Source organism: Talpa europaea (assembly GCF_964194135.1).
Source record: "Talpa europaea genome assembly, chromosome: 12".
NCBI classification, from domain to species: domain Eukaryota; kingdom Metazoa; phylum Chordata; class Mammalia; order Eulipotyphla; family Talpidae; genus Talpa; species Talpa europaea.
This window is the reverse complement of record NC_140079.1, coordinates 102,277,398-102,341,364: the sequence shown is the minus strand read 5'-3', so window position 1 is coordinate 102,341,364 and position 63,967 is coordinate 102,277,398. Positions and strand designations below refer to the sequence as shown.

At 65.5% G+C, this 63,967-nt stretch overlaps 3 protein-coding genes across 4 annotated transcripts; all 3 read left to right on the top strand.

The window, feature by feature from the left end:
• The first annotated feature begins 106 nt into the window (after positions 1–106).
• Positions 107–4,357, top strand: ATP6V0C (ATPase H+ transporting V0 subunit c). Its single transcript, XM_084248797.1, has 3 exons — positions 107–240; positions 3,543–3,726; positions 3,839–4,357. Exons 1-3 carry the CDS (start codon positions 162–164, stop codon positions 4,041–4,043), a joined length of 468 nt encoding a protein of 155 aa, XP_084104923.1. The 5' UTR covers positions 107–161; the 3' UTR covers positions 4,044–4,357.
• Positions 4,358–4,571: 214 nt separating this feature from the next.
• AMDHD2 (amidohydrolase domain containing 2) lies at positions 4,572–11,297 on the top strand (the record flags this gene model as incomplete). Its single annotated transcript, XM_084251340.1, has 11 exons — positions 4,572–4,654; positions 4,964–5,100; positions 5,173–5,312; positions 8,776–8,830; positions 8,992–9,204; positions 9,281–9,369; positions 9,500–9,644; positions 9,714–9,821; positions 9,935–10,003; positions 10,723–10,824; positions 11,082–11,297. 11 exons carry the CDS (start codon positions 4,572–4,574, stop codon positions 11,168–11,170), a joined length of 1,230 nt encoding a protein of 409 aa, XP_084107466.1. The 3' UTR covers positions 11,171–11,297.
• A 25,149-nt stretch (positions 11,298–36,446) lies between these two features.
• PDPK1 (3-phosphoinositide dependent protein kinase 1) lies at positions 36,447–60,549 on the top strand. Of its 2 annotated transcripts, XM_084250396.1 has the most exons (13): positions 36,447–36,668; positions 38,468–38,510; positions 38,708–38,845; positions 42,064–42,208; positions 42,543–42,640; positions 49,602–49,677; positions 51,813–51,881; positions 51,998–52,094; positions 52,894–53,067; positions 54,739–54,950; positions 58,624–58,681; positions 59,385–59,537; positions 59,826–60,549. In XM_084250396.1, the coding sequence occupies exons 1-13, from the start codon at positions 36,462–36,464 to the stop codon at positions 59,940–59,942; spliced, it is 1,587 nt and encodes a 528-aa protein (XP_084106522.1). In that variant the 5' UTR covers positions 36,447–36,461; the 3' UTR covers positions 59,943–60,549. The 2 variants fall into 2 exon arrangements, with proteins under 2 accessions (XP_084106522.1, XP_084106523.1); XM_084250397.1 differs by lacking the exons at positions 38,708–38,845; positions 42,064–42,208; positions 42,543–42,640.
• The last annotated feature ends 3,418 nt before the right edge of the window (positions 60,550–63,967 follow it).

Genomic DNA, 63,967 nt, shown 5'->3' with positions numbered 1-63,967 from the left:
GGCCCGGGTCACGTGACGAACCCGCCGCCGCCATTTTGTCCTGCGGTGCTGGTATTTAGAGCGCAGCGGCTGACGGGCCGGATCGCCTCCGCAGCTCCCGCCGCCCGCCGCCCTCGCCGCCGCCGCCGCCCGCCCGCGCCGCTCGCCCCCCACCCGCAGACATGTCCGAGGCCAAGAGCGGCCCCGAGTACGCCTCCTTTTTCGCGGTCATGGGCGCCTCGGCCGCCATGGTCTTCAGCGGTGAGCGCCGCGGCGGGAGGGCCCGGGAGGCGGGGGCGCCGGGGCGCGCGGGCCCGCGGCCCGCCGGGCTCGGTGTGTGACGTCACTCTGACCTAACTCCGGGCCGCGGGGGGGCCCGGCCTCGCGCGACTGCGGGCGGGGGTCGGGGCCCCGCGGCCCCCGAGGGTCCCGGCCGGCCGCGCGGCCCGGCGGCGCGTGGGGCGGGGGCGGGCGGCGGCGCCGCTGCCATCTTAGCCCGCGAGCGGCGGGCTGGGGTGGGGGCGCGCCGTCCTGCGCCTGCTCGCGCCCCCCCAGCCTGCGGCAGGTGTGACATCACACCTCGGACAGCTCCCGACGCGGGCCGGCCGGTCCCGGCGGCGGGGGCGGAGGGCCGGGCCCCGCGCCCGGCCGGGCCCTCGCCCTGGTGCCGGCCCGGCCCGGCCCGGCAGACGCGCCCGCGCCCGCGCCCGGCGGGGCGCGGCGGATCGGCTCCCGGCGAGCGCTTCCGGCGCGGGCGGGCGTCGTTGCCCAATACCCGTGGGCCGGCGGGCGGTGGGGCCGGCGCGGGCGGGCCCGGGCGCGGGCGCGGGTCTCACGGGCGACGCGGGAAGGGGGAAGCCCGGGCGGCCGGCCAGTCCGTGTCGGGCGAGCGAGAGGGGCGCACGGAGGGCGGCGTGGACGGATCCGGTCTCCGGACCGGGGCCCTCAGGGCAGGCTGCGGGGTGCCTGCCTGCGCGCACGACCCCGTCTGGGAAGGGGCGATCCACGCTTCCTGAGGGCACCTGCTTTCGGAATTGGGTCTCCACAGTTGGGTCCTGGGTGTCAGCTTTGGTGAAAAACGGCCAACCCCAGAGAAGGGCACCGGGGCCATCCCCGGGTGTGTGGCCGATGGAGCCCTGGCCCGGCCGCAGCTCCCAGGGACTGGTCCGGTCTGGCCTAGGCCTCCTCCTCAGTCTGGTTTCTGGCTTTGATGACCCTGCCCGGCCCCACCCTGCCCGGTGGAGGGGGCGGCTCCCTGCGCAGGTATGTGGAGGGTTTGGACTCCAAACAGTCTCTGCTGACTGTAAATACGTGGGGGCTCTGCTCTCTGGGGGCCTCCCTTTGCCTGGGCCTGCCTGCCGGTCACGAGCTGCTGAGTGAGCCCTGCCCCTCCCATCATGTGCGAGGAAGGGGTCATTTGTGGTGGGAGAAGTGGTCTGGACTTCCCCTTCCCTCCCTGGCTGCTCTTTCCACATCCCTGGGGGCTGCCTGGCGTCCTGCACCTCCCAGCGGGCAGCAGCCCCGCCCCCAGCCTGTGAGCTTTTGTGGCAGAAGGCCTGCAGGGCCTCGCCTCCAGCCCCCGGGAGCTGCTGTGTGGACCTGCGGATTGACCCCCTCCTGTGTGCGGGGCCCTGGGGGAGATCAGCGAACTGAGCCAGGTCCCTGTCCGGGTGGAACTTAACCCTGGCAGTCGCTGCCCACACCTGAAGCTGGGTTTGCGCCTCAGTTCCCCTGCAGTCACCAGTTGCCTCTGTCCTTCGAAAGCTGCTGCGTGCTCTCCAGTGCGAGTGGCCAGCAGGCCTGAGGAGCGGCGGAGAGCAGGGGCTCGCTGGGCCCGGGGCCTGCTCCCGGAGGCGGCTGCCCCTCCTGCTGGCCACGTGCAGCTCCCAGTCGCGTGGCGCTGCCCCAGCCGCTCGGCCAGTCGGGTCAGCCTCTGAGGAGGTCCTCGCTCCCAGCATGCCTTTCCCAGGCCTTTTCTTCGCCTGCCTCCCCGAACAAGCCCCTCCGTTCTCAGACTTGGGTCGCTGCCAGCCACCTCCACGGCCTGCCCCGCTCCCTGCCTGGCCCGAGGGCCCGACGGAGCTGCAGGACCACGGCCCGGGCCGTCCGCTCCCGTGCCCTCTTCAGCTTCCCCTTCTGCTTGACTCAGGACAAACCCGTCATGCTTTCTTCACGTCTTCCATGAAGCTGTCAGCTTCTCCTTTGTCCTGTTTTCTGACTTCCTCCCCGCTGGGGGCCGTGTTCCCGGAAGTGCCCCCTGATTCCACCCCGCGCCGCGGCCTTGCCGCCCCAGCCAGTGCCAGGTCCTGTGGCCGCTGCCCGCTGCTTTTCCCTCCTGAGGGGCTTCCCTTGGTTCCTTCCCGGGCCTGGCCTGCTCCAGCCTCACAGGGTCCTGGTACCTGGGATGCCAAGTTCCTGGTAACCGGTCTCCCGCCCAGTGCCACGCTGCACCCTCCCTCCTGAGTCGGGAGTGTGGCGTGGGCCCTTGCGTAGATGGGCCTGGCAGGAGGCCCCCGGAATGCCCGTGACCAGACAGGTCCAGGAAAGGCTTCGGAAGAAGAAGGGCCCCAGGCCGAAGGCACCGTGTGTGGCTTGGGTGTCTGGGGAGGCCATGCCCCACCCTACCACCTCCTCCCCTCCCTGCCCACTCACCCCTCCACTCGGATGTCACCTTGACAGTGAAACCTGTCTGTAGACTCCTCTCCCCGCCCCGCCCCCTGCTCTCCTGGACCCTGCCCCGGGGCTCCCTGGTTCTAGCTCTGCGGGGGGGGGGGAGGGGGGGGGGGCTGCGCCCCCTGCTGGCGAGCGCTGAGTACACCTGGTGTAAGCGGGGATGGAGGCCATGGGAAGGTGGCAAGAGTCGGAAGAGCACCCCGGGCTGTGCCTGTCCCGGGCAAACGCTCTGCTAGCCTTGAAGATGGACACCACAGAGGGGGCTTGGAGGAGGGACTTACCTGAGGCCCCAGGCAGGTGACCCCTGGCCCTCCCACGACGACCCTGGCCACACGCCCCCTTGGCACAGCCTTCTCTCTGGTGTTCAAAGCACCGTCTCCAAATGCCAGGGCCCGGCCTGCTGCGAGGCTGAGGTGCCCACAGCTGCTCTCTAGTTGCGCTCCTGATCTCCCCTGGCAGGACAGCGCTTCCTAGGTCAGCGCCTCCCCCACCCCCCCCACGCGCTGCTCTCCCCAGGTGGCGCCTGAGTGCCCACAGGCAGACCCTGGCCTGACCCCTGTGCCACCCACCCTGTCCCCATGACTGGGTGGCTGCACCGCCATTCATCTGCAAGGCTGCGGATGCTGCTGATGCCTCCGGGTGGGAGCAGGGTCAGGGCTGGACAGCAGAGCAGCGCTCCAGGGAGGCCGGGCGGCTGTGCGTGTCTCTGCTGGAGAAAAGCAGGCCCCCAGTGCCCTGCTGAAGCTGTTCCCTTCGAGGCCCTTCTGCCCCTGACTGGCTGCAGCTTTCCGCTCCCTCCTGCCTGTGGTGACCGGTGTGGCCCTCAGCTGTGGCGAAGCCTCCCCTGGGTCCTGGCCCTGTGCTCCACTCACCACCTCTCTCCTCCACAGCCCTGGGCGCTGCCTACGGTACGGCCAAGAGTGGCACCGGCATTGCCGCCATGTCCGTCATGCGGCCGGAGCTGATCATGAAGTCCATCATCCCCGTGGTCATGGCGGGCATCATCGCCATCTATGGCCTGGTGGTGGCTGTCCTCATTGCCAACTCCCTGAATGACGGCATCACCCTCTACAGGTGGGTGGGCCTGGGGCCAGGCTGCTGCCCCTGGCTAGGGGAGGGCCATGGGGTTGGGTGGCTGCGGCCAGGGGCCCGGCAGCGCTAACTGACCTGTGTCCTCCTCCCCCAGGAGTTTCCTGCAGCTGGGCGCCGGCCTGAGCGTGGGCCTGAGCGGGCTGGCGGCCGGCTTTGCCATCGGCATCGTGGGGGACGCGGGCGTGCGCGGCACGGCCCAGCAGCCCCGGCTCTTCGTGGGCATGATCCTGATCCTCATCTTCGCCGAGGTGCTGGGCCTCTACGGGCTCATCGTGGCCCTCATCCTGTCCACGAAGTAGCCGTCCCGCCCCGCGGCGCAGACCACGGTGTAAAGGCCCCCCTCATTCCAGAAGAGCAGCCCGGCCGCACGCGCGGGGCGCCGCCCCCTGTAGCTGGTCTTGTGAATGCGCGTGTCCTAGTGCCCGCCTCGCCCGGCCTTGCCCCCCGCCCCGCGCGTGAGCCCCGGGCCGCCCGCCCCGGGCCGCCCCCCCCCCCCCCCGCTGTGTGTACGGGTGATTAGAGTCGTCACTTCTCCTCCTGGATGTTTATTTATAAAGATCTGACCTGTTCGCGCGTCTGTGGCGCCCCCTCGCCCCCCAGAGCCGCCCTCCGCAGCGCCGCGTCGGGGGGCGGGGCCCCGGGGCCCCTTGGACGAACCCCGCGCGGGCCGGCGGGGCCTGCGGCCGGCGCCCAATAAAGCTCCCGGACGTGACTGCGCCTGTGTGTGTTCCGGGGGGGGCGGTCACGTGCGCGGTCACGCGGGCGGCACGTGACGCGGCGGTCAGCTGGGCCCGGCGCGGCCGGCCCGGAACTCGGCGCGGCTCACGATGCGCGGCGGCCGGGGCGCGGCGCGGGCGCGGGTGCTCCAGTTCACCAACTGCCGCCTGCTGCGGGGCCGCGCGCTGCTGCGGTGGGCGCGGGCCGGGGCCGGGGCGGGGGCCGGGCGGGCGCGGCTCGGGGCGCGCTGCTGGGGCGGGGGCCGCGCGCTGCTGCGGTGGGCGCGGGCCGGGGCGGGGGCGGGGCCGGGGCGCGGGCCGGGGCCGGGGCCGGGGCGGGGGCCGGGGCCGGGGCGGGGGCCGGGGCGGCGCGGGGCCGGGGCCGGCGGGGCCGGGCGGGCGCGGCTTGGGGCGGGGGGCGCGGGGCCGGGGCGGCTGGGGGGGCGCCGGGCGGGGGCGGAGGCGGCCGGCGCTCTGAGCCTGCTTGCGGGCTCTGCCCCCAGGGAGGACCTGTGGGTGCGCGGGGGCCGCATCCTGGACCCCGAGAAGCTGTTCTTTGAGGAGCGGCGCGTGGCCGACGAGCAGCGGGACTGCGGCGGCTGCATCCTGGCTCCGGGCTTCATCGACGTGCAGATCAACGGTGAGTCCCGGGCCCTGGGAGGGGCCTCGGCGGCCTCCGCGCACCTGGCCACCCATTTTTCCGTGGTCGCAGGCGGATTTGGCGTGGACTTCTCTCAGGCCACAGAGGACGTGGGTGCGGGGGTCGACCTGGTGGCCCGGAGAATCCTGGCCCACGGCGTCACCTCCTTCTGCCCCACTCTGGTCACCTCGCCGCCGCAGGTGTATCACAAGGTGAGGTCGCGCGCCCCCGTCAAGGGAAGGGGACCCAAGGCTCAGCCGTCGCTGTTCGAGTCTCGTCTTCCTCCTCTGCCCTCAGCCTGGCGGTTGGGTCCCAGCCCTCTCCCCCCATCAGCGCGCCTGGCCTCCCTCCACCCTCCGCCTCCCGCTCGCTGTCTCAGCACTTTCACCTGCTCTCCTCCCCCCCCCCCCCCCAGCCTGCGCTCCTGCCTCCAGGCTCCGGAAACTGCCTCCTTCCCGGGGTTGCTGGGGCGCCCCCTCGCCTTGCCCCTCCCAGGCGCCTGCAGGCCGGGGCTCCCTCCCTTGTCCCGCTGACACTGCAGTGAAGACCCCCCAGAGAAACTCGGCCTAATGCCGGCCAGCCCCTGTGTCCTCACTTCCGGGGTTTCTCCTTTGAAACGTGCCGGGTTTTGCTCTCTGCCACGCTGCCCCGACCCCGCCGTCAGTGCAGGTGCCCTCCGGGGCGGGTCTCCTGGACCCAGCTCCTTGGCCCTTCGGTGCCCAGGGTCTCTTCAAGCCATGGACGTGCTGTTCCCTGCGCTCTGTGGCATCCCGGTCAGGAAGCCCGCGCCTGCCCTTTCTCCAGGGAGCTCCAAGTCAGGCACCGCTGTGGGGCTTTCTCCGGGCTGTGGACACTCAGAGCCTGGAGGTGGGCTCTGGGCTGGGGCAGGGCCTCCTGACCTGCCACCCAACTGCAGCTCTTCACACCCCACACTCCCTCCTGAGCTTTGGGGTCTTAGTCCTAAAATGAGTGTAGATGTGGAACCCACCCCTTTGGCCTGCGGCCCTCGGCTCCATGCTTGCTGCACACCCCCCGAGCCTGCGGAGCCCTGAGTGAAGGCCAGTGCAGCTCTGAAAGTGTCCCCCACTGTCCTACCACAGAGTTGGGTTAAAACCCAGCTCACCTTCCTGCTGTTGGGGGCTCCTGGCCCTGATTTGGCCCCACTCTGGGCTCCCCAGCAGCCATCCGGGGGTGCAGCACTCGGCACGCCCCTGCCCTCTCCATGGCCGCTCCTGCAGGCACCTTCCGGGCCTGCCGTATCTCCTCAGGAGGAGCTTCTGGCCAGTGGGACGTCTGTGTTTTCTCCCCGGCCTGGACCTCCCACATAGCCTCGCAGGAAAGAGCCTCAGGAGGCAGAGAATGAGCCGATGAGGTGCCAGTGGAAGTGGAAGCCTTTGGATGGGAAACCAGGCCCCTCTCAGGAGCTCGGCCCTCTCCCTCCAGGGCCTGCACGCAGGCACAGCTGATCCATTGTCTGCCTCTGTGCTTACACTCCCCGGCCCTTTGCCTGGGGAAGGGGCCTCGCCCTCGTTCCTGCCCTGGGGGGACGGCACAGGCCTGCTCTCTGCTTCAGGCCACTGTCTGCTGAGTCAGGAACAGGCCCCTGGGGGGCAGCCGGCCTGCCCCCACCATTTGGTCTCGCCTTTGCTTGGCGGCTTGAGTGCACCTCGTTCCCTTCACTCCACACACGAGCACCTGACGGCATCTCTTTCTCCGTCTCACTTCGGCCTCTGGTGAACGTACACACGGCGTTGCCCCGCAGAGCTGGCGGCCCCGCCCACCCCACCCAGGGACAGCCACTTTCAGGCGTGGCTGACTCTGCTGGAATTTGTCCTCCAAGCTCAAAAATGCCGGGCGCTGGCTTCCAGCAGGGGAGATAAGGACGACTCCCTTTCGGGCCCCAGAGCTTCCTCTTGGGCCGCCCAGCCCCTGTCCACCCGAGAGATGGCCTGGGGCTTGGTGAGTCATCGCCGGCCTCGGGAGTCTCACCTGCCCGCCGTCCTCCGGGCGCTGGGGTTCCTGGTTTGCTCAGTTTCCCGCTCGGCAGACCCAGCTCCCAGCTCCGGCTCCGCGCCAGGGTCTCATTCTCCCTCGCGCCCCCAGGCGCCAGTGTGCCTCGGCTTCGCCTCCCTGCCGGCACCTTTGGGGCTGCTCTCCCGGCACCGGCACCGGCCACCAGCCTCACCGGGCCCAGCTGTCCCCCAAGCCCCCCCGCCCCCCACCCCGGAGAGACACTGGCCTTTGCGCTTGCTCTCCCTGCCCGGCGCCCCGACTTCCCCCGGGGTTGGCCCCTTCCTTTCGGTGGAGCCCGCCCCGCAGTAGCTTCCACAGCGGGACTGTTGCTCTCGAGCGAGCGCCCCGCTGGGCTCGGCTTCTGGCCCGCAGGCCCCGTCCTCGCGGCCGTGAAGGCTCTGCCGTGTTTGTCTTTCGACTTACAGGGTTGCCGAGAAGCCAGACGCCGTGTGGCCCCCGGGCCTTTGTACGTGACCTGTTTCCTCCCCCGTGGCGTCTTCCTTCTGGCCCGGGGTTCTGGCCGGGGCCGGGCCTCCGCCAGGAGTTTGGTTTTGCTTTTGGTTTTGCCTTTTTTTGAAGAGTTTCCTTGGTGGCTTCCTCTGTTGCCGCTTTCTGTCCTGTGGTGATTCCATGGCTGGCCTCCCAGCCGCTCCCGAGTTTCCACCTGTCGGTGCCTCTCTCGGGCGTCCCATTGCGGTGCCGGCGTCTCCCCGCCGCGGCAGGTCTCCCCCGGCACCCAGTCTGGTCTCAGCTGCGAGGCCTCCGGCCCGGGGAGTTGCCGAGGCTGCAGGTGCCCCGCCTGGCTTCCGTGCTGCCAGCCGAGCACTCCAGGTCTCCTTCCCGAGGCTTCAGGCCGCCCGTGGGCTAGGGAGCTTCCCGGGGCGCCCCGGGCCCCCTTCGAATCCTTTCTCAGGCTGCTCACGAGACAGCTGCGCTCGCGCCGTCCTCCCCAGTGTCCCCGCTGCCCTCCGGGCGCCTGGCAGCACACTTGGGGATCCAGCTCCTCTTGTCCATGCCCCCACTTCTCAGGGCCAGAGCCGGGGGCAGCCAAGGCCGAGCCCGGGGGTGCAGTGCCCGTCGCTCAGCGTCCCCCGTGCGTGGTCCCCTCCCGCCCTCTTCCTCAGCCTGGGAAAGCGTCTTTGCTTCTGGGGGAGCTTAGGGGTGAACATGGCCAGCCATCAGGCTGCCCGGTGCCGGGTCCTCCGTGGCCCCCCTGCGGGGGTGTGGTGCCCGTCAAACACGTCACCTTCCCAGAGATGCCCAGCCCGGCATGGGGCCCTGACTCGTGGCTCCGCCCCACGTCTGCCCTCAGCTCCGTCTGGCCCGCGCCGCCTCTGGGCTCCATCCCCACAGGCTCTCCAGGCTTGTGTCCCCAGCTGTGTCCCCTGCTGCCTGGGCTGGAGCCATCTCGAGAGCCAGGGTGGGCCGAGTCACCCCGCTGGCTGCCAGCCTGGCTGCCTGGGGCTCCTCACCGCGTCGCCTCCGCTCTGGCCGCTGGCTCATTAGCGCTGTCGTGCGTTGCGTCCCCGCACGCAGCCTGTCCTCATGTCCGAGGAGGGGCCAGCAGGCACTGGGCTGGGCTCTGGCCTCCGACCTTGCGGGGCTGTGACCTCTGGGTGCTGGGGCGTGGGGGGCAGGGCTTTGACAGCTGGTTCCCCCCAGGTCCTTCCTCAGATCCCCGTGAAGAGTGGTGGTCCCCATGGGGCTGGGGTCCTCGGTGAGTGGCTAACCTCTCCTTGCCCCCACCCCGGGAGGCTCCTTGGGGACCTGGTGGCAGCCCCCTCCCTCCAGATGCCCTACTGGGGGGTTGCTGGTGAGAAGGACTGGACAGAGCCTTCGGGTGGGGCCTGCTGGCACCATCCGCTCCCCTCCTCCCAGGGGTGCACCTGGAGGGTCCGTTCATCAGCCGCGAGAAGCGGGGTGCACACCCCGAGGACCACCTGCGCTCCTTTGAGGAAAATGCTTTCCACGATGTGCTGGCCACCTACGGGCCACTGGACAACGTCCGCATCGTCACGCTGGCGCCCGAGCTGGGCCGCAGCCATGAGGTGATCCAGGCGCTGACGGCTCGCGGCGTGTGCGTGTCCCTAGGTGAGAGGTGCCCTGTGCGGCCGGCCCGCCTGGGGTCTAGGTGGGCTTCGGGGGCTGAGTCCTGTCCCCGGTGCAGGACACTCGGTGGCTGATCTGCGGGCAGCGGAGGAAGCCGTGCAGAACGGGGCCACCTTCATCACGCACCTCTTCAACGCCATGCTGCCTGTGAGCGCCCCGGGCTGGGGGGTCCACGCTGCCTGTGAGCGCCCCGGGCTGGGGGGTCCATGCTGCCTGAGTGCCGCTGGCTAGGTGTGGGGGCCCTGCTGTCACTCAGCTGCCCCCTGCTCCTGCCCAGTTCCACCACCGGGACCCAGGCATCGTGGGGCTCCTGACCAGCGACCAGCTGCTTCCGGGCCGGCACATCTTCTACGGGATGATTGCCGACGGCATCCACACCAACCCTGCCGCCCTGCGCATCGCCCACCGGGCGCACCCCCAGGGTGAGCAGCGGCAGGGGGCGGGGCCGGCGGGGCTGGGCACGGCAGGGCCTGAGTCTCCTCCCCCCACAGGGCTGGTGCTGGTCACCGACGCTGTCCCCGCCCTGGGCTTGGGCAACGGCCGGCACACGCTGGGGCAGCAGGAGGTGGAGGTGGACGGGCTGACGGCCTATGTGGCAGGTGAGCGGCTCCCACGCACTGGCCACGTGAGAACAGCTGCGCAGCCGTCTGGTGGACCTGGGTGCCGCTACCCCCTGCGGCCCGGCCCCTCAGCCTGCTCCCCTGCTCTCCAGGCACCAAGACGCTGAGCGGCAGCATCGCCCCGATGGACGTCTGCGTCCGGCACTTTCTGCAGGCCACGGGTGAGAGGGCCTGGGGGCGCCCGTTTGGGGGGCTGGAGCCTGCATCTGGGGGAGGCTGGAGGGTAGAGTGGAGGCCACCAGGGTCCTGCATTTGGGCGTCCCCAGGGAACAGGACACGCCCTGGGGATGTGGCCAAGGGCACCCCCAGCAGGGGAGGCACAGATGAGCCTGGGGGGTGGAGCCCCAGCACCTGAGAGGTTGAGGGCGCTCACTGCACTGAGCACAGGGCCCCGAGGGTGCTAGGACTTGGCTGGTGCGGCTGTGGCCAGAGCTCTGAGTTCGGGCTGTTGGGGGCCCTCGGGAGGGTGGCTGCCCTGTGAGGGGAGGGGGTCCGCAGAGGCTGTGGGGCTCTTGGCAGGGCCGCGGGGCTGCTCAGGCCGCAGGAGGGAGACCAGGCGGCCAGAGAGGCAGAGGGACGGGGTGACCTGAAGGACAGACAATGACTTCGGTCACTTCATGGGGCGGGGCATGGGCAGAGCGCTGGGTCTCGGTGGCTGCTCGGACGCCCAGTTCCTGCCTCGCGGGGTCCTCTGCCTGGGGAAGAGCTTTTGTCACCAAGGAGAGTCCCTACTGGCCTGGGAGGGTGAGCGGCGTCCCCAGGGCTGGCAGGGGGTGGAGCTCTGCCCATCTGGCGCAGTCCTGGTGCCCCCCCCACCCCCCAGTCACAGGACTCGCGTGCTGGGGCTTGCGGGTGGTCAGCCACTGTGTCCCCGGAGCAGGCTGCAGTGTGGAGTCGGCCCTGGAGGCCGCGTCCCTCCACCCCGCCCAGCTGCTGGGGCTGGAGAAGCGCAAGGGGACCCTGGACTTCGGGGCCGACGCAGGTCAGGGCCCAATGCAGGGCGGCCGGGGCAGCCCAAAGCGGTGGGAGTCGTGAGTTGGGCGGGCGCCCCTTTGCATCAGACTAGAGGGTCGGGAACCCGAGACAGCCAGGTGAGGGGCCTCAGGGAGCTCGGTCCCTGTCTCCTGCTGCCGCCAGGAGTCTTGGTTCCGGGGTCCGTGGCGACCCAGGCCATGTCCTCCCAGCCTGGACGGGCGGGCGGGGGCGGGCAGGGGCCGCGGCTCACCCTCGCCTCTGCAGACTTCGTGGTGCTGGATGACGCCCTCCATGTGCAAGCCACCTACATCTCGGGCGAGCTGGTGTGGCAGGCGGAGGTGGCCCGGCAGTGACCGCGCCGTGGCCGGAGAGGATGCCCAGCCCCAGCTGGACACTGTCAGGGCTGGGCCACCCAGGAGCTGGTCTCTGGGGAGTGAGGGGCCTGGCCCTGGGACGGCTGCCTGGTGCTGGCCAGCTGGATAAACGCTCATCCTGCAGGGCCGCTTCGTCTCTGCGTCTTGCTTCTCGCATCACCTTGGAGTGCCTCTTGGGCGTGTTGGTGGCTGCAGGGTGGGAGGGGCAGCACCCCCTCGCCTGGTGGGTCCCGTGCAGGTGACAGGGGCCCTGGGTCAGAAGGCTTCGCCTGGGGCTTGAGGACCCACAGGAGATGTTGGTTGGAGATGACCAGGGCGAGCGTGGCAGTACTGGCTGGAGTCGGAAGGGGCTGGGGGTGGCTGCACAGTTGGCAGGTCAGGGGGTGAGGGAAAGGGGACGTTTTGGGGTTTCAAGTGGCAGATTGGTGGTGGACATTAAGGACGGGGGTTGGGGCTCAGGTAGCACAGGACTGGGTTCAGGGTGTACGTGATGTGTGCCCCTCATGGGCCCGGTGGGGCTGGGAGATGCCCTGTGTGAGCCCCGTGCCCGGCTGGGGGATGTGTGGCATGAATAAACACCGGGCTGCCTCCTAAATTCTCTGCAAGTGGAGCGATCTGCTTGCCATCCCTGTTTCTCAGAGGGGGAAACTGAGGCACCGTTTCCCAGGGCCGTCAGCACCAGGGCAGGCTTTGACTTGAGCCAGCCGTGCCTGCCTGCTGCTCTGGGTGGACTCTGGGTGGACTCGGGTGGGCAAGGATGGCACCTAGTGTGGGTGGGGCCGAGGCCAGCCCGGCTAGGGAGGGGCGGGGCGGCCCCTGCAGTTGTGGGCTTCAGGTTTTGAGATCTGGGGACAGTTGTTGGCCATTTTCACCATTTTCAAGCACACAGTTCAGGGTCCTTAAGCGCTCGCTGCCATGCAGCCACCACACCCTCCCCCAGAACTTCCCCAACACCCCAAACGCAGACTGCACCCCTGAAACGGGCACCGGCCCCTCGGCCCTCTCCCGCTCTGTTACCGCCTCCGAGGCTGCGTCCCCAGGCGGAAGGTGCCTGCCCTTCCCAAGGAGCCTCGCGGGGGGCTGGGTGGAACTGGCCGCGGGCACGTGGGGGCTGCTTCCCCCGGGGCGGGGCGGTGGCGCCAGGTCCGCACCTGAGTCACCAGCGGGGCGGGCGTGCGCTTGGGGCCCCCGGGCGGCCGGGCCGCTTGTCCTCCTGCCGCGGGCTCGGGCTCCGCATCGGGGGCGCACCTCATGCCCCAGGAGCGCTGTAATCCACGGCCACGCTCCAGGGGTCCAGCCCGAGAAGGCGGCTCGAGGCGGCAGCCCTCACGGGGATCGGGCCCTATTGGGCCTTGGGGAACTTGGGGGTGGGGGCTCGACGCGCCTTCCCACCTGGTGAAAGTCCGGGGTTCCGAGGCCCAGCGCCCTCCTCTCCCTGTCCCACCGCGCCCCCGCGGGCCCCACCGGCCCCAACCCTTGTCTCCCCACCTTGCCTGGCTGGCGCTGGGGAGTTGAGGGGTGGGGGGTCCCCACCGAACCCCTTCCCCTGGCTCATGATCAGCCCCGGCTGGGTCCTTTCACACGAATCCTCCGCCCTTGCTCCCTCCGCGTCTGGGCTGCATTTGCCCGCTGGGTCCGCACTCCTGGCATCAGGCGGCAGCTCCGAGCTTCTGACTGAGCCACCTGAAGGAGAGTGTCCTGAAGACAGCATCCGTAGCTAGTTAGCCAGACCCCCCAGGGAGCACCTGGGGTCTTCCCACTCCTTTACCCTTGGGGCCACGGCCCCTGAAGGGCCTCCGGGGCATCCCAGAGGTGGAGGGCGCTGCTTGGCAGCTTTGGGCCCTGTGGTCTTGTCCCCGCGTGGCCACAGCAGAGCCAGAGGCGCCTCTGCATGAGTCTTCTGCCGCCAGAGGGGTGGTTCTTTGTTTTATTTATTTTTGCGCTGAAGAGCTGGGGTGCAGGCCAGGGGTGCCGAGGGCAAGAGGACTTCCCGGAGACAGAGTGGGGAGCAGAACAGGCGGATCCACTAAAACTGTGAGGGGAGCAGCGGGGAGTCAGGAGAGGCCTTGCTCGCCCTGTGGGTAGCTCCCTGGCGGGGATGGAACTCTGGCCATGGTGGTGACAGTGCTGAGACTCAAACCTTGGGCCATCAGGGAGGCCCCCAGCGTTGCAGTTTAAAAGAACACGCGGTGGTTATTTTACAGTTCTGGGGGAAACCAGGCATCAGCCACCGTCAGCCCAGGAAGGGGAGGTGGCGACGGGGTTGGCCCTCCTCCAGGCCCAGGGAGAGCGCAGTCTCGCCCTCCTAGCTGCTGTGGCCTCCTTGCTGTGCCATTTGCCAAGCTGGTGCTGGTTTCCGGCTGCATCACCGCCACTCCTGCGCCTCCCTCTTCTGCAGGCCTGCAGAGCCTCCCCCCACCCCCGGCTTGCCTGGGTCCTCTCTGCATTTTATTTTTTTTAAGATTTGTTTATGCATACAAGAACTGGGGTGCAGGTCAGAGGTGTGCGGTTGAGAGGACTCGCCGGAGACAGAGTGGGGAGTAGAACAGGCTGATCGACTGACATCCACTGCTGAGGGGAGCAGCGGGGAGACCGGAGAGGCCTGCTGGCCCTGTGCATTAGCTCCTTGGCTGGCTGGAACTTGTGCTGCAGAGGCTGCGGACAGCTTCGGTGCTGTGCTTAACCCCTGCACCACCAGGGAGGCCCCACCTCTTCCTAATTTTAAAGTCAGCTTTTCTGCAATCTCAGCTCCCCCTTTTATAGAAGGTAGCGTCCACAAGTTGTGGATGAGGACGGCGCCTCTGGAGGACCATCAGCCTGCCACCCACGCCTCAGAGGGACAGGACCTGCCCAGGGTCTGCGCTGAGGGACCCAGCAATGAGTGCCGTGCCGGGTCGTGCAGGGAGGCGCCCCTTTCCCTGCAGCTCGGCAGCTCTGATGTCCCAGTCTGGGGTTCTGGCAGTATTTGGAGTCGGCCCATTTTCCGGCTGGGGACATCGAGGTCCTTGGAGAGAAGTTACTGGCCTGAGAGTCCATGCGACCTTCTGTTTCCCACCCACCCCCACCCCGTTGGTTTCTCTCTCTCAGAGCACAATCCCCGCGGGGAAGGACATTTCCCCAGGTCACTGGGAAGCAGTGGCTCGCCGACACCTGTCCCTCATGCTGCCGCGGCCACAAATGCATGTGCCCAGGGCTCAGTGGAGGCCCCCCGCCCCCCGGTCTCTTGAGAGCCCCTTTCGCTCCCTGGTTAGAGGCTCTCTAATTGGCTCCCCTGCCTCCCCTCTTGCCTATGAGGCCTTCCCTGGCTCGAAAGGCCTCTGGGCCGCAGGCCTGGCTGCTCCTCTTGCCCAGTCTATCCTGGTCCCTGTCTCGTTCCGGAGGGCCCTTGACTAGCTGTGGTGGCGGCTCTGTGACCCCGCCTGCTGGGCTCACACCCTGCGGGTCCCTGGCCCAGGGAGCCCCGGGAGGCGCGCCCCCGCTGTGGCTTCCGATGGGGCGCGCATGCTCTGGAACCGCTCACTCTGGTGTGACCCGGCCGTCAAGGCCCGAGACACTCGCCGTGCTGGTGGAGAGGACCCAGGCCTCCGCCAGGCAGCCCTGGCGCGTCTCCACCGCGCCCTCGGGAGGCCGGGGCCTGCTAGGCTGCCCCCGTGTCCGCCACCGACCGGAACATGGAAAACTTGTTTCACGCCTCCAAGCGGGGGTAATTTGTTACCCCCTCCCCGCAACTACAGCGCCAGCTGGGTGACATCAGGCCACCTCAGAGCCCCTAAGCCCAGGGCCCCCATGCCACAAGCGCTATTGGGACCAGTGGGGACATGAAGAGCAGAGGCTGGGAGCCGGGCCGCCATCCCCCAGCCCCTCCCAGGACGGCCCCACTGCCCTCCTGCGCCTGTGTGGGCATGTGACCTCACAATGCCAGCTGGTGGCTGCAGGCTCACCTGAGGTACCTCGCGGCCAGCCTCCAGGCCAGGAAGGGGCAAAGGAGAGCTGCGCGCAGGGTGCCAGTGAGCTGTGCTGGGTCAGGTGAGAGCACCTGCCCTCCTGCCCGTGGAGGGGGTAGCTGCCTCTCCCAGGAGAGGCTGGGCCTGGCCTGGGCCCTGCAGGTTGGCTGCCTCCGAGACCTGGAAGTGTCCTGCCTCCTTTCAGCTGCCCCTCCCTGCTGCCCGCTGCGCCCTCCCTCCCCTGCCCCTCTGGTGGGCCCTTTGTCCCCACCCCGCCTAGGGGAGAACCCCACGCATCCCTCCTTCTAGACTTTTCTCAGGTGCTTTCACATTCCATACATGTTTTCCTGCTTACACTTACCTGAGTTATTTGAAAACATTCTTTGGATCTTTTGATACTTAATCTGCAACTGCCTCCACCGCCTTTCTCTCCGGGCTGCCCGCTTTCTTCAGCAACTGCACAGGAAGCTCCCGGCTGAACGGAGCACACTTCATTTTACCATTCTCATTTTACCATATTACAGTTGTTTCTTTTTTCTTTGGTTTCATGCTAAAGCTGTGCTGTCACGTCTTTGCTTCATTGACCTGCAGGAGCCAGAGCTGCTAAGGTGTTTAAGGAAGAAGATATCGTCACTCATTTTCACTTGTATTGAGGTTTAAGAGCTCAGTAGTTCTACAAAGGCGTGTCATGATAAATTGCACCCCATTTTCTCCTGGCTAAAATATTCTCCCTGCTGTTTATGTCTTTCTAAAGAATCTCTGTTTAAAAAAAATAACTTGGGGGCCTCCCCAGTGGTGCAGCAGTTGAGCACTGGGCTGCGAGGCTGCCCACAGCCTCTGCAACGCTGGTTCATTCCCCGGCTGCCGGTGAGGGTCCCACAAAACAAAACAAAACTTGGGTCTCCCTGGTGGTGCGAGGGGTTAAGACGCAACCTGTAGAGCTATCGGCAGCCACTGCAGCATGAGTTTGATCCCTGGCCGACCAGGGCAGCTGCCCAGGGCACAACAGACCTCTCAAGTCTCCCCACTGCTCCCCTAAGCAGTGGATTTCAGTGGATCTGCTTGTTCTGCTCCCCAGTCTGGTGAATCCTCTCATCCCTCCCCACACCTCTGGCTTGTTCCCCAGTTCTTGTATGCATAAATAAATCTTTAAAAAGAAAAAAATACCCTTATGTTTTGTGTCTTGATTTATCTTTTATTTTTTTTTTTAAGATTTATTTATTTATTTATTTATTTATTTATTTATTTATTTATTTATTTATTCATTCATTCAAGCACTGGGTACAGTCAGAAGCGCGGGAGGGTGAGAGAATTCACCAGAGCCAGAGCGGGGAGCAGAGCAGGCGGAAGGACCGAAGGACACTGCTGAGGGGAGCAGCGGGCGGCAGGAGAGGTCTGCGCGCCATGTGGGACCCTCCTCCGGTGGCCGGGGAGCAGCCGGGGATCGAACCGGTGCCACAGAGGCCGTGGGCAGCTTCGCAACCCAGCACTCAACCGCTGCGCCAGCGGGGAGGCCCTCTTTTTTTAATTTTTAAAAAGATTTTTATTATACATACAAGAGATGGGGCACAGGCCAGAGACGCAGGGGGTGAGAGAATTCACCAGATAGAGTGGGGAGTAGAACAGGCAGACTGACTGTAACACACTGCTGAGGGGAGCAGCCGGTGAGACAGGAGAGGTCTGCTGCGTCATGTGGGTAGCTCCCTGGCCGGGGATCGAACTTGTGCTGCAGTGGCTGCGGACTGCTTCATAGTGCGGTGCTTAACCCTTCCACCACCCGGGAGGCCTGATTTATCATTTGTCGTCACCGTTGACTTCTGCTCTCATCACTGCTCCCCACCCCTACCTGCCCAGCAGATGGTGACCAGTATAGCAGGTCAGCACGTCCCTGCCAGGGTGGTGAACATGGCTCTCGTGGGATTTTCCCAGTGCCCTCTGAAGCCTGCTCCGCTGGCTCTGGGTGCTCCCTGATCTTCTGCTGGGGTTTTCTTTTATGCATTTAAATTGCACCTTCTCCTGGGCGCCCCTGGGTCCTCACTTAACAATTTTTTTCTTTCTCACAGCATGAAGGGACTGCTGACATACCGTCAGATTTGCTTATTTATCATGCTGCCTGCTGCCCTCCTTCCCCTGCCTCTGAGACCAGAGAGTTTTATGTGCTGTTCCCCAGTGGGGCGCCAGTGTCTGTCTGTCCGCATGGCAGGGACACACACCTTGTGCTTGCTGACAGGCTCGGCCGGGGACTTACCCTGTCATCTGCCTGTGTGTTCGGTTCCTTCCCGTTGCCTGCATCCCATGTCCTTCTTGGTTTAGCCCATCATTCGGTGGAGCACATCCTTCAGTGACTTTCTCTGAAAGGGTGCTGGTAAGATTGGTGTTTCTCAGCTCTGTAGTTACGTGTACATTGATGCTCTCATCTAGTGGGCAGTTGGGCTTTTTTTAAAAAAAAAAAAATATGCATACGAGAACGGGTGCAGGCTAGGGGCGCGGGGGTAGTGGTGGGAGGACTCACCAGAGACAGAGCGGGGAACAGAACAGGCAGACTGACTGAAATCCACTGCTGAGGGGAGCAGCGGGGAGACAGGAGAGGTCTGCTGCGCCCTGTAGGTAGCTCCCTGGCTGGGGATCACACTCAGGCTGCAGTGGCTGTTGATAGCTTCATAGTGCTGAGACTAACCCCTGGGCCCCCAGGGAGGCCCACAGGCAGATTGTTGTTTTCCTACAAGATGGTCAAGAACACTGAATGTCTGAGGGTGTGATGACTGTTAAGTAAGATAAGTTATACAATAATTAGTATTCTCTCAGGACCAGTTACTACTACTTTGTGAGGGCTAAAATAAATGCAAAATCAGAATTGCTGGGAAGCATGTGGGTACAGTACCTCGAACAGGGCATCGGACTTGGCCGGTGCTGGCTTTGACTCCTGTGCCTGTGACCCCAGGGCTGCAGTGGCTGTGCCCACTATGCCTGGCCACCCAGCTGGCTCTGGCATGCTGCGCTTCGTGTGGATGTTGGGTATTGTTCCCGACGTCTCCAAGCTTGGTGTGGTGGCAACAGTCAGTGTCCACCTTTGAGGTTGCCTTTGTGTCCATAGAGGGTGCGAGTGTCTGGAAGGGCTTGGCAATTGGCAGCACGTATCAGAAATCTTGAGGCAGTTGCCTGGATGTTGACTCATCACTTCCATCGGCTAAGAATTTATTGGGACATCAGAAAGGTGGTGCCGGTATTTAAGCGCAGGGTCTGGTTCGCGAGGCTGAAGTCCAGGAACCATTTCAGTGTCTGTTAGGTGTGATCTTACTCAATGTGTGGGCCTATGAACTACAGTTTTCCTTCAGGGGAGCCCTCTGTAGCCCTTAAGACTGAGGAAGATGGCAGCCATGCATCAGGATGGTATGTTGTTAGATGACAAAGTGTGTATTGAGGGCAGATATCAGCCATTCTGGGGGTTCATTTGCCCTCTAATTTTTATGGTGCAGAAATGTACAGAGCACTGGAGGCGGGAGAACTCACCAGAGGCTGCGGTGTCAGAGCACAGCCTCTGGTGGGGAGGGGGGTGTCTTGAACCTGGTTCTGGCTCTAAGTGACCAGTTGCGGAATTGTACTATGCCCCAGTTTCCTCATGGGGGCAACAGTAGCAAATAGCATGTTTAGAGTAAATGAGATTAGGCATAAGAATTCCTTTTCTAAAAAAATATATATGTAAGAGCTGGGGTACAGGTCAGAGGCGTGAGGGTGAGAGGATTCACCAGAGACGGAGTGGGGAGCAGAACAGGCAGATGGGCTGAAACACACTGCTGAGGGGAGCAGCGGGCGAGACAGGAGCGGTCTGCCTCACCATGTGGGTAGCTCCCTGGCCAGCCAGGAACCGAACCCACGCTGCAGAGGCTGCGGACAGCTTCACAGCGCCCAGCTCAACTGGGGAGGCCCCAAGAATTCCTTGTTAAGAGCAGGGCCAGGAGGCCTCCCCTGGTGGCGCAGGGGGCTGAGCGCCGCACTGTGAAGCCGCCCGCAGCCTCTGCAGCGCGGGTTCGATCCCGGCCGGCCGGGGAGGGTCCCACATGGCGCGGAGGACCTCGCCCGTCTCCCCCGTTTCCTCGTCTGCCCGTGCTGCGCCCCGCTGTCCGCGGTGAGTGCTCTCGCCCTGCCTGCCGCTGGCCCGCGCCCGGCTCTCGCATAAAACCAAATCTTAACAAAAAAAAGAAAACAGCCCGGAACGCGGTGGCGGCTGTCCACGCCCCTGAGGGCGGAGGCCGCCGCGGTGCTCTCGGGCGCGGGTCGTCGCGGCGCGCGCCTGGGCCACGACCGTGGCAGGACGCCCCGCGGGCCGACCCGGCGCTCCCCGGCGAGGGGCGCCTCCCGGCCGGCGAGTGCGGCGTCGCCCCGGGCGCGCGGCGTGGACGGCGCCGCGTCACGGTGCCCGGGCGGACACGTCATCACGCCCGCGGCGGCCCCGCGCCGAGCGCTCTGCGGGCCCGCAGCGAAGCGAGTCGCGTCTCCCCGGCGGCGCGGCGGGCGGCTCCCAGCGCGGGCCGCAGGTTCGAGCCCGGCCCGCCGCGGCCTGGGCGTGACCTTGGCGGCCCGGCCCCGCGAGCCTCAGTTTCCCCGCCCGGGAGCCGGGATGACAGCTCGCCCCCCGCCCCCGGCAGGCCCCGCCCCGCGGCCCGGGATTGGCTCGCGCGGGGCCGCCTCCCCGGCGGGGCCGGGCCGCTCCCGCCCGCCCGGGTCCCAACCCGGAAATGCGGCTCGGGGCCCCGGCGGGGCGGGCCCGGGCGCGGCGGAGCGACGGCGGGCGCGGCCAATGGGCGCGCGCGGCGCCGGCGGCGGCCGGAAGTCCCGCCCGGCGTGGCGCGGGGGCGGGGCGGCGCCGGGGGCGGGGGCCGGCGGGCGCGGGGCGGGCGCAGGATGAGGGCGGCCATTGCTGGGGCTCCGCCGCGGGGAGGAGGACGCTGAGGAGGCGCCGCGCCGCGGGGGAGGCGCCGCGCCGACGCGAGGCCCATGGCCAGGACCACCAGCCAGCTGGTGAGTGCGCGGCGGCGCCCGGCCCCGGCCCGTTACCCGCGCAAACGCGCGCGGCGGCCCCGGGGCCGGCGAGGCGGGGCGGCCCGGGGTCCCGAGGGCCGGGCGGCGCCTCACCTGCGGCCGGGGCCGGCGGCGGGGGGCCCGGGCGCGGGCCCGGGCGGCGCGGGGGGCGCGCGGGGCGCGGCCGGGGAGCGCCGGAAAGTTTGCGGGCGGCCGGGGCCGGGGCCGGGGCGAGCCGCCCGCGCGGAGGACGCGCCCTGGGCCCGGCCCGCGACAGGGTCCGCGCGGGAGCCGCCGAGCGCGCCCGGCCCCGGGCCCGGCAGGTGGGGGCCGCGGCCCGCGCGAGGGGCCGGCGAGGCGGGGCGGCCGCGCCGGAGCCGGCCCGCGGAGAGGGCGAGGGAGAGGGAGAGGGAGAGGGCGAGGGCGCGCCGGGAGGAGGGGCGCGGGCCGGGGAGGCCGGGCGGACCCGCGCTCGCCGGCGCCCGTCTGCCGGGAGTGTCGCTGGCGGGTCTTTGTTTTCTCTGTGGCGAGAAGCGTCCCCGCGGCGGCGGGGCTCCCCGCGGCAGGCCCGGCGTCCGGCGAGGCGGGCGGGAGGCGGCCGCGGGCGCGCAGGTGGCCGCGGGGGCGCCGGCCGCCGTCTAGGCGCCGGCCCGCTGGCTTCACGGGCGCAGCCCTTCCGCGACGGCGCGCCGGGGAGTGAGGTCCCCGCGGGTTCTCCGGCGCTGCGCTCTGGGGGAAGGTGTGTAGGCTCTGGCGAGCGTCCTGAGCGCCTGTGAGCGTGATGGGAGGGGGGAGAAGCAGCACCGGCCCGAAGCTTGGGCCGGCCCGGGAGGGCTGACAGCTCTGCCGGGGCCGTGGTGCTCGTTCATCCGGGGTCTGCAGGCCCTGTCCCCGCCGAGCGGCCAGGCGGGGGCTGCTGGCCAGCCCAGTGGACACCCGCCTCACCTCATCCTGCGACTGGGTCAAGAGAACCCTCCCACGGTGGCGCGCGGTCCGCAGTGAGGGGAGGCAGCGAGTCTTCTCAGGCTGGCCATGTCCATGTGGTGGACGCTGGAGTTCCAGAGTCTTCTTCGCTTGAGGCATGTTTTAATGCTCAGGTGCTGGAATGAGTGAGGGGGGCTCTGGGGTCGTCCTAGCCAGCGCCCCCTGCGTCCCGTAGGAGCGTGCCGGGCTCCCCTCAGTATGGCGGGTGCCCCAGTGTTGGACGCCCTGGCGAGGGAGAGCCTGGCAGGCTGAGTGGGTGTGCGCGTGGATGTCAGGCTGGCGCCGCAGGGGCTCCTGGCCTGGGCGCGCTGCTCCCGTCTCTCTACGTGTTCGGCCGGCGGCGGGCAGCCTGAGTCGCGCAGTCCGAACGGCGCCCGCTGCGGAGGTGCCGCGCACGGAGCTCTACCCCGGGCGGTGCTGTCGAGCCGCCCGTGCTGCGCGGCGTGGTGGTTTCTGTCCACCACACGTGTCGCGAGTGGCTTGGTCTCCACTTGAGCCGTGCAGAGAGGCTGAGTGCTGGCCTGGCAAGTGAAGCGCAGCTCGAGGTGAAGCACATGGGGTGAAGGCAGCAGGGCCTCCGTCTGTGTCCCTCCAGCGAGGCAGGCCCCTCGGGAGGGTGGACCGGGCAGCTCAGCCCATGCTGCCGACCAGAGTGTCTTCTGGGGGCTGCACCTGCAGGCCTGTGTGTCCTCCTTGGGGCAGGAGCGACGTCTTCCCTGGAAGGACAGCACATTCGTTTCTGTGGGCAGATGGCTGAACTCTGTGACCCTGGGAGCCGGTTTCAGACTCACACAGTTAGAAAGCAGCTGTTTGGACAGAGGCCTCGGTCTGTCCTTGTTTGAGGGTTTCTGAATGGGTGAGGCTGGGAGCCCTCCCTTTGGGCAAAAGAATCGTGCCGAGATTTATTTCAAGGTGAGGTCTGCAGTGGGCTGCCTGTGAGCCAGGTGTGGCTCTGCCTGCTTCAGGGAAGCTCTGCCCCAGGAGCGCGGGGAGGGGGGCAGAGAACATGGGAAGAAGGTTCTGATTCGCGCACCCCTTCCTGGGTAGATGCTCTGCACGCAGCCTTGGGCAGCAGGCTTGCTCCTGCCCCCGCCGCCCGGCAGCAGCTCCCCAGCTGAGTCCAGGTTGGCGAGATGAGGGGGTGGTGCGGCCGGGGTGGAAACCTGGCTTCGTCCTGCCCTTGGCATGCGTTGTCTCGCAAGGGGCAGAGCAGCCACCTTTGGAAGAGGCCTCTGGGCTGCCCTCAGCCTGGCGTCGGGGAGGAGGAAAAGCAGTCCCGTATGGCTTCCCCTTTCCCTTCTGTGTCGCCACCTCATGAGCCCCCCGATGCGGGGCTTGGGTGCATGTAGGGCGAGCGTGTGGCGAGCTGGGGGGAGAGCCGGCCAGCCCCTTGCCAGGCCTTCGCCGCAGGCCCGCCGCTGGCCCCTCCCCGCGGAGCGCCTTCTGTGGGTGGACTTTGGGGCTGCAGGCGCTGCTTTGCGCTGGTGGCCGGGCCGGGCCGGGCCGGGGCATCTCGGTGTGGAGATGGCCCTTGGCAGGTGCCCGGCTCTGCCCGGGTGCGTGCCTGCTCCTCGCTGATGACAGCTGGGTGCAGGGAGCGGGGCTCATAGCACAGTTGTTCAGCAGGCAGGTTCAAAGGGCAGGTCCGCAGGAGGAAGTGCCGGCGTGGAGCTGCGGCCTGGGACGGGGAGGGTCTCCCGGCCCCTGTGCCTGCTCCTGAAACTGCCGCGGCCTGTTCCCCTCAGCGTGGCTCCTGGCCCCTGCGGAGCGCGTGTGTGGCGAGAGCTGGCGTGAGCCCGGTGCCAGCTGGGTCGGCGGGCAGAGTGCATTTTCTCCAGAGTAATGGGGGCTTCTGGCTGTTGGGGTTCATGATGGTTCTTGGGGGGCTGTTTTCAGTGCTTGACCCTGTCTTTAAAAAGCGTCACAAAGTCTGTTTCCATCGCCTTAGTCTAGGACAGTTCCATGGCGTTTAAACTCAAATTTTTACTCCAAGAAATTCAAAGTTGTGACTGTGCGGAGACCCCGCTTGGCGTTTCTGGCCTACTGGCTCCCTGTCCGGGCGAGCGATCCAGGCTGCTGTTCAGCTGCGAGGGCTCCACGCCGGCCTGCGGAAGCTGGACCTGTCCGCGCCGAGCTGCGCGTGTTAAATATTAAAGGTCAGCAGGTCTGACTGCAGCCGGGGATGGGCGCGGCTCGCAGAACAGACTGAGCGGGGCCCACCCGGGGCGGGGCCGGGCCCGGGTGGAGGTGGGCACGCAGCTCTGCTGCCCCAGGGCCCGCGTCCACTGAGTGCGCGCGGCAGCCTGTGTGTCCCAGGTCGGCCTGCTGCCGCGGGGAGTGACGCGCCCCCGTATTTGAAGGCGTGCTCTGGGGGGGGGGTCTGTGGAGCCGCAGCAGCTGGCGCGCCTGCGCGGGGCCGAGGCTGTGCATAGGCTGCAGCGGGAGCATCCCAGCAGCGCTGCGCTCGCCATCCGTCCCGCGGAAGGCTTGGCTTGTGTGGCGCGTCCCCTGCCGAACCCACTCCGGCTGCTTGCTCTGTGGAATAAACTCGCGGCAGCGGGAGCTGCAGAGCCCCGTGACAGCAGCGCGAGGTGCCTGCCGGGAGCTTCACCCCCCCCCCCCCCCCCCCCGTGTCTCTGCTCTTTGTCCCCCGTGCCTGGTGGGAGAAGGGGTCGGAGCTGCCCTGGCTCCCCCTCCGTGGGGGGATGGGGACAGTGGCGGAGCTGGAGCCCTTGATCGGGAAGCATCGGCCGTGCTGTGTGGCGTGTGCGTGAGCGCGACCACGGCCGCCTGCCGGGAAGGAGGTGCTCGCCTTGGGGGGGGGTCTGCCCCGCTGCACTCTCCGCCCCGTGCCCACCTGGCACCTGGCTTTATTCCTGGTCCCTCCTGGGAGGGGGGAGGCGACTGGCTGCTCCGTGTCCTCCAGCTCTCCAGTGGTCTGTTCTGAGTGAGGCGCGCTCTGGGGGCGCCCGCTGCGCCTCTTCCAGCTGCACAGCCCAGGGACGGGCCAGGTTGCTCTTGGGGGTCAGGTTCTTCTCTTCAGGCACTTCCTCTTTGCCTGAAGAAATTCCCCTCAGTGGAAACCCCCCTGGCGGATGGGAAGCCCTTTCTGACCATCTGCTCCTTTGCGCCTGCGGCCCCTGCTGCCCAGGCCCACTTGCTGCCCCTGGTGTTTCTTGGCCATGGGCTCCACCTCAGCTTCCACACCTGAGTCTCTGTGGCTTCTGTTTGGCTTTTTCATGCTTTCTCTTGGTTCTCATGCCCCGGCTTCTTGTGACGGGCTTGTCACATGCCTGTGTGTCTCACCAATTTTATTTATGTCTTTATTTATTTATTTATTCATTTATTTAAAGATTTATTTATTTATATAAGCGCTGGGTACAGTCAGAAACGTGGGAGGGTGAGAGGATTCACCAGAGCCAGAGCAGGGAACAGAACACGCAGACTGACGAAGTCCACTGCTGAGGGGAGCGGCGGGGAGACAGGAGAGGACTGCTGCGCCATGTGGGGTCAGCTCCCTGGCTGGGGATTGAACTCATGCCATGGTGGCTGCCGGCAGCTTGATAGCGCTGTGTCTTCAACCCCTGCACCTCCAGGGAGGCCCTCACTTTTATTTTTTTGGTAACAAAACAGTCTGCATCTTGCAGGTACATGGTGACCCCAAGTCCAGCGCTGTTTGTGGAGGGAGAACTCTTCAGAATCAGTCACTGCCTGTCTAGCTCCTGGTGTGAGAGGAAGTCAGGTGGTGAAGGCCCCCCACACCCCACTCCCCCAACCCCCACTCCCCCCCAACCCCGTCACTGTCGTGAGATGCTGAAGGCAGCGGCTCGCTTCTGCTCTGTGTGTGCCGCTGCCTCCCTGGCCCGTGGGAGAGGTTATGTTTCAAAGCGACGGGTCCCTTTTCACGCGCTGGTGCCTCTTGGGCAGGCCTGGCCGGCCCGCCTTGGGGTCCATCTAGGCCAGCAAGATGCTGCGTGGGCCTGTGGGGTGGCGAGCGGAGCCCTCCTCGTTGACTCTGCTGCCCCAGCAGGTGGGCCTGTGGGGGCCCCTGTCCTGCGGGGCTGGCCCCGGGCAGCTGGCCTGCAGAGGAGCCAGCACGGCGAGGTGGACGCACACGAGGGCAGTCCTTTGGAGGGGCTTGTGTCCCGCTGGGGCTGTCCCTGGAGACCCTGGCTGAGCGGGGGGCCATGGGCGCAGGCTTCGTCCCAGGCTTTTCGTCCCAGGTGCTTTTCCCTCGTGACTGAGGGACGTCTGGGAAGGTGAGCACCCCATTCTGCGTCCTTTAGTGCACCCCTTTTTGGGCACAGTTGGAGAGGGCTCTCCCAGGCTGCAGCGTTGGTCTGTGAGGGAGCCCTGTGCTGAGAGGCGGCCTCCGTGTGTGGGCAGCTACGTCTCGTACCTGTCGTGGTCCCGACTCTCCCGGGTGGCCGGGCCGCTGGTGGTCCTGGGGCCCCCAGCACTCTGCGTCCCAGTGGGGTCTCCTGTGGCGGGGTGCCCGGGGACGGGGGCGCCACCAGCCTCGGAGGAGGGCCGAGGGGCCGGAGTGGTAGTGCCAGTGTACGTCCACGCTGGCCGTCATGCCGTGCCGCGTGCGTGTGTCCTCGGGGACGCGAGGGGGACAGGCCCGTTGGCGCGAGACTTGCCCGGACGCTGGCTCTGCTCAGCCGTTGTCTCGGGAGGGTCGGGGTGGCGGCTGGCTGTGGGGCGCGGGCGGAGCTGACTCACTCCCCAGCCGGGGCGCGGAGCCTTCCCGGGCTTGGCCTTCGCGCTGCGGCCTGCCTTGGGGTGCCGAGCCCCCCGCAGTCTCCCCTGGGCGCCATGGGGCGCTGGCCAGGAGACCGCAGGATGGACCCGCGGGCCCGCGGAAGCCCCCTGTGCGCTGCTTCCCGAGCGGCCTTTGCTGCTCTTTCCCACTGTTGACGCGGTTTTCTCCTGCCCTTCGTGTCTTTCTTCCGTGGGGCTTTTTCCTTGGTCACAGTTACAGTCTCCGCCGAGGGCGCGTCCACAGCTGCTGTCATCAGGTGACACGGCTTAAAAGCGTGCGCCTAAATCCAGGTGTTTGTGCGCGTGCTGTCCTCATTCCCGATGTCCCCTTACATTGTAACTGGCTTTTTTTTTTTTTTGAATTATCTTAGGAAATTCTCCCGCCTAGAACCTGAGCACTGAGCTTTGAGGGTCTGGGGTAGAAGGGGTCGGGAAGAGGGGGCCCAGGAGGAGAGGCGCCCGCAGAGCGGGACTTGCTACGCAGGAAGCTCCTTCATGGGTGGGTTGGTCCAGGTGCTCCCACCTCCGTGAGCCCTACCAGCCGTGTCTGGCCAAAGGGAAGGGTCAGCTATGTGACCATGCCAGGCGGAGCCCCAAGGGGAGGGCACCTGCCTTTGTGGGGCTGTTCGGGGAGGTGGGCAGGAAGAACCCGGGCCCCACGGTGCGCTGAGTGGGGCCTTTGCTGCTGGGGGTGGCTGCAGGGTGGGGCGGGTGGGGAGATCTGGGTTGCCCAAGTGCAGGCGTGGCGTTGTGGGAGGAAGCTCGGGGAGGAGGGAGCACTGTTCAGAGCATCGGAGCACAGGCAGGCCACATGCACTCCTCACGCGGGGGTTCCAGACGGCGGGAGCCCGCTGCAGCCGCCACCTTGGACCGCCTGGGCTCTGCGCGCCCTCTGGGCCGCGGCTCCTGCCTCGTCCCTGCTCCTGGATTTGGGAGCCGTTGCTTGTGCAGGGCAAAGGCGCAGAAAGCAGGGTGCCCGTGAGCCCGGCGCCAGCACCCCTTGCCCGCCACAAGTCAGTGCTGGCATCGCCTGCGAACTGAACCGTGTTTGCATCTCGTGGGCTGACCCGGGTGTCCAGCTCAGTGCCAGGACCCCCGGGCCATGTCCGGGTACTGGTCGTGCCCTCTGGGTCTCCCTGGCCAGGACATTTCCCCTATCCCCTGTCGCTCCCCGGGGGCCAGCCGGCCAGGAGCTGGGTCAGCTGCCCGCAGGTTGGATTTGCTGGTGCCTTTTGGAGGTGAGACGGGCCGCGGGCTCGGGGAGAGAGCCGTGAGGATCGGGCGCCCGATGTCCACTTGCCGGAGCCGGTGGGGAGAAGCCAGACAGTGCGGCTGGGGGAGCCGCCGGCCCCACCCCGCTGCCCGCTTGCTGTTTGCCACGGCGGGCCCGCGGCCGTTCCCTCGTGAAAGGAGCCTTCGTGCCCACCCGGCGGGTCCTTTGTGCTTCCCGTGAAGGCGCTCGGGACTTGGAGGTTCCTGCTGGCGCAGGGCGACCCGGCCCGGTGCGGGCCCCGCCCACGCTGGCCCGGCTCAGGCGGCCTCCGGTGCAGAGCCAGCTGCGCGCGCAGACCCGGCGTGTCGGGCGGTGGCTGTGGGTGCCGCGGGCCGGGGTCTCCCGCGCGTCTCGTGGCGGGCGCTGGGCCCTGGCCCTGCGGGGGGGCGAGGTTTTGACACCTCCTCCCCCCCCCCCCCCCCCCCCCGCTTGTGCTCGCCCAGCCGAGGCGTCACGCGGGCCTGCGGGCCTGGCTCCGTCGGAGGGTCTCAGAGTGAACCGGGCCTTGCTTGCGGTTCCGAACTCCGCAGACAGGCATTCGGGGGACGTGTTTTCCGACAGATTTGCCTCTCGGCCCTCCTTGGCCGGCGGGCAGCCGGCCGGGCCGTGGGCTCTGGGGGAAGCACGTCGGAGAGCAGGCGGAGCGGCCACCTCAGGGCTGCGAGGGCGCCTGCCGGGGTGTGGGCCCGGGAGCGGCCAAGGGAAGGCGGAACACTGGCGGCCCCCCGCCGGCCAGGTGGGGTGCGGGCGGACACGTGGAGGAGGTTCGCGCTCCACTGTGAGTGTCCGTGTGCGCAAATTTTATTTCCATGTTTGACCTTGTCCTGGAGGCCCGGGCCTGCTGTGAGGAGTGGGTGGATCTGGAGCGGGGCCCGCCGGGCCTCTGCTGAGAGGGAAGCGGCTCTGTGTCTGCCTCTCCTGCCCCCTCCCCCGCCCCCCACGCGCCCCGATACCGGGCTTTGAACGAGCTCAGGACCACTGAGCATTTGCTGAAGGAATTTAATTCCCCAGGGAAGGTCTGTCTCTGAGTGGCGTATAATTAACGTGACTTTAGATTAGAAACCCAGTTGTCAACTTTAATACGTTAAATCATTAATTTGGCAAAGCAGAAAGCAAGAGCTGTTGCTGCTGTTACTGTTTTCTGACCAAAGATTGGTTTTACGAGTGAAGCTTTGAGTAAGTGCTCGTTCTAGATTGTGCCCCAGGTCGTTTGCTGGGAAGCGGAATCGTGGCTCCGTGGGTGGGTTCATCACCTTCCGTGCTGCTCCAGGCTGGTGGGCTCGAAAGGCAGGAGGAGGGTTCCCGCGCCGGGCCCCCCGCCGCAGTCTGGGGTCGCTGTCCTCTGGGCTCTGACCGTGCTCCCCGCCAGCGCGGGCCATGCGCCATGATTGCGTGTCCGGAGTTGCTGTGCGCCAATGAGCTGATGAGCGGGCGGAGGTCAGAAGGCCTGGGGTCCCGTGTGGTATCCCCCGTCCATCGAGGACTTAGGGGGCTCCCCTCCTGCGGTGGGTGGGGACGCCACTGATAGGTTCCCGCAGAGGCCCCACCCCTGGGAGCAGGTTCTGCCCACCCTGTCCAGGTTGCCCTTTGTCCTCCGCAGCCATCAAGGTTGCTGGTTCCCGGGAACCCCCGGGAAGACCTGGAGGTGTCACCCCCAGTGAGAGTTCCCTCCACCGTCCCGCCCCTTTCAGCGCACTGTGACACGAGCCCCTCGGTGGCCGCGCCCCCGTGGCCGCCTGGCGAACAGCCCAGAGCGCGCAGCTCAGAGCGGCCGCGGTCCTGTTGCTGGACATTCGCGCAGGCTGTTTCCGGCTGGGAATTTCTTAACCGTTTCTTGGTGCGGGTTTTCAGAGCACGCGTCTTCGCCTGCGGTTCTACTTGTGGCCAGACTGCGCGGCGGGCAGAAGGGTGAGCTCCAGACGGGACGCGGCACGCCCGCCCCCCGACGCTTCCCCCGGGCCCCACCCGCCCCCGGCACCCTCTGCTCCCGCGGAGGCCGGCAGGGCGGCTCTGGCCCCGGCCCCGACCCCGCTCGTGGCTGGACTGGGGCCCTGGTCTCCACCTGGGTCGCTGGTCTCCACCTGGGCCGCGGTCGCGCCGCCTGGCCCTGGAAGCACGTGAAGCGCGCTGATCCATGTTTTCTTTACAAGCAGAAAAAAATGGCTTCGCGTTAATTGTATTTTAAACGGTGCTGTTCAGAGTCACAGCTGTCAGGGACGCGGGCAGTCCCACGGGGCGTCTAAAGCGGATGTGGCCCGCACGCGCCCATGCCCAGCACTCCGCTCTGCCGGGCTTTGCGGGTGCTCGGCGGCCCCGCGTGTGGCCCTCTGCTCCGGCCGCGTGACCGCCGCGTTGCCAGCAGCTCCCAGCGCGCTGAGCGCCTCGGCATCTCTGCCCCCGCTCTCCAGCATCGCCGTCCTGGCCCCCCTCCCTGCTGAGAGGCCCCGGGGGAGGCCACCGCAGTGACCACCGCAGTGACCTACCCAGGCCCTCTGTCCGCCTTGCCCTTCCTGCACCCTGGGCTGCGCGTGCGTCCAGCCACCGTCCACGTGCGGCTTCCGCTCTGGATACGCGGCCGGCCGCTGTGTCTCGGAGCGGGAGGGTGCGGGGGCGACTTCTCTTGGGGGCAGCTCCCTGTCGCCTGCTGGGCTCCCAAGGCCGGTGTGGGCACAGGCACCTGGGCCCCAGATCTCCTCACCTGGGCCCCAGCAGCCCCGGAGGGGACGTCCGAGACTCCAGCCCCGCGTGCCCTGACTTCGTGGTCCCCACGGCTCCAGCCAGGTCGCGTCTACCCTTGGCCCGTCCTCACTGTCGCTGCTCCGCGCCGCGTGGAGGTTCTTTACGGGGAAGCCTGGGGTGCTGGGGAGGCAGTGGGAGCGGCTGGCCCTGCTCTGCCTGCATTACTGGGCTGGGCCTAGTTCTTGGGGCAAGGAGAGGTTCTTACCAGAGTGTGTGCTGCCAGCGAGCACAGAGCGGAGCTGAGGGCAGTGTCCTCAGGGGATGAGCTGGTAGGATTGGGTAGCAGCGCCCCCCCACCCCACCTGGGGGCCCAGAGGGAGGTGCCCCGCCTTTGTGGTGTCCTGGAGTTTCAGAACGTGCTCTGCCCGCGAAGCCTTTAAAGGCAGCTTAGCTCTTTGAGCTTGGGGTCCTGCTCTCGCTGGCCCAGTGGCAGCCTGACTGGACGGCTGTGACCTGGACGCCTCTCCTGCCGAGATAGTCTGTCCACCTCGAGCTGGGCCTGGTCTCTGAACACAGCCTTCATTTCATTCACTTCGCCAGAGAATAGATGCCTCAGGGAAGGGCGTGGCTTCAGGCCCCCGGAGGCACACTCTGCGGTCTGGGGGCGCTCTGGGGGCGCTCGGTGTCTCTCTCCATGGCAAGAGCGTCCATAGCGCACACCCTTGGATGAGCCGGCCCAGTCCCACAGCCAGCCTGGGGATGTTCTCCTTTCCCGCCGGCCGAGGTCAGCCAGCCAGTGAGGACCAGGGCAGGCCCAGCCCGCTGACCACTCCACCCGGCGTGCCTCCCCTCTTGCTGAGGCTCCTCTGCCCGCCCCCGCCCCGGGGACTGGCCAGAGGCAGACGGGCAAGCTGGGTCGTCGGCCGGAGATGAGACTTCCGGGCCCCCTCATTCTCGCGCTGTCACGGAGTTGGGGGGTCTCCCTCCGCAGGCTTGTAGAAGAGCCGGGATGTGTTCAGAGAATCTGCCGGGGAGAGCTCCCTCGTGGGCGTCCAGTCTGGCGGGGGCCTGGGGCAGCCGCCGCCGCATCCCCTCAGGCCGAGAGACGGCTTTCGGGGCCTTCTTTGTCTCAGATCCTTGTTAAGTTAGGGGGCTCTCCCCGGGCCCCACCCCTGTCCCCTGCCCCCTGTCTGTGCCCGCCCCAGGGCACTGGTCTGCCGGCCTCCTGCTGGCGCTCAGCGGAGCCAGCGGAGGAGCCTTTACCTTGCCAAGCAGTCTAAACTGCTTTTCCAGACGGTGACCCGCCCACCCCAGCGCCACCCTTCCTGCCATTTTGGTAGCAAGGTGCCTCTTCTGCTGGGCCCCAGCCCCCATGTCGACGCAGGAGCCCAGGAGGCCATCCCAGGCCCCCGCTTCTCCCCTGAATCCTGGGACTGTCCTGTGTCTGCTCACCTGCCCGCCGCCCCGCTGCCAGCAGTGGGAGGTTCACTTTTGGGGGTGCGCTGTGTTCCTGAGTAAGCTCCTGCCTGCCTGGAGACCGCCCAGTTCCCTGGTCTGTGAGGCTGCAGATGGGGGGAGACCGGGGTTGGATCTGGGCCCTGGGCCGAAAGCGGAAAGGTGGCCCCTCGTCTGCAGCCCCTCACCCCTGTGACCTGACCCGTCTGCCTGTGGCGCGTGTCCGTGTCTGTCCCATCTCGGGGCTGCGGCCTCGGGCGAGAGCTGCTTCGCGCACCCGGCTCCGAGTGGCTGAGCACTGGTACCTCCTTGAGTTGAGCCTTGGCGGGTTTTCAGTGGGTGTGAAAGTGTAACTTGATCTCCAGTTAAATTTTCCTGGAGAGCTTCGGCCTCGCCCGGGAGACCGCTGAGCTCAAGAGGCAAACAGTCAAAAAGTTGAAACTCACGTTCTTAGATGCGAGTGAAGAGAAACACGCTGGCGCCCGCCCATGTCCCACTGACAGCCGCGCCGTCGCTCTCAAGGCGGCCTGGGAGCCCGTCAGCTGCGCCTGCCACGCCCAGCCAGAGCCCGCTGTCGGGGGAGTGCAGGGGGGCACCTGGTAAAACCCATATTTCCAGAGACTTCCAAAGGCGCCAGCCGCAGCGTGAAGGACTTGGCATGTGGATGGCGCCAGGCTCCTGGCCACGCGCCACTGAGGTCAGGTGCCAGCCGGCCCGGGCACGTGCCGCACTCCTCGGGCGGGCTCCAGGCACCTGGCCTGGGGGCCCCCCCAGGAGGCAGGAGGGGGCATACAGAAGGCAGCCTGTCCGAAGCATGGGGAGGTGGATGGGGTGCCCGTTTTGGCAAGGGGGAGGGCGGGGCGTGAGCGTGGCGGGGCAGACTCCTGACCCCACTGGGCCGAGGCTGTGCGGGCAGGTATGGCTTTCAGCCTCCTGGGGCTTGTGAGGAGCATGGTTTGGGGTGCACACCTGCGCGGGTTGGAGACGCGGCCTCTGCTTCTGGTGGCACAGGGCCTGGTGGAACTGGGCAAAGGGCCGTGTCCCCAGGGACTTTCTGTGATGGTTTCGTGTGGTCGGGAGGACAGGGTGGCCTGCGGGCACACCTAGGGCTACTTTACACTTCCCGGAGATTTCAGTTTCAGAAGCTGTTGAGTAAGCAGGAATATTTACTTGCCATAATTTTGGGTCACCAAGTGGGTGGCGAGAGGCTAGGACTGGGCCAGGAGGGGGTGACTCACTGCAGGCCCCGTGCTCCCCGAGCCTTGTCGTCTCCAGGGCCGGGCTGGTAGGCTACAAGGGGCACCTCTGCAACCTGGCAGCCCCCACCCACACCCCCGGCACCCGGCCCCGGGGTCTCCAGATGGTGGTCAGAGAGCTGTTCCACATCTCAGTTACGGCCTGAAACTGTAGCACAAGTAGCCCCTTGGCAGCCGCCACAGCCCAAGCCATCAGCCGGGAGGCGCCTCAACTGGAGGTTTTCCCGTAGGCTTTGCTTGTCGTAGCTGATGCATCAGAAGCGCTCGGAAGAGCTCACGTTGCGGGATCGTCTGCTCGGACTGAGGAAGCACAGTCACGCTTAGACCTCGCTCGTGCCCGTGAGCTGCGGGCGTGGGGTGAGAAGGCAGGGGCGCTGCTGGACAGGCTGCTGTCTCTGCCTGTCCGTCCAGGGGGCCCAGAGCTGGGCCGGGCGGGACGCAGCAGGACGTCACGTGCAGGAGGCTGAGTGGCCGGCCCCGCGCTGGGTGCTGGCGGGGTGGGTGGGGGGAGGCCCCTCGCCCACTAGGAGGCTGCCCAAGGGAGAGGCGTGGGGCCCGCGACCACGTCCCTGGGCCTGCTAGCGCAGAGGCTGCTTGCTGAGCGCTTGGGTTGATGGTGTCGCCCCGTTCCGCAGGCCGTGCGGGCCTGTGGGTCTCTTTTTAGTGCCCTCAGAGTCACACTGTGGCCAGTGACAGGCCGTGGCGCCAGGTGCCCCTGGAGGGTGCAACGTCCTTTCCTGATGCAGCAAGGGGTGCCAGGGCCAGTTTGATCATGTGTTTTATTCCAAAGGTGGAGTTATTGCTCTCCTGGTCCCTTCCAGTGGGGGCGCTCACAGACAGCCGCTCCCCGCGTGCCCTTCGCGCTGCTCCTGGCCAGCTGGGTGGGGGCATAGGCCAAGGAGGCCATTGCTAGAACTTGGGGGCAGAGCCAGACCAGAGACCCGTACATGGCTGTGCCACCGCTGCCACGCAGCCCAGCCATGCAGGCCATCTCGTCCTTTCCAGCACCACTTCAGCCCTTAACTGTCTCCTCCCGCTTCTAGTGGCTCTGTGTGTCGCTTTGACAGCTGTTCTGGCATCACTCTGTTGACAGCAACACTGGGTGGGGTGATCACGGCTGTGTGCGGTGCCTGCCTCAGACAGCTTTGCCAGGGCCTCCCCGGGGGCCAAGGGGCCGAGGCTCAGGCTGTCACTATCAGCGCTGCAGCACGAGTTCCATCCCCAGCCAGGGCGCAGCAGGCCTCTCCTGTCTCCCCGCTGCTCCCCTCAGCAGTGGATTTCAGTAGATCTGCCTGGTCTGTTCCCCACTCTGTCTCTGGTGAATCCTCCCACCTCCCGCCTCTGGCCTGTACCCCAGTTCTTCTATACAAAAATAAATATCTAAAAAAAGACAGCTTTGCGGGCCTCCCTGATGGCACAGGCGGTTGAGCGCCGCTCTGTGAAGCTGCCCGCAGCCTCTGCAGCGTGGGTTTGATCCCGGCCGGCCGGCGAGAATCCCACATGGCGCGCAGACCTCTCCTGCCGCCCGCTGCTCCCCTCAGCCGTGTACTTCATCAGTCTGCCTGTTCTGCTCCCCGCTCTGGCTCTGGTGAATCCTCTCACCCTCCCCCGCATCTGGCTTGTACCCCAACTCTCGTGTAAGTAAATAAATCTTGAAAAAATAAAAATTAAAAAAAAACCCCAGCGTTACCAGCCTCGGGTGTCTGTGTGTGTGTTCCTGCCTGCTAGGGCCCCCCACACACCCAGGGCTGCCCCCGCTGCTGGGACCTGGCTGGGATTACTGTCCAGCGTCCGGTTACCTGAGTGGCCTTGGCGCCTGTCCTTGTCTGTTTTTTCATTAAAAGTCTAGATGGTTTATAGATTTGACCGAATCTACATGGATCACCTAACGCAGCTGCTGTTTTATTGAGCTGTGAGGCAGCGTCGCCGGCCGCGCGGCTTACCCCCGCAAAGCGTGTGATTCCGTGGGTCCTGTCTGCCTCTTCCCCGCGCCTCCCCCCGCCCTGGTGTCTCCCTCTCGCGGGCCTCTGTGGGGACATAAACGCCCCTCGATCCTGAGGCGCGGCCAGGCATAGTGTAGGGCCCGTCGCTGACTGGGGCCCCGTCCCTGGAGTCTCCTTGTCCCTTTACTCCCCCCACCTCAGAGCTCTCAGGATGGTTGTTAACGGGCCTTTTTCTTTCTTTCTTTCTTTCTTTCTTTTTTAACGACTTATTTATTTATTTTATACAAGAACCAGGGTCCAGGCCAGATGCACGGGAGGGTGAGAGGAGTCGCCAGAGACAGCAGGCAGACTGACGAGATACACCGCTGAGGGGCGCAGCGGGGAGACAGGAGGGGTCTGTGCGCCGTGGGGTAGTAGCTCCCTGGCCGGGGATGGAACTGGTGCGGCAGTGGCTGTGGACAGCCTCATAGGCCGAGACTCACCCCTGCGCCCCCAGGGAGGCCCAGTTGTTCCTAGTGAATATTATACCGGCTGTTGGCTTGTGAGCCCCGCGCGCGCGCGTGCACACACACACACACACACACACACACAGCCTTAGTTGTAATTTTGGGTCCTGTTTGTTCCCCTCTCAGGTGCGTTAGGTGTGATGTTAGATTGCTTGTTTGGGGTTTTCTTCCGGCGTGAGCCTGTGCTGCCATTATCTTCCAGCGCCGCCGCCCTGCGCCCCGGGTTCCGGTCGCTCGTGTCATTTTCGTTCTTAACTATTTTTAATTTCGACTCCTGACGCCCCGGTCCCCCAGCTGCTGCCACGCGGCCGTGGTTTAGCCCCCGCGTTCGCGGGTGATTTAGCGCCAGGGCGGGGGGGGGACTCAGCATGGTTTTCATCTGCGTGGCCGTGGCTGCCGAGGCGTGGGCCATTCCTGGGAAGCGTCTCGTGGGCGCCTGAGGGAAGCGCGGGGCGTGGCTTCTGGGTGTGCGTCTGTGGACGCCTGCCGGGCACGCCCGCCCCCGGGGCCCCTCCGTGCCTGTGCTCGGGCTGCAGTTTTCTGGCTGCGTGGGGCCCTGGCTCAGCCGGCGCCCCCTCGTTGCACCACCGTGTCGACCCCCGTGAGCTCTACCGGGTGGGCGGGCGGGTGGCGGGGTCCCGGCGGCCCCGGGGCTCTTGCCGGTGAGTCTCGTCGCAGCGGAAGGGTCGCCGCTGCTTTGGGCCCCTCAGCCCCCCCGCGTCTGTCCAGGGGTTCAGGCCTTTCCTTCGAAGGTGATGGCCGAGCCGTGTTGGTGACGTTTTGTTGTGTGTTTGGTTTCTGCGGGGCGGGTGGCCGTGTGCGGCCTGGCCTGCGCTCCCGGGCCGCGCTGCTCCCCCTCCCGCCTCCTCCTCGTTGCCGGCTGGGCGCCTGCTCTGGGGGGGCCCGGCCTGGCGAGCAGCCTGGCTCCCGGGGTAGACGAAGGTGGTCGGGCCTCTGCGGCTGTGGCTCGCCGCCTTGCCCGTGGGGCGCAGGAGGCGCGCCTGGGGGTGGCCGCCTGGAAAGTGGCACAGGCCTGCGAGGCGGGCACAGCTGGGCCTGGGGCCGCACCGCAGGAGGGTGCGGGGCCGTGGGCGCCGTCTGGGTCAAGGCCCCCCCCACCCCGTGCCCCCTTGCGCGTCCGGGCCGCCGTCGGGCATGGGTGGGTGAGCAGGGCACGGGGCTGGGATTCGCCCGGCGCCCACTGTGGGCAGGGGCCGCCCAGATGGCGGTTAGGCCACGCGGCCTGGAGGGCCGGCGAGGGCGGCCGCGCCCGGTTGGTGGCGGGCAGGGAGGGCAGGGACCTGAGTGGGGAAGGGGCTGGGGGGGCCGCTGCCGGCGCTTCGGGTGGCGAGCGGCCGGGCGTGTGACCCCTCTCCCTGTGTCCCGCCAGTATGACGCGGTGCCCATCCAGCCCAGCGTGGTGTTATGCTCCTGCCCGTCCCCATCCATGGTGAGGACCCAGACTGAGCCCGGCACGGCCCCTGGCGCTCCCGGCGGAGGGAGGCAGGGCCCCGCCATGGACGGCACGGCGGCTGAGTCCCGGCCCGGCACCGCCTCCCTGCAGCACGCCGCGCAGCCGCCACCGCAGCCTCGGAAGAAACGGCCCGAAGATTTCAAATTCGGGAAGATTCTTGGCGAAGGCTCTTTTTCCACAGTGAGTACTCTGCGGCCGCGGCCCGTCGCGCGTGTTTCCCTGGGAAGGCTGACTTGCTGGGGCTCCGCGCGGAAGGTGGGTGCCAAGTGCTGTTCTCCCTCTCCACCCCTCCCGCCGAGGGTGCCTGGGGGCCCGGCCGGCCCCGGAGCCTCTGAGTCAGGGCTTTATGGGGGGGGGGGGGGCGGCGGCGATGCTCCGCTCTCAGCGTGTTCCCCCGGCGTCCTTACAGCTGCGTGACGTTGGCTCCCCTGCGCTTTTCCTGTCCGTGCTGGCAGCTTTGGTTGAAGGTGTGAAGGCATTACGCCCTCGCGGGCAGCCCTTTGCCTCCGTGGCCGGGCCCAGGCTCATGGGCTCCAGGTCCTTTCAGGGGAGCAGCTGCCGGACGCTGCCGCTCGCCATGCCTGGCAGAGGGGCCGCTCCCGTCCTCGGCCTGCCTGCTTTGGGCTTTTGTCCCAACTAAAAAGTGAGGCCCTTCTGTGGGCCACCCTCCCCATGCGCCCTGCATTCCATGGTGGGCCCAAGTAGGCCCCATCTGCCCTGGCACCATGCTCCCGCCATGGCACTGGCCACAGGCCCCAGGAGCCCTTGCCAGGGCCTGGGCAGCGCAGCCGAGCCCCTCTGGGTGTGTCTGTAGCCTGCAGCCTGGCCGAGCCTCTCCGGGTGTGTCTGTCTTGTAGCATGCAGCCCGGTGGCACCCACTGCTGCTGGGCAGAGCCCCCACTCTCAGGCCCCAGGGAGGCTGGGGCAGGGCAGTTCCCCCGCCAGCTGGGCCTTCACCGTGGAGGGACATCAGCTGGTGACCTGGAGGGCATGACCTGGAGGGCATGTGTGGGCCTTGGCCTCTGGGAGAGGGCGTGCCTATGCCACCCTGCGCGGAGCCGCTGCGGTGCTGGCCTCACAGGCACGCCTCCGGGGCGCTGGCTGCACGAGCATCCTCTCCTGCGCCCCAAGGCCCCGGTGCCTGCGAGCCGCCCTCAAGGCCTATGCCTCCGGAAGGGTCTCTGCGCCCCTCCCACTCGAGCCCCATCACCCGGCCTTGCTGCCCTCGCTCTGCAGGGGCTTCCTGCAGGCTTTCCCGCTCACTACCAGGGGGCCTCAGGGGCCTGTACAGGGCTGTGCCTCCCAGCTAGCGCGCGCGCCCGCCTGTGGCCCCTGCTTCCTGGCCCCTGCTCTGCTTCCGTGATGCCGCAGGCACCGCGCACCGCTTTCCCTGCCGCTTGGGAGTTGGTGAGGGGCTTGTCATGTGGAAAGTGTAGGGTGATGCCCCTGGCCCTCTGTCCCGAGTGCAGCTGGCGTGGGGACCCCGCATGCCTTGGAGTGGCGCCGCCGGGGCATGACCCTCCTGTGCAGGCCAGACCCCAGGGCGCTCTCCCAGGCCCCGAGAGCTTGGGTGTCCTGTGCGTGAGAGCGTGGCCCTCCCGGTGTCTGCGGGCGGCATCCAGTGCGTGGTGATGGCTGTTTGGAGGAGCCCCAGACCAGGGCAGCCCGTGGGGCACGCGCCGGGAGGGCATCTGTGGGGTGGGGGTCGTGGCCCCGGCCCCAGGGCGGGGTGACTGCTGCTGCTCTCTGCAGCAGGGACCCGCTCGCAGATTCCAAGAGCGCCGCCGGGGCCCGTCAGCACATGGACTGGGACTGGTCGGCGACACGCGTCACGCTCGGCAGCACTGCCCAGCCGCTGCGCCGTCATCTGGTGTCTGGCGCTTCCCAGGGCGGCGGTCTGCGTGCAGGGCGCGCGGTGGGCTGGAGACCCGGTTATACTGAGTATTTCTCCTTCCTCTCCCCCTTTCTTTCCAAACCAGGTTGTCCTGGCCCGAGAGCTGGCAACCTCCAGAGAATACGCTAGTAAGTACTCGCCCCGCCCTGTGCGGCCAAGGGTGGGGGACGCGGCCTGGGCTGTCCGGCGCCTGGGGGTCACTGCGCTGTTTTCAGGGGTGAAGACGCTGTGGGCTTAGGGCCATGAGCCGGGCGTTTCGTGAGCTGCTCGCCCGCGTGCTCGTCACCCGGGCCAGGGGCGGTGACAGGCTTCTCTCCATCTTAAGTTAAAATCCTGGAGAAACGGCACATTATCAAAGAGAACAAGGCCCCGTATGTAACCAGGGAGAGAGACGTCATGTCGCGCCTGGACCACCCCTTCTTCGTCAGGCTGTACTTCACCTTCCAGGATGACGAGAAGCTTTGTATCCTTCCGTGCGCGCCCTGTGTGTCGCCGCAGTGGCCCCTCTCCTTGAAACGCAATCCCTTTGCCTTGGGGACCCCCAGCAAGTTCCGGGTCTCCGGTGCGCCGATGTGAGCCTGCTGCGCGGCGTCACAGCCATCTCTGAGGGGTTTTCACTGAGGAGAATCACATGTAATGGGTGAGATCTTAGCCCTGTGGTCGTGCGCCTCGGCGCTGGGGCCTCCCGTCCTGCCTCGGCTGGCCTCCTGGAGCCCGTGCGCAGATACAGGAGGGGCGTGCCAGGAGGAGGCCGGGACCCCTAGGTGGCGGGGGCAGGCACCTCCGTGTAGCCTTTGGCCCAGGGGTGTGGGGTGGGCCAGGCAGCCACAGCTCCCAGGCTTGGGCCCTGCGACAAGTGCAGTGCGAACCAGGGCCAGAGCCCCTCTCCGTGGACCTGGGACACTGGCCTCAGTCATGGTCTCTCCCTAGGGCCTCACCGCACGGCCTCGCGCTCTCCAGCCTGCAGTCTGCTTCTCCGGCAGAGGCCTCAGGCCCCTCACTTCTCAGCCAAGCCAGGAGCGTTGTCTGTTGTCTTTGTCACCTCATCTAGGGGCCTGAGCAGAGGGCAGGTGGCCACTTTCTGTGTCCTTTGCTTTTGAGTGGTCCCTGCTGAGTGCCAGGTAGTGGGGAGGTGGTGTCTGTGAGGGCGGGCTCTGCCCTTGGGGCGCTTACCTCTCTGGAGACGCCAGCCGCATGGTCGGCACCTGCTTGGTGGGCTGGGGGGCCAGGCTGTCCAGCTTGGTGATCTGAAGGTCCACTTTGTTCGGCATCAGCTCAGTGTCCCTCAGGAGGAGCACCTGAGCCAGCTCCTTGCGCCTCAGCGGCCCACCAGCAGGGCAGATGGTCCTCTGGCCGCTGCCCCCGCCGCGCATCATTCACTGAACTGGGAGAGGGAGGGTGGCGTCCGGGTGGCTCTGGGTCCATGGTGGCGCTATCACTGCATTGCAAGAGACAGACAGGGGCCCGGTGGGGGCTGCGGCCTTGGCTCGGACCCTTCACTGCCATGGAGCTCTGAGCAGAGCTGGGTGGCACGTGGGTCATGGGCTGGCGGGACGGAGGCTCAGGGGTCACCAGGGGCTGAGCCTGGGTCAAGCCCTGCAGAGATTGCAGGAGACTGGGCAGGGTGCAGGCACAGGCCGCAGGACCAGATGACTTCTGACCGAGGTGCTGGCTGCCGGGGGGCTGGGTCTCTGTACTGTGGTGATGCTGGCAGTTGGATGAGGGAGGAGGGCTGAGAGGGGTGCGGTCAGTACACAGTGCGTTTGGTGGTGGAGGGGAGCAGGGGCCAGCCGGGGCGCCACCAGAGCAGGCATGCGTGGCAGCTCCCGCTCTGTCATGCGTGGGGGTGAGGTGGCGCGGGGCGAGGGTGCTGCTGTCTCGGCACCAGGGGTGGGCATGGCCTCGCAGATGCAAGGCCAGGAGCTCCGGCCTGTGCTCTCTGCTGCTCTTGGGCTTTGAGACGATTTCACAGTAGCCGGAGAGGGGCTCCGGGGTCCCTTGTCTCCTTTCTAGGAGCGGGGTGGGAGTTTAGGGAACCCCGTGTGTGCTCCTTCTCCCCTCAGCTGTAGTTTACACTCGGCGAGGGGAGCAGTTCCTCCAGCCTCTTCAGGGCCCACCCACCCCAGTTCTGACACGGCAGAGCCCGACTTCCCCTAGCAGCCTGCAAGCACGTGGTCCGATCCCTGAGCTAGTGGCCTCCGCCCCCTGGAGGCTCAGCCTGACCAGACAAGCCAGGCAGCGAGGGCACTGACCCTCAACCGGGATGGAGGCGGGGGGGGGGGGGGGGAGGGGCTCAGGGATGGCTGTCCCCGCACGTCCCTGTGTGTCCTTCTTGCAGCACGGGGCCAGGAGTGGCCACCAGACTTCAGGGGTCTGGACACCATCCTTAGCTTTGTGACTGGTCCGTGGCTTGCCCTCTCTGGCCGGTGCTGCTGCAGCGTCTGTTTCCCCCTCGGGCCAGCCCCCCTTAGGGCCAGAGCACAGCTTCCTCCCCCCTGGCCTGGGGCACTGGTGGTGCCAAGGGAGGTGGGGACATTCTCGGGCACGAAAGGGGCTAAGCTGGCCCACACGCCATGGCTGAGCAATGTGTGTGGTCGAAGAGCCGTGGGCCTCAGCATCTGTCCTGTCGAACCGCTGGTCACCTGGCTCCTCCACCGAGCAGAGAAATAGAAAGTGTCCCTCGGGCAGGAAACAGGAACTGGGGGAGCGGTCAGATAAGGGGCAAAACCCACAAAGCCGGAAGAGGCGCCGGGCCGGGCCTCCCACGTGGCTGCAGGCGCCCGGAGACGGCGCTTCTCACTGCTGAGGCTCGGAGGCGGTTCCGGGGTGCCTGCACAGCAGCACTGCGCTCCTACTGGGGTTGGGCGGGCCAGAGTGTGCAGGCTGGCAAAGGGCCCCTGACACCCACACCCCAGGAAGGTGCAGAGCAGGGCCCCCCAGGAAGGGATTCTGTCCTTGCTGGAGGTGAGGCTGGTTTGTGCTCCAGGCTCCTGGTAAGCACAGTTGGGGCTGGTCGGGGCAGTGGGGCAGCTGCACGGTGTCCCTCCTGGCTTGTCCTGACCGCCTTGGGCTTTGGTGCCCCACTTGGCGGGACTGACGGTGTCTGGCAAACAGAAGCCATGCGGCCCTTGGGTTGGCCATCAGGCATGACCCCTCCCTGCCCTCAGGGTGCTGCTCCGGTGGGGAAGGACCAGTCAGAGCCCTGCTGCCAGGGGAAGCACTGGGCCTGTCAGAGTCCACGCATAGGCCCGTGTCTGCTGCTGCAGGAGGCCGCACTTGGGTGAGGGCTGTGCTCTGTGCCGCCTCGAACGGTTCCAAGAGGACGGCCAGGAATTGTGGGGACCTGCCGCGGGCCCCTCGGCCGGTGTAGACTGAGTCATGGCGCTGAGGAAGCACTTTCTCTCCCCAAAGCGGCCACTGTGTGTAGTTGCAAAGGAGTGTCGCTTGCGGAGCCTGCGCCTGGCCTGATGGAGCGCACCTGGCTGTGCAGCTGCGGGGCTGGCGGCTCGGCACCCTCCACCCGCTTGGTGGGGTCTGGCTGCCGCAGGCCCGTCCCCCGGGGGTGGCGGTCTCCGACCACGGCACCTTCAGGTGTTAGTGGTACGGAAAGTTCCCGCGGGCTGGTGAGGCCAGGTCCTGGAAAATGACCTTTGTGTCCTTCCTTAATGAAGCAATATGCAGATTTTGGCCTTAGTTACGCCAAAAATGGAGAATTACTTAAGTACATCCGCAAAATCGGCTCCTTTGACGAGACGTGCACGCGCTTCTACACGGCCGAGATGGTGTCGGCGCTGGAGTACCTGCACGGCAGGGGCATCATCCACAGGTGCGGCGCGCGCGCGGGTCCGCTGGAGACGCCGGGGTCGGAGCCGGGGCCTGCTGCGCTCGCCTCGCTCGCCTCCTGCGCTGTCTGGGCCGCGGCCGCTCCTCGCTGGCAGCTCTGGTGTGCGCTGTTTCTGCCTCATTGTCCAGCACATTCTGACACAGCCCAGTCGAGATGTTCTTGCTGACGCTTTCTGGGTCAGATGAGGTGCCGACCGAGGAGCTGCTGGGCTGTGGGCATCGGGGCGCTCGGGGCTCTGCTTTCGGAGGACGGGAGCGCGCGGCCATGCTGCTGCCCTGCCGGCTCGCCCCGACTGTGAGGAGCTGTGTTTCCACAGGGACCTGAAGCCGGAGAACATCTTGCTGAATGAGGACATGCACATCCAGATCACAGACTTCGGGACCGCGAAGGTGCTGTCCCCGGAGAGCAAGCAAGGTGAGGCTTCAGCGTCACGGCCACGCAGGGCTTGTCCCCCCGTAGCGCCTTGGAAATGTGTTGAGGTGCCTGAAGTTCCTACTCGGGCCCCTGTCTGCATGTCCCGCCACTGTAGAGGGTGGCCAGCGCTCCCCTGAGGCCGGCTCCCAGTGGGCAGGGAGGGGCGCCCTGGGTCCCAGGAGGCGGGGTGGGTGCTGTGGTTCTGGCGCGCTCTGCATAGTTGTTGCAGGCCCCCAGGGCCTTGGTGGCTCGTCCTCCCAGAAGATTCAGGGCGCACATTTGTTCCTGGTCTCCAGGTCTTCACGTGGGTCTGGGGGCTGTAACGAGGTGCATCTTCCCGGGGTCCCAGAGCCGCTGGGGCTGCCTCTCTGTCTCGTGTGCGTGGCGCTGGGCGCACCTGCTAGGCTGCCATCACCAAGTGAATGGGGCTGGCGCCCACCTGCCGGCCAAGTGCGTGTCTATCCCCGCAGACCCTCCTGCCGCCAGGCCCCGTGCTCTGGCGGCTCGGTCACCTGAGGATTGCTGCTGACAGTCCCGCGGGCTGGCAGAGGGCGGGGGTTTTGGCTTGCTCCTTTCCGCTGCTGACCCGAGGGAGTCACAGCCAGGATGGGAAGAGCGGCTGGTGACCTAGAGACCGTTTCACGTATGGAGTAGATGGCAGATGAAGTCTGTGCGCGAGATTGGGAAAGCTGTCGGCCACTGTGCGTTGCTTTATTATCTGTGCATACAAGAGCTGGGGTACAGGCCAGCGATGCGGGGGGTGAGAGAATCCGCCAGAGCAGGGAGCAGAACAGGCAGAAGGACTGAAGTACACTGCTGAGGGGAGCAGCGGGCGGCAGGAGAGGTCTGCGCGCCATGTGGGGCCCTCGCCGGCCGGCGGGGATCAAACCTGCCCTGCAGAGGCTGCGGGCAGCTTCACAGCTTGGTGCTCAACCACCTGCGCCACCAGGGAGGCCTCTTCCTGGTATTTTAAAACTCGGGGTTCTTGCCAAGATTCTCTTGGTGAGCGCTTTAGTCTCTGCAGGCACGCTGCGCCCCAGAGGGTCTGGAGATTCTCTGAGGAGCAAACCACCGCTGTTTGGGACTGAGACGGGCCTTGCAGTCAGGGCGAGCTTGCACTTCTGCACCAGGTTGGTCCCAGTGCCTCCTGCCCGCAGGCGCGCCCAGCCCAGGAGCCCCCCTGCACCAAGAGGTGGCACTGGGCTTCCTGGGCCCCTTCCAGCCGCGTCCTGCTGGCCGCCGTGGCCCCTGGCGGGAAGCATGTCCGCAACAGGCGAGGCAGGTGGGCCGCTGTGCCCCATTGCCGGCCTCCTGCTGAGATAAGGCCCGTCTGCTCGTCCTTGCTCCTCAGGCTGGCATTTCACAAGGTGCTCCTGTTGCCCTGTAACCATTTGGAAAATGCAAGAACTCAATGCAATGGTGAATAGTGAAATAAGCTGTTTTTTTTTCTTTCTGGCCCCGGGGGCTATCGGTCCTTACAGCATCGGCCAGGAGAACGGCTGGTACGCGTAGGCGCGGTGGCTTTTCTTCTTTAGAGGGAAAGGGAAGACGTGTTTGATCATGTGACTGATTCATTTCGTGCTTGCTCTCGTTTTGTCTGAAGTAGTTTGGCGTCTGACCTTTGTCCCGCGTTAGCTTTCCCCACCTCTTCTGCAGACTTTGAGAAGCAAAGTGTTGGTGGGCACCAGGGCAGGCCCCTCAGCTGGGGTGGAGCTAGCGCCACCCTCCCAGGGGGCGAGGTGGTCCTCCTTACCAGACCTCACCCCATGGGTCCTCCTTGAGAAGGGCTGCTGTTGGGTCTGTGGGGTGGGGGAGAGCAGACAGGGCGGCTCTGGAGGCTTCTGGGACTGAGGGGGACTTTGTGGCACAGTGGACATGTGACTCCTCACCTTGCTCAGGTGTGCACAGATGTCTCCAGGAAGGGCGTAGCTGTCACTCGATGTCAGCCCCTTGTCTGCCTATGCCTCTGCCCTTCTGCATCCTGAGGTCCAGACTGGGGTTTGTGGCTGGAAATGTGTGTCCTCAGCTCCGTGCAGGGCTTTCTGTTGGGGAGGTGGGAGGGGACCTTCGAAGGCTCCTCTGTGGCACCTACTGGCAGGCCCCTCCCACGTGCTATGGATGGAGGCCCTCTGTGCACTCCCGGCATCCTGGCACGCTCAGCAACACCTGCTCTGCACCCTCTCTGTGCCCCCTGCACACATACCCCAGGACTCCCTTTCAAGATGGATTTTGCTTTGCCACCAGAGGGGAGCTGGCATGAAGAGGAGAGTCCCTGACACCACCACCACCCCCACCCCCACAGCACACACACCTCTCAGCATCCAGAGTATCTGCTCTGGCCTTTTCAGTGTGGGCACTTCTTGGATCATAGCATGGGGCCTGGGGTTTATGTTTTGTTTTGTTTTTTAAAGATTTGTTTATTTTTATATAAGAACTGGGGTATAGGCTAGAGGTGTGGGGGGTGAGAGGATTCACTAGAGACAGAGTGGGGAGCAGAACAGGCAGACGGACCGAAGTACACTGCTGAGGGGAGCAGTGGGGAGACAGGACAAGGGAGGTCTGCCGCGCCATGTGGGAATCTCCCTGGCCAGCCGGGATTGAACCCACGCCGCAGAGGCTGCGGACAGCTTCATAGCGCTGCGCTCAACCTGCTGCGCCACCAGGGAGGCCCATATTTTTTTTTTTTTTAGGATTTATTTATGTATAAGAGCTGGGGTACAGGCCAGAGGTGCGGGGGGGTGAGAGGACTCACCAGAGACAGAGTGGGAAGCAGAACAGGCAGATCGACTGAGACACACTGCTGAGGGGAGCAGCGAGGAGACGGGAGGTCTGCTGCGCCCTGTGGGTATCTCCCTGGCCGGCCGGGGATGGAACTTGTGCTGCAGAGGCTGTGGACAGCTTCATAGGTTGCGTCTTAAGCCCTTGCGCCACCAGGGAGGCCCGGTTTATGTTTTAGAAAAGATTTCCGATCATCATAATCCTGCATCGATCGGTTTTTGGTGGTGGTTTACTTGAGTCAGGATTCAAATAAAAGTTCCCCATGTTGAGCTCAGCTAGTGTGTCTCATTCCTTAGGCCATGTTCCTTCTCCCCTAGAGCCTGGAGAAAACCAGGCCTCCTGTCTACGGAGCTTGTGGGTGCATCTCTGTGGGGTCATGTAACGTGTCCCGCCTCTTTGTGTGTCCTGTGAGCTAGTGGTCAGGCCTGGCTGCTTGACCTCGTTCGGGTTCATTGCCGCGCCCCAGAGGCTGGTGGCGATGTGCTTCTCACTGGGGAGCAGCGAGCTCACCTGTGACGTCAGCAGCTCTTTCTAACCCCCAGAGTGCAGTGCGCTTACTGCCCCCCCCACACACACACCGCGCACGAGAGCTGGGTGCACAGGCGCGGGCCCTGACCGAGGTAGGCTGGCTTGGATGCAGTGCCAACGGGCGGGAGAGCCGCTCGGCAGACTGCGCCGGAGTGCGTGGTGCCGCCACGATGAGGGGAGAGGCGCCCCCGGACAGGAGGACATTTTGCAATCCAGGGTCTGATGAGGACTCTGCTGTCTCCCTTGAAGAACGGGCCCGGGTCTCCGCAGCCATCGCTCCGAGGCAGTCACTCACTGGTGACAATGCAGGGGACGGCCTCGGCATGTTGGAAGATGTGGGGGGCTCCACAGTGAGGTGCTGCTTCCCATCACAGGCCTGCTCGCCCAGAAAGACCGGATGGCGTGGCCGGGCCATGGGGAGACGACCCTCCCGGTGGGAATGGCAGGTGGTGCAGCCACCTGCGAAGACGTCTGGCGGGCCTGCGCGGCTAGAGGTGGCCCCGGCTCTTCTTCCCTGGCTGGCGCCTCGCGTTTGGTCTTCTTGCGGGCTGCCCCGCACCCGCCCAGCTCTGAACAGAGGCCTCGGCGGCGGCGGGCCTTGCGCTCCACCCCGGGCTGGGCGCCCGAGGCCCGGGGCCGGGCGGTGACTGTGCTGAGGCTGTCCCGCCTCCGGCGAGGAGCGGGGCCCGTCTCCCGGCGCTGGTCCTGTGCAGGGGCCCGCGCTGCGGGGCGGACCCCGGAGTCTCCCCTTCCCTCTGCCTCGCCTGCCCCGGGCCTGGCTTCTGCCACCACGTCGCCACCTTTTGCGGCGGCGGCTGCACGTCGGGCGAGCGGGGGAGACGCCGCGCGGCCCGCTCTGGCCCGCGCCCCCTGGGTGGGTCAGCGGCGCCGGCCAGCGCGGTTCTGAGCCCGGTTCTGAGCCCGGTCTCCGCAGGCCTTCGCCCCTGGCCGCCCACCCCCGGGAGGAGCCGCGGGGCCCCGAGAGCCTCGCTCCCGCGCCCGGGGCGGGTCTGGCCGTGCTGCCCGCCGAGGGGACCCCGCGGGCCGCGGACGCCCCGAGAGGCTCCTGGGCCAAAACGCGGGACCCGGCGGGGGAGGCGGCTTCGACCTCCGAGGGTCTTGCGCGGGGAGGGGTGGCCGCCCGGAGGAGGGCGCCTCGGCGGGGACGGGCCTCTCTCCGTCCGGAGCCCGCGGGCGGCCGCTCCCTGGCGCCGCCCTGTGGTGCCTCCGCCGCGGCCCGCCGGCCCCGCCCTTCCGGCCGGAGGCCCCGCCCCTCCGGCCGCGGCCAGGCTGCCGCGTTGTCGGGGCGGTGGCGGCCGCCACGTCCCCGCTGCCCGCGCGGCACTGCGTCGTGCGTCATGCGTCGTGCGTCGTGCGTCGTGCGTCGTGGGGCGGTCGCCTTCCTGGGCGCGCCGCCCGGGCCTCGTTGACCCGCCCTGCGCCGCCTCCGCCTGGGCGCGGCCGCCGCGCTGTCAGACCCCGGGTCCTGGCGCGCCGACCGTCGGCCCGGGAACCTGCATTTCTAGAGCCGCCTGACGGTGGCGCTTCAGGGCGCAGACCGCGGGCTCCACGGCGAGTGCCGGGCGGAGCCGACCCACGGGGCGCGCTCTGGGGCCCAGGCGGTACCGCCCTGTCCTTGGCCTCGTGCCAGACGCGGGCAGGCCCGGGGTGCGGACGCTCGTTGGAATCTGCTCCCCCAGAAGCCCCGCGCGCGCCCTGCGCCCTGCGCCAGCCCTGCGTCCCTTGCCGCGCTCGCCCCCTTTCCCCCGTGCCGATTCCGGGCGCGCCGAGGCTGGCACGCAGGAGTGGGCTTGGCTTGGGCCCCGGGCTGCTTTTCCTCTGGTGACTCGCCTCCGTGTTCTCGGCGGTCTCGGTCAGGGCCCTGGCGGGACGAGGACCCGGGGATGTCTTCCTGGGAAATCTCTGGGCCAGCGCGGCGGCCCCAGGGCACCTGTCCGGAGGGCCACCTGGGCTGGAGCAGGGTGCGCGCTCCTGCGCCTCCCTCCCATGCCCCTGCTCACCCAGGGCCACCTCTGGAGACGGCCCCTCATCCTCATCTGCGCTTCCTCCCTCCTGGGAGTGCCCCAGGCCCCGGGGTGCCACTGGGCATGGCAGTGGCCCTGGGTTCCTTACACCACTTTCAGGGCTGGCATGATTTTCAGCTGGAGATCGTAAGGAGAGCATGGGGCTCTCACGTCTTACCCCCGCAAGCTTAACTGCCCAGTTATTTTGACTCAGGCTGGGCTGAGGTGTCTGGGATAGAACTTGGGTCATTGGGGGAGAGAAGTCTGCTCCCTGGATCTGGACCCTGGTCGTGGAAAAATAAAGAAAGGAAGATCTTTTTTTAAAAAAAAAATGTTTATTTATTTATTTATACAAGCACTGGGTACAGTCAGAAGCACGGAAGGTGAGAGAATTCACCAGAGCCAGAGCGGGGAGCAGAACAGACAGACTAACGAAGCACACTGCTGAGGGGAGCAGCGGGCAGCAGGAGAGGTCTGTGCGCCATGTGGGACCCTCGCCCACGGCCAGGGATCGAGCCGGCGCTGCAGAGGCTGCGGGCAGCTTCGCAGCCCTGCGCTCAACCGCTGCGCCCCCGGGGAGGCCCAGGAAGACCTTTTCTGTTGTCCTCCACCCTCTCTTCTGGATGTTCCACACGTGTGCTGCCTCTTAGGACAGTGCTGCCCTGGAGAGGGGTTTTCTGGGAGTTTGGGGCTGGGGTGTCTGGGGCTGTTGCGGGTGTTAGAACCGCCTGTGTAGAGTTGATGCGGAGGGCCTGGCGGCCTCTCAGCTGGGAGTGCTGGTCTACAGGAGAGAGACCCTGGAGTGATGTCCGCTTCGTCCTATTGAGGATGTCGAGGATGGCCTGGCCTGAGGAGGGCCAGGCTGGTAAAAGGCGAAATGCGATCCAACAGCGAGTCTGTCTCCAAGCCTGGGAAGTGGAGGGCGGCTGGGCTGGGGCCTCTGGTGTTCTGGAGCCGTGTGGCCTGCAGGACAGGTTGTGCAGGGGTTGGCCAGGGGCTTATGGGAGGTGGGGCAGCGTTCACCCTGCCTTAGAGAAGTGGCAGGCCTCAGCCGCGGTTGGCGGTCACACTGGTGTCTGGACCCCTGTCTGCTCGCAGGGGGGCTGAGAGCTGTCGTGCCACCCACCATACAGAGGACCTGGGGTGCCTCTGGAGGTTTGGGGAGGCCGGCTGGCTTGTGTTGAGGGCTGCGCCTGGTGTTGGTTCTGCTTTCTGGTGCTGGGCGGGAGCAGGATTGCGGATCCGCAGTGGGAGGCAGCCCAAGTCTTTGTCCTCGCCACCCCCCGGCTGTTGGGTCCAAGGAGGCTCTGCCCACCCTGCCTACGGGGGTCCTGCCTGCCCCCGCGTTCATGCAGTGCTGGCCACCCGCCTGGGCTATCAGGTTCCGCAGTCCTGCTGTGACAGTTGATGCGGCTCCAGGCCCTGACCACTTCAGCCCGAATGCTGAGCCAGCTCTTCGAGGGGGGCTGTGAGGGGGTCTGACTGGCAGTGATCTTGAGCCAGCCCTGGCAGCATCGGCCCTTGGGGTGCACAGTCTGATTTGCCACATAAACCTGACATCTTGCATTTGGGCGGGGCTGTACTGCATGCGGGCTGACTCCAAGTGACCACCTCTTCTCCTGTCTCCCCAGCCAGGGCCAACTCCTTCGTGGGCACGGCCCAGTACGTCTCTCCAGAGCTGCTCACAGAGAAGTCGGCCTGTAAGAGGTAAGCAGCTTTCTTTTGATCCCAGCATGCCTCTCCTCTAAAGCAGTGTATTTGTCAGCGAGATGCAGTTAGGAGGAGCCTCTGGTGCCTTTCATGCTCAGCATTTTTGGCAGGAACCATGTGTCTTGCCTCTTAACCGGTATCTTTGCTCCGATAACCTGTGAGTTGCTTTATTACATGTTCTGTTTCCGGGGGACGCCTGTGGTCTTGTGCTTTGAGATGGATCTTGCTCCTCTGGACAACTTCTCGGGGGGAAGAGTAGAGTAGGGGTCTGCCGCATTGACCCAGTTTCCCCCTGTGTCCCGGCACCCACGGATCCTGGACCCTCCTTGGCTAGTGGGTGCAGAGCTTCGGGCTGGGAAGAAGCTGGCTGGCCTGGCACGCCTGCCGGTGGGGCGGATGTCTGCAGGGGCCTGGCCCGCAGCGCGCTCAGACCTGGATCGGCCTGCTGGGAGCCTGGGGGTGAACAGGGAAGTGCAGAAGGGTGCAGAGGACAGTGGCCAGAGAGAGAAGGCATGGCTGGCAGGCCCAGTGGGCAGGGGCGAAAATGGAATTGGGGGAGCCTGTGCGTTACACCCCCCCCCCCCCGCCCCATGCAGGAGCAGGCAGTGCTGCGGGCAGGCCCTCCCTGGAGCCGCGCGTTGCCGGCACCGGCGACTGGTCAGCGCGGCGTGGGAGGGAGGGCCCCCGTGCGCCTCCCGCTCGGAATGGGGGGAGTAGGTCCAGACTGGCCATCCGTGTGTTGAGAGGTCTGTGGGGGTGAGTGCGCATCACTATGTATCTTATGCTTCTTAATTCTTGGTTGTGGTGCTTATTCGAGATAGCCGAGTTTTGTCCCTCTGGTTCTAAAGCTTGCTCACGTCCCCACACACGTAGCCTCTCGGGTCACGGATTGCTGTGTGTTTCCAGTGATTGCTTTTCTACATTTACGTAATTTTTACACAACCGGAGCCCTCTGCAGGAACCCGTTTTGCATTTGCCCCTGTGACGGCGTGAGGCTCCCGCACAGCATGCTCACGCCTTCGTCCCGCTGCCCCTCTGTCGTGGGGCGCGGAGGCCTTTGTTCTCAGCACAGGGTGGCATCTGCATCCCGTGCTGGCAGCGAGGCCACCCGCCCAGCCAGCAGGGACAGGGCCTGCCCAGGCGCCATCTCGGGTCGCGGGGTGGCCGACCTGTGTCACCCAAGCATTTGAGAAGTCCTTGGTTCCTCTGCTTTCCAAACTTCACGCTGGCTTCTCCCTTTGTTTTCCATCGTGTTAAAAAGGCATTTAAAATGTTGACGATGCCTGTGGATGGGAAAACATTCAAATATGCATAGGGCCTGAAAGCTGTTTCTTGGGTACCCCACACTCCCCCTCTTTTTTGTCCCCTTTTCCCCTGTGTAACTCCCTGCTTTCTCCAGACTGGACCACGGGGAGACCGGGGGACCCACACTTGGACCGAGCATAGACTCGCTGGGCCTCGCCCCACCGCACGCACCGCTTGCGCCCTGGCCCTTGCTGGCGCCAGGCTGTGGCCTCCCCCAGACGCAGACCGCAGCCAGCCCCCTGAGAGGCTCTGGCAGTGGGGAGCGGTGCCTCGATGCTCTTGGGTCTGAGCTGAGCCCGGCCTGTCCTGAGCTGGTGCATCCGGAGGAGCCAGGCGGGGAGGCCAGGAGAGGCCCTGCCCTGCTGGTTTATTCTGGAAATACGCCTGTCTGAAAATTTGGAGCTGCAGTGTTTTCCTTTTAAAATGTGTGATTAAAGTGTTTCTGAGGGAGGGCGGGGCTCGGGAAGGAGCGGGCTCCGTGACACCCGGGGTGCCGCTGCTCAGCCACGCTTGAGTCTGTCTGGGGTAAACAGCAATGGCCTGCTGTGGTGGGGCACCCCTCTGCGGGCTACCCCACCCACGTGCGCGCCCCCCCCCGCCCCGCCCCGCCCCAGGCCGAGGTCTGAGGAAGCTGGTAGCCTTCGCGGGAGGTGGGAGAGCGGGGAGGGGACCCCTGGCCTGGCCCAGCAGTCCCGACTGTACGTGCCCCCCCCACCCCTTCCCGGGTGACGGGAGGCTGAAGAGGGGCGGTTGAAACAGACTGAGTGGAGGCGGACGCGCCTGTCACCGAGTCCACAAGTGTCCTCTCTGTGTTTTCCGCTCTGCAGCTCAGACCTGTGGGCCCTCGGCTGCATCATCTACCAGCTCGTGGCGGGACTGCCGCCCTTCCGGGCAGGGTGAGCGCCGCTGTGCACATGGGCAGCCGGGCTGGCAGGGCGGGAGGGCTTTGGGGTCCCGTCCCAGCTGCATGCGGCGGTGGCTTGTGTCGAGTGACGGTTTTCTTATTTTACAGAAACGAGTATCTTATATTTCAGAAGATCATTAAGTTGGAATATGACTTTCCGGAAAAATTCTTCCCTAAGGCCAGAGACCTCGTGGAAAAGCTCCTGGTGAATATTTTGAATTTTCTTCAGGTGGGAGGATCCCATCGCTGTGCCCTGCACCCCCAGCCGTCAGGCACCTTCGGGTCTCTGGAGTGACGGTGATTGTGGGTACATTCACTGTGAGAGCCGCCCCCCTCCAGGCTGCTCACCCGCGGCCCGAGCGGCCGCGCTCCCATGCCCTCTGTACTGCGCACCAGCCTGCTGCGGCCTTGGCCCATGGCTGCTGGGCCTGGCCGTGCGGGTGGCCGGCTGGCTGCAGTGAGCCTGTGGGGGCAGCGCTAGAGCCACTGCCGAGGCCGTGGGCATAGCGCAGGTGACACAGCAGAGGCCCACAGGTAGCTGCCAGAGCTGTGTCCCGGGCGCGCTGCCCCCGCTCCAGCCCCTTGGCGGGCTCCGTGCCCCTGGGCTGGGTGGGGCTGCAGCCAGCCCCTTTCCCCGCACCTTGTGCGTCATGCACATTTCATCCGTGGGGTCCTTCGGATAGGGCGCTGCTGGGGTGGTGGGCGTGTCCCTCCCGCGCTGACAGCTTGCTGGCCAGATGGTTCTTCGCGCTCTCCTCCAGGCGTGGTCAGCTCCTTGCTGCCCATCGAATGTGGAGGTGGTAATTCCCGTTCGCCTGTGCGGGGGCGGGGGCAGAGACTGGGGAGAAGGGCCCAAGGGTCCCCCCCAGGCTCTGGCCTGACTTGGGTGTGCCCCGGTGCTTTCCTGTCCCCGGGAGCAGCTGAGTTGAGAAGAGCTATTCGCAAAGACTCTTCTGGATCAGAATTTTTCAACCTGACACTGCCTTGTTTCAACTTAATTTCAGGTTTTAGATGCTACAAAGAGATTAGGCTGTGAAGAAATGGGCGGGTACAGTCCTCTTAAGGCCCATCCCTTCTTTGAGTCCATTACGTGGGAGAATCTGCACCACCAGACGCCCCCGAAGCTCACGGCATACTTACCCGCCATGTCCGAAGACGACGAGGACTGCTACGGGAATGTGAGCCGGGCGGCTGTGGGGCGGGGCGGGGGTATGTGTGTGTACACACGTACGGGCCTGTCCTGCTCGAGGTGGGGCTGCTGTGTGTTCAGCACCCCAGGCTGGGTGCCAGGTGGTGGCTGGCGGTGGGGCTGCCTGCCCGGTGCCCCCCACCATGCTGGCTGGAGAGAAGCTCCTTGTTTCCTGGGGCTGTCTTTGGCCCATGGGGGTTGGACAGGAGCCAGTGAATGCAGCGCCTGTCTGCCCGTCCCCTTGGGCTCTGAGCCCCCTTTGTGAGGGGTTGACGAGGTGTCCCAGAGGGCAGCCAGCATCCTCTTGAGCACAGAGGCACCGCCCTTCTAAGGGAGATGGGTGAAGAGGCTCAGGCAGGGTGGGAGTGGCGCGAGTGCTGTGGGGCTGTGGCCTTGCAGCAGAGTGGGGGGTTGGTTCACTGCACCCTGGAGGGGAGTGTGGACTCTACTCCTTCCCCCATCCCCCATCCCATGTCACTGCTGGACCTGCACAGGTGCAGCTGAGGGGGCCAGGGTAGAGCAGACAGGGTGCCTCTAGAAAGTCCGGTGGGGCACAGTGCAGTGGCACCCCTGGACAGGAGCCCTGAACACGGGGGCTGTGGTCTGAGCCTCCAGCTGCGTTGCAGGGTACGGGGAGGATGGGCCTGACTTTGACATGTCTGCAGGCGTCACCTTGGCCAGGCCTGAGCCCTGGTCACCCCGTGTAGGGGTGGGGCTGACGGGGCAGCCCCCCACCCACTGCCTTTATAGGCTTGTTGAGACACGGGAGAGCATTGGGGGTGGCAGCCAGGACCCTCTGCCGGCACGGGGAGCTTGGGAAGACGCGCTCCTTTCCTTCGCTTAGCGGGGCCTCCCTCATGCACCCTGCCGGGCTCCCCGCCCAGTGCGCACTTTGTGATGAGCCAGTTTTCCCCATCGAAGTGGGTGCACCGCTGCCTCCAGGGCAGCAGGCGAGTGTGGCTGTGCCAGGCTGCATGAAGTTTTGCTGAGATTGAAGGGAGTAGTATTTTTTTTTTTTTTAAGAGAAATCGTTTTATTTCTTTTTTTTTTAAAAGATTTATTTATTTACTTACGTAAGCACTGGGCACAGTCAGAAGCGCGGGAGGGTGAGAGAATTCACCAGAGCCAGAGCGGGGAGCAGAGCAGGCGGAAGGACCGAAGGACACTGCTGAGGGGAGCAGCGGGCGGCAGGAGAGGTCTGCGCGCCATGTGGGACCCTCGCCGGCGGCCGGGATCGAACTGGCGCTGCAGAGGCTGCGGGCAGCTTCGCAACCCAGCGCTCAACCGCTGCGCCACCGGGGAGGCCCCTGAAGGGAGTAGTATTTTGAAAACTGAGTGTAGTTAGTCTCGTTGGAATATGGGGTGACTGCCAGACTCAAAACATGGGCCCGCTGGGCTGAAGGAAGGGTGTGCTGACCTCCCAGGCCCTCCACTGAGCCTCTTGGCATCTGGCCTGGGCAGAGCGGGGCTTTGGGTCATCAGGCCCAGGCCTCCCCCTGGTGGTACCACCTCCTGGGGTGAGCGTCATGGTGAGCCCTCTCCCGGGCCAGCTCTTCTGAGGGGTGCCCAGGATGCCCCCACGTGCAGGAGAGGCAGGGGCAGGCCTCATTGGAGCTCGCTGCCCTGGGCCCCCTCGCCTCACGCCCCTCTCTCTCCGCAGTACGACAACCTCCTGAGCCAGTTTGGCTGCATGCAGGTGTCCTCCTCCTCCCACTCCCTGTCTGCCGCAGACCCGGGCCCGCCCCCCAGGGCCGGCAGCAACATCGAGCAGTACATCCACGACCTGGACAGCAATTCTTTTGAACTGGACTTGCAGTTTTCCGAGGAGGAGAAGCGGTTGTTGCTGGAGAAGCAGGCCAGTGGGAACCCTTGGTGAGAACCCATTGGCGCAGTGGGGCTCCCGTGGGGGGGGCATGGTGTGGGGGGCACACGGTGCTGCCTACCCACGCGGTTTTGACCCACAGACTGGGCTCGTGTGGGTTTGCGTTTTCACCCCTGTTAGGCATCTTCTTGGACCTTTGTGTTCTTTGACTTTGTCTCCTGGCGTGATTTTTTTTCTTTGAGTCTTGAGAGCCAGGGGCTGGGGGTGTATTTCTGCTGTTCCCTGCCGTGCTCCGTGGGCAGCGCTCTGCTCTGCGTGTGTCGTGGGAGGCGCAGCGCCTCATGGTCGCCTCTGCTCTTCCGCTTGGTCTCCGCTGGGCCACGGAGGGAGCCGCTCCCTCCAGCCTGCGCTTGGTGGACTCGCCTGGCTGGGGAGACATGGCACGTCGCAGGGTGCGTGAGCTGGAGGAAGATGGCGGGGCAGGGCGTGAGGCTGGCTGGGTGGAGCACGCCCAGGACCTGAGGCGTGGAGGAGGGGCGGGCACGGCACTTCCTGGAGCTGGCTGCTGCACGACATCCCTGGCGGCTGTGACCAGAGCTTTGACCAGGGCTCTGCTGGCCCGGCTCAGACAGGGCAGGGATTCCCGGGCCCTGCCTGTAAATCTGCAAGAAGGCCTCTTGCTGGGCCAGCAGCCTGTGGTTCTGGGCCGAACTGAGCAGCTGGGGTGGGGCAGACTGCAGACCCTGCAAGCTGCTTGCTCTTTGGGGTCCTTTTCTTTCCCTCCACTTTGGAAGCTGACAGTTGAGAGCTGGAGGCACCTGACGGGTCAGCGGTCCTCATCCCCTTGAACTGAACAGCAGGTTTTGCCGGTCTCTGTCCTGCGGGACAGTGATTCTAGTTACGTGGCCCACGGGCCAGAGTCACCCCATCATGATTATGATACCAGGTGATAAGGGGCAGTAAACCGGCCAGAGACATGCCCGAATGGTTTACTGGTCACTGTCTGAGCTCTTCACCTGTGCGCATAATTGCAAGACCACTCAGGTTCAGACAATGACAATAACGGGATTTATTTAACAAACCAGGGAAACAGTCACCAAGGTCACAAAAGACTGTTTACTTCACCTGAAGCCATGTCCAGTATTTTTTCTTTTTAAGATTTGTATATTTATTTATACAAGCACTGGGTACAGTCAGAAGCGCGGGAGGGTGAGAGAATTCGCCAGAGCGGGGAGCAGAGCAGGCAGAAGGACCGAAGGACACTGCTGAGGGGAGCAGCGGGCGGCAGCAGAGATCTGCGCGCCATGTGGGACCCTCGCCGGTGGCCAGGGATCAAACCCCCCGCTGCAGAGGCTAGGGGCAGCTTCGCAGCCCAGCGCTCAACCGGGGAGGCCCTTATTTATTTTTTTATACAAGAACTGGGGTACAGGCCAGATGCGTGGGAGGGTGAGAGGATTCACCGGAGACAGAGTGAGGAACAGAACAGGCAGCCTGACGAAATACACTGCTGAGGAGAGCAGCGGGCAAGACAGGAGAGGTCTGCCGCACTATGTGGGACCCAGTCCGGCCGGCCGGCCGGGATTGAACCGGCGCTACAGAGGCTGTGGACAGCTTCACAGCGCTGCGCTCAACCGCCTGCGCCACCAGGGAGGCCCTGTTCATTGTTTTTTAACTGCATATTTGAAAGTGTCTGTTTTCATTTTTCGTATGAAAATGTCAGTGGATCTAGCCCTGACAGGAGAAGCTCTCTGGGTCTCCCATGAAGCTGAGGCGTGTGAACAGTGCCCGGCACTGCAGATCTGAGGACCAGCTTGTTGTGGCTGCCGGTCTTCATCCTTAAGGGTCATTTCTAGAGCCTGGGGCGGGCGGAGGAGAGAGACCTGGGTGTGGAGTGGTGGGGGGGTGGCCACTTTCACAGTATTTTGTGTGAGGTGCCCGCCAGGCGCTCCCCCCACGCTGACTCTGAGGTAGAAATCAGGAAGACTCCTTTAGGATCTTGCACTTGTCAAAGTGCGTCATATCACTAGCAGCTGCACTGATGGGCCAGTTGCCCGCATGACCGCTCCACCTGCCCTTGCCGGGCCCCATCTGTTGGGGTATCACTTGGGCGCTGGAGGAAGGGGCTGGCTTGCTGCGCCCCCACCTCCGCCCAGTGCCACCATGCTCTGCCATCGGCCGGCCGGGTCATCCCTCCCTCAGGACCGAGGGCCCCTCGGCGTGTGTGCTGGCCGCCCTCCCCACCAGCCGCCCTCATGGCAAGGCCGTGGGCCCCGTGCTGAGTCCCACACCTGTGGCGTGTGCCCACATGCCAGTGCCCCCCAGGAGGACACGCGGGAGGTGGGTTCATTTATCTGGGAGCAGGACACTGGGGTTTCCGGTTGGCATCTTGCTTCGTTTTTGGTTGTGGTTTAAGACCTTTTCTGTTACTTTGCCCCTGCCTCTCGCGGGGCTGTGTTTGCTGGAAGCCTCCAGCTTGTCTTCTCGGCTTATTTTGTTCTCCTGCTTGGTTTTGGTGTCTTGCTTGTTTGTCAGGCCTGAAAGGAACCCCCTTTCCTGAGACCTGGTCGCTGCGCCCTTCTCCCCTTCCTTCGAGTTCTCGCGAGTTTCTCCCCGTCTGCCCGGGAGCACGATGCCACAGGTGGTTCTGCTGGCCAGGCAGGCTCTGTGCTCGAGCGGCGCTCTGCCCTGAAGGGCCTGGCTGTGCGCGCCGCCCCCAGCCTGCGCTCCAGTCAGACTCTGCCCCGTGCCAGTCTCCTCCGAGTTGCTGATCTGGGGTCCTTCACACAGGGGCTCCCAGTCACAGGGACAGGGGTGGGGAGAGGCCCTGCTGGTGGCGGTGTCTTCCCGGCCGGCAGGCCCCCTTTTGTCACCCTGGAAGGCCCCTTGACGACTCTCCGTCTGTTTCAAGGCGTCTGGCTGTCTTTAGACTCCAGAGTCCACTGCCACGCTTCTCCTCACACCAGGCACAGCCTTTCAGGAGCATCCGGCTGTCACAGCTCACGTGCTGCTCACCGTTTATTTGGGGCCAGGTCCTCAGTTCTGAGGTCTGGGTCAGGAAGCCCCGTAGGCTCTGGGCGGCATCGGCTGGGTCAGGCCAGGCCGGCGGAGTGCGGGGTGTCCAGCCCCGGCTCCAAGGAGAGCACGGGACGCCCATGATACAGCAGTGGCCACTGAGGGAACAGTGGCCCGGAATGCTCTGTTTCTGCGTTGGCCCTCACATTCCCCGGCCTCCCGGGACGCAGACATGCTGCCAGCCGCGGCCCAGAGGTGCAGACGCAAAACCGCCTGGCTGGTCTCCTGGGAACCGGCGCGAGTCGGGCTCGTGACGACTGTCCGCCAAAGCTGTGTTTGGCACCGGCTGCGCCAGCTGCTCCTTGTGTGCATTGCAGCACTGGTTTCCGGCGCGGGCCTCAGGGCTTTGTGTTCCTGACGTGCTCCGGGCTCTGAGCGCTGCCCTGGCGCCCGCGTGGCGCTCACCTCTGGACAGCCTGGGTCACGGCTGCGCCTCGCCCCAGGGGCCGTGTGGCCCCTTCTTCCACCGTGCGAGGCGGCAGGCGGCCTGTCCCGGACCCGGACCGGGCGCAGGTGGAGGCGCCGGGGCGGCGGCTCGTCTGTGTGGGGCAGGCCGGCTCAGGCGGGGTGGGCAGGCGGCGTCGGGAAGTTCATTCGGAAGGCAGGCGGATGGAGCAGCCTATCTCTGACTCTCCGTTTCTTTTTTTCTAGGCACCAGTTTGTAGAAAACAACTTAATACTGAAGATGGGCCCAGTAGACAAGCGGAAGGTGAGCGCCCTCCCGCCCGCCTGGGTCTTGACGCCCCTCGAGCCGTGACCGCTGAGGGGCTGCAGCCTCCGGGGAGCGTTCTGAGCCTGCACGTGGCCCCGGCCGTCTGACCCGTGGGGTGGTTCCTGCCGCGCACGAGCTGGCTCCGAACCGGCTTCAGAGTTTTGTTGAGTTGGGGCAACTCCGGCACCCAGCAGGAGCCCGCTGCCCCGCTGGGGGGTTTCGAGAGGTGCTCTGTGGTGTTGTATGAATTGATTGTGGCATCAAAGCTGTTGGCGTCCACTCCCTCTGCTGGCTGGGCTCCTGTCCCCCTTCTGGCCCGCTCAGCCTCACCTACTCCAGTGTCCTCCATGATGGGCTGCGGGAAGGGGGTGAAGGGCCCGTGCCTGGCACAGGTCTGGCCAGCGTGGCGCAGAGGGCACGAGAAGCAGGGGCCTGGCTGTCGCTGGGGGCGGTGGGTAGTCACTGAGCAGCCGGACTGCCGCGGGGTAGGCCTGCTGTCTCTCACGGGGCCGCCCAGGAGAGGTGCCCAGAGAGGCGATGGGGGGCGGGGGGTTGTTGCTCGCCAGTGGGCAGACCTGGCCGGCAGCGCTGGCTCCGCTTGCTGTGCCTGAGTGACTGGGTGGGGATGGCTGCGGCCCCCGTGCCACTTCATGCTGGGCCTCGGCCGGCCGGGTCTGCATGACTGTGGTTTTCCCGTCAGGGCTTATTTGCACGGCGGCGACAGCTGCTGCTCACAGAAGGGCCACACCTGTACTACGTGGATCCTGTCAACAGAGTCCTGAAGGGCGAGATCCCGTGGTCGCAGGAGCTCCGGCCAGAGGCCAAGAATTTTAAGACCTTCTTTGTCCACACGGTGAGGGTGTCCCCAGGGGTTCTGCGTGCAGGGCAGCTGGAGGCCCAAGCGTCCCAGTGCCCTTTCCCCAGTGCCAGGGCCTAAGTTGGGCTGGGAGCCCCCTGTGCGTGTTTCTCCACTGAGGGTGACCCACAGGGTCCGTGGGGCTTCCCTGCATGCTGCACGTGTGCGGCGTGAACAGCCTCCCTGCTCGTGGTGGCCGGTGGTGCTGCAGTGGCCGCGCGCGCGCACCGGACGGTTTCTCTCTGGCGGGCTTCTGGGGGCGCTGAAGGGCTTCTGTCTCCGCAGCCCAACAGGACGTATTACCTGATGGACCCGAGCGGGAATGCTCACAAGTGGTGCAGAAAGATCCAGGAGGTGTGGCGGCACAGATACCAGAGCCCACCGGACGCTGCCGTGCAGTGAGCGCCTGCGTGCGCACCAGGACCCGTGTCCCGTGTGGCCCGGCCGCCGCGGGGTGCTTCCAGACCACCTGCCGGCCACCTCCAGGGCGCCGACGGCGGGCCGGGCAGCTTTTTATTTAAAAGAAAAGAAAAAAAAAATACCCAACCATACAAAGAACAAATCAACGCCGAAAGGAATTCAGGGCCGCTTTGCTTGTTCCCTCTGCCCTGCGGATGCCCGTGTCCCCGCCTGCGGGCCCTGCGCCCGCAGCCACAGCTCCCGTGTGCCGGGGCCCCTGGTCCGCTGTGGCCGGGGGTCAGATGTAGGCTCTTCCCACCCCGTGTCATCATGGAACTCTTCCGGGGTGCCCCCCTCGCGCTGGGAGGGGAGGGCTCTTAGCCTCTGGCCTTGGGCTCCTCCTCTCTGGTCCCTGAGTGATGGCCTGTCCCTGCCCCCACGGCCCCTTGTCCACCTCCCTATGTGGCTCTGGCTGCAGGATTCTGGCTCCCGCTGTGCACCTGTGCGGGCCCGTGCCTGTGCAGGCGCCAAGATGTGGACGCGCGTCATCCATGTGAAACTGGAGGGGCTGGCAGTGCGCCGTCACACCCCTCTGCGAACGTGGCATGTCGGGGGGCGGGTGCTGCCTGCCGTGGGCCATCAGCTGTCTCCCCAAGAGCCGAGCCGAGCATTGCGACCTGGCAGCCCCTCGGAGGGTGTGTGTGGAGGGTGCAAGGGCAGACCTCCCCGCTTGGTTACGTAGGGCGATGCATGTGGGTCAGGCCATGCCTGCAGGGCTGAGGCGGGGCAGCCCCCACTTGGCTCGGAGCCCTTGCGCACCTCCATGGGACCGTCTCAGCGCCTTCTGGGCTGCTGGGCACCTGGCCCCATCGGGACCCTGCCTGACTCGGGCTCAGGGCCTGCTGCCCTAACGGTCAGACTTCTCTCCTGCCCCTGTGGAAGCCATGGCGGCCGGGACTCAGCAGTCTTGTGTGCGTGGCGGCTGCTCCCCAGGCAGAGAGGTCCTGTTGGCTGTGCGGTTGGCCCTAGGGGAAGGCGAGGAGGTGGGAGGAGCACAGACCGAAGTGGTGTGCGCCACTGTCACCGAGCCCCGGAAGGACTCCTCCGGACAGGACAGCACGCCGCCGCGCTGGTGACTCGTGGTCCTTGGGCCAGGACGGAGCCCTCAGGCTGGTGGGTGCAGAGCCCCTCTCGTGACCAGAGGCGGAAGAGCAGTGTGGCGCCCTCACCTTGCTCAGAGGGGGGCCTGTGGGCTCGGCCAACACGGAGTGGGAGAGACGGCGCAGCCGGCCTGCTCGGGCGCCGAGGACGCAGGACCCAGAGGGCTGCTGGGCGGATACTGGGTCAGCCCGCTGCCCCGGGAGTGCGGTGCAGGCCAAGCCCTTGCCTCACACCTCGCTTCGGAAGTCTGGCCTGTGTTCATCTGCTTTTTTAAAAAGCGAGCCTTGCTTGGCCATTTCTTTCAGGAATTTCACTTCAGGCTCACTTCGTGCTGTGCCACACCCTCCTCGAGCAGGCCGTGTCTGCGCGGTGCAGGCAGCGGGGTCAGCTGCCTGTGGTGCCCCCCCCCCCCCGCCCCCCGGCTGATGGCAGGAGGTGGGTAGAACTGGCAGGGGCTGCAGCAGGGCACGCGCTGGGCTGCTGGGGTCACGACACCCCCCCCCCGCCCCCCGGGCCGCACCACTACCTCCCGGCTTCACCGCCAAGCACCCATCAGTCATCTCCAGAGCCAGAGGTGACGGGGCAGGGCTGAGCTTGCAGCCAATGGAGCCGACGTGACTGCCGTAGCTTAAGCCTGCAGCCACTCTGGGGGAGACTGCTCCCCCAGAGCCCCCTCCTCATGTGTCAGACTCTCGCCTGCACGCCTTGCCCTGTCCTCACGCCAGCTGTAGTTTAATGCTGCCCTTCCACGCCACTGTCCCACGTGCGGGCACCTTGCGTTCCAAGACGTGGACGTGGGTGTTGGTAACAGCCACAGACTCACGGGACCCCAAGGGTGGACCTGCACGTAGTGAGAGACCAACCCGGGCCTGCGTCTCCCTGGAGGCAAGGACGAGCGTCATTGCCCAGCCCCGCTCCCCCAGGTGGAGTCACCCCCTTGGTACAGACGAGGGAGGACAGCTGGGGGCCTGGCTGAGAGGACTGGCCTCGCTGGCTCAGGCAGCGCCAGCCTTGCCTCTGGGAGGGAAAGGAAAACAGGCTGCTGCTTTCCTGCTGCCTGTGCCCCCCCCCCCACAGTGCCACGTGGTGAGCGCTGGCTGGGGGCTGGCTTTGGGGAACATGGCTTTGCAGCCACACCAGGGCTGGTAGGCACTGCTCGTGCTCCAGTCCTTGGGGCCACTCAGACCTGAAGGAATTGCAGCAGATGCCCCGTGGCACTCCTACTCCCGGTGTCGGCACAGGCTCTGGGAGAGTCTGGACTTGCTTAAAACCAAACTTTGTTTTCTGGAAGTCACTGGAGGTTCACGCCACCCCAGAGGAGGCCACTGCGAGCCTTGTGGTGTTCAGCTACCACCTCTCAAAATTTGCTTTTTAAACTAAACTGGGAACATACAGCATCTGCCCCTTTGCATCCAGCTTTTTCCACTTGCTGTGTTAGCATTTGCCCATGTCATGCGTGGTGGTGCGAAAACATTGTTTTTAGTGATTATAGAGCTGAGTGGCCACGTTATCATTTACCTGATCATTTCCCTGTTGTAACATTTAGATGGTGTCTGGGTTTGCACTATTTAAATAATGCTGTGATCCTTACAAATCTTGATTTTTGACCTCTTCCCCACCCCCACTGATTCCCAGGAGTGGTATTTTTGGGTCAAAGAATTACTCATTTTAAAGGTTTTGGTAGTCTGTGCCCAGAGCCCCAGTGCAGACGCTCTAGGCAGGCCCCGGGCCCCAGTGAGCATGAGTTCTGGTAAGCCATGTGTTCCAAAGGGTTGGATAAGACTGCCTTTTTTTTTTTTTTTAATGCTAAAACGTCATTACTGCAGTTCATTCATTTCCCCCAAAGCCTGTGTCCTTGTGTTCTGAAATCTGGAATCTGGTTATGCTCGCATGCCAGCTGACCCCCACCCGCTGCTCTGGCCATGTGCTCGGTGATGCTTCAGGGTCTCGTGCTCTGTCCACAATGGTACTGACTTGGTGTCTGCACAGCCGGCAGAGAGGGAAAGGTGTTGAACTGACCTTGCCACATGCTTAGTGGGTGATTGTGATTCAGCTAGACTCAGAGCACAGGACCCGCTTAAAATCAGCAAGAGCGAAGGTTCTAGTGAAGGAGGAATCACCTGGTGGTTGGGTTTCACAGAAGTGCATTTGCCAGGTTTCTCTTAAAGGGGGGGGGGGGGTCAGTCAGCTCGGCTGGGCGTGCGGAGGCTCCTTTCCGCACTGCGGTGGTGTCAGGGCCTCTCCCCATCTGCACCCTGGCAGGCTGTTCGTTGTCTTCAAGGCCAAACTGCTGAAGTTTGATTTCATTCTTACTCCACTTTAGTCTGGGGTCTGTTAACTCTGAGGGGAAACATAGGAGCTGTGTCTGGGTGCTTGCTGTGTAGACCAGGTCTTGGCCTTCCTGGCGTAGGAGGGCCCTCTTCCCTGGCTGGTCGGCGGGTGGAGGGTGCTTGCTGCCCGGGCTGCCGAGGCTGCGGTGGCGAGGCTCGTTCTCGCAGACGTTGCCCTCCACCTTCTCCGTGCTGTTTCTTTTCCTGCCCAAACCTGACCTGACGCTGGCCAGTGCCCTTCTGTCCTGGCAGGCCTCCTGCCCGTGGCCTCTGCGCCTCCAAGCGGCGGGCTGCCCTCCTGTGGAGAGCGGAGGCGGTGGAAGTGCTTCCTCGGAGCGTTTTGCAGCCCGGCCTGGTGGGCGGCTGCACGAGCCTTGGTGTATACCTGACTCTGCCCCGTAACTTGTCTTCATTAGGAAGAATCATCACACTTTATGTACAGAGAATTTTTACGAAATGCGAACCATTTTTAGCTGTGTAATGCATCCTGTCTAACCCTTCTGGCAAATTACGAGTAGGGGTCACTTGGCTGGACAA

Coding starts and splice junctions, on each gene's coding strand:
- PDPK1 (XM_084250396.1), top strand. CDS start 36,462: ATGGTGAGGACCCAGACTGAGCCCGGCACGGCCCCTGGCGCTCCCGGC. Junction 36,669..38,467: donor GCGAAGGCTCTTTTTCCACA/GTGAGTACTCTG, acceptor TTTCCAAACCAG/GTTGTCCTGGCCCGAGAGCT. Junction 51,882..51,997: donor CTGCCGCCCTTCCGGGCAGG/GTGAGCGCCGCT, acceptor CTTATTTTACAG/AAACGAGTATCTTATATTTC.
- ATP6V0C (XM_084248797.1), top strand. CDS start 162: ATGTCCGAGGCCAAGAGCGGCCCCGAGTACGCCTCCTTTTTCGCGGTC. Junction 241..3,542: donor GGCCGCCATGGTCTTCAGCG/GTGAGCGCCGCG, acceptor TCTCCTCCACAG/CCCTGGGCGCTGCCTACGGT. Junction 3,727..3,838: donor GACGGCATCACCCTCTACAG/GTGGGTGGGCCT, acceptor CTCCTCCCCCAG/GAGTTTCCTGCAGCTGGGCG.